The sequence below is a fragment of the Leucoraja erinacea genome, unplaced genomic scaffold (assembly GCF_028641065.1).
Source record: "Leucoraja erinacea ecotype New England unplaced genomic scaffold, Leri_hhj_1 Leri_540S, whole genome shotgun sequence".
Lineage (NCBI taxonomy): Eukaryota > Metazoa > Chordata > Chondrichthyes > Rajiformes > Rajidae > Leucoraja > Leucoraja erinaceus.
This window is the reverse complement of record NW_026576444.1, coordinates 23,143-95,231: the sequence shown is the minus strand read 5'-3', so window position 1 is coordinate 95,231 and position 72,089 is coordinate 23,143. Positions and strand designations below refer to the sequence as shown.

Genomic DNA, 72,089 nt, shown 5'->3' with positions numbered 1-72,089 from the left:
GAGAGAGAGAGAGAGAGAGAGAGAGAGAGAGAGAGAGAGAGAGAGAGGGGGGGGGGGAGAGAGAGGGGGGAGAGAGAGAGAGAGAGAGGGAGAGCGAGATCAGGCTGCTCGTCCAATATCAGTAATTAGAGAGAAGAAAGTTTGTTTTAGAAATTCGAGAAATTATTCATTTTAGAAATTGGAAAAGGTTATTGTTTAATTTTTAGGAATTAGAGAGAGGGGTAGAAGGTTATTTTTGAAATAAATATCAAAAAAGAGTTTGGTTTAGTAATTAGAAAAAGTTTATTCCAGTAAATAAGTAAATATTAAAAGGTTATTTTTCAAATAAAAATCAAAATGTTCACTTTTTGAATTGTTTTTTTAAAGTTTCAACTGAAAATAATAATAGTTTCCTGATGCTGCATATCTAAAATATGGACAGCATGTGTTAGAAATATTTAACAGCTCATCCCACGGATGTGGCATGACCTTATGAGCATTTTTCTGTTTGTACTTGATCTATTGTTTGAAACAAATGTATTCTACCTGAAATATTCATCTGATTTTGTTTTCAAATTTGACAAGATATCTATTCCCTGTTTTGCTGCTTTCTTGAATTGTTAAAAAAAACATGCTACAGCATATCATAATGTTTCCCATGTGAACGGCGTACAATGAAGAAGTTTGCTCATAACAAGCAATGACGGCCACTGTACTGAAGGATTATAACTGCTCCCGGCGATCTGTCAACTGGGCACAGCCTAATATTTTCTTCACAAATCTGGTGAATGGATTAGCTCCTTTGAACGTAGTTTTTTTTGTTGGCTTTTTTGCTTCCTGAAGAATGAATTTGAAATAAACTGTTTTTAGTAGACCTCATTGGAATTCTGTGCACTGAAATCCTTTTGGAATTAACCCTCGGATTCCACTGATTATGGAGCGCAGAGTCTGTTTCACATTTCTCTGGCTAATGACTAAGTGACTTTTGCAAGAGACTGAGGGAAGACAAAAGTTTGCCAACACTAAGATTATCAGTCAACTTAATGGATGGAAATGGTTTAGCCATGAATGAAATATGTGGGAATTATCAACGAGCCTTTTCTTAGCAAACTGAGGCAGGTGTTAATATTTGGAATCATGATCTGTATGAGTTGCAGCATGTATATAAAATACAGCTTGAGTATGATACGGTTGTAATTGCAAGCATGGTAATTCCAACTTGTCGCCTACCATCCTTCCTCAGCTTGCACCCTTGCATCGTACGGAAAAGAAGCAGGGCAGGATTGAATGCTAAAGCAGAAAGGAGCAATTGTTAGATCATAAGGCACAGGAGCAGAATAAGGCCATTTGGCCCATTGAGCCTGCTCTGCCATTTGATCATGGCTGATCTACTTTTCCCTCTCAACCCCATTCTCCTGGCTTCTCCCCATAACATTTGACACCCTTATTAACCAAGAACCTATCAATCTCCACTTTAAACATTCCCAATTACGGCCTCAACAGGCAAATAGAATGGAGATAAGGACATTTTCTATAGCCAGAGGTTGGTAATTCCCCATTTACTAGTATCCTCCCCTAATTTTCAATCTACCAACATCTTCATAAAAGGGAAACTTAACATTTTATCTTGAGGACTCCCTCGTAACCCCATTCTCCAGCCTTCTCCCCTTAATCCCTGACTAATCAATGGATAGATTCTGTTGTAGATACAGATATATTTTTATGTAAACTGTAAATGGGTCAATTGTAATCATGTATTGTCTCTGCTGAATGGCTAGCATGCAACAAAAGTGTGTTCCTCGGTACACACGACAACAAACTAAACTGAACTGAACTGTTCAGTAATTCCCCATTTCCTGGTGCCCTCCTCTAATTCCCAATATACCAGCATCTTCATAAAAGGGAAACATTTTACCTTGAGGACCCCTTCCGAGGCAGCGAGATATCCAAGAAAGATGTCCGCACTCTAGTAGATAGACACAACAAAGCTGGAGTAACTCCGTGGGACAGGCAGCATCTCTGGAGAGGAGTGGGTGACGTTTCAAATGTTGAAGGAATGTTGTCAGCGTCTGAAGAAAGGTCTCGACCCGAAACATCTCCTTCCCTCCAGAGATGCTGCCCGTTCCACTGAGTTACTCCAGCATTTTGTGTCTATCCATCTTCATCCAAGAAAAATTAGTGGTGCAGGAAGGCACTGCAGATACTGGTTTACACCGAAGATAGACTGGAGTAACAGTGCACCATCCAAGAAAAGTAGATGTTGTGTCGGGAAAGAAAACAGCAGATTTCTACCATTTCGCTTGTACTCTGAACGATAAGAATTAATCCTAATATATGCCTTGGGGGAAATCTGCAAAAATTATCTCTCCTGTTGACACCATCCACAATCACCTACAATCAGTCTGAAAAAAGGTCCCAACCCAAAATGATACCATTTCTCCAGAGATGCAGCCTGAGCTGCTGAGTCACTCCAGCCCTTATAGAATACGATCTCAATGCAGTATTTGATACAAACCTTTTTTTTCAAATCCTCTCCTTCCCACCCAAAATATTTCTCAGTATATTTCCAACATGGCACGGTGGCGCAGCAGTAGAGTTGCTGCCTCACAGCGCCGGAGACCCGGGTCAATCCTGACTATCGGTGATGTCTGTACAGAGTTTGTTCATTCTTCCCGTGACTTGCGTGGGTTTTCTCCGGGTGCTCTGGTTTCCTCCCACACTCAAAAGATGTACAGGTTTGTAGGTTAATTGGCCTGGTACAAATGTAAAATTGTCCCCAGCGTGTGCAGAATAGCAGCGTCAGTCCCAGCCTGCTCAACCTCTCCCTATAGCTCAGGCCCTCAAGTCCTGGCAACATCCTCATAAATCTTCTCTGTACCCTATCCAGCTCCACAGGGGCGAAAAACCTGGGGAGGACAGAGGGAACACATCCCCTCCATGTTTTGAGAGGTGGCGGACATCCCCCCCCCCCAAGTTTTTGTAATCCGGATTTAAAAATCCGGTGAAATCTCCGCTTTTCGCGGGACAGTGGGGGTGGGACTGATGATCGAGGGCGCCGATTGGACGAGAGAGACGTCGGTCAGCAGGCAATGGGGGCGGGACATGATGATTCAGCTCGATGATTGGAGGAGGGAGTTGGGGGGGGGTGGGACTGAGGATAGAGTGCGGTGATTGGAGGAGGGGACATGGCACAGACCTGCGCCTCATCCGCAGCCAGGATGATCCCGGCCGGATCTCCAGCGCTGTCCTGTCCTTACCCGAGTACCCCCCCCCCCCGCGGGTGGCCAGAGAGGTCGACAGCAAAGATCCTCCGCTATAGGATCTTTGGTCGGCAGTCAGACGGGCCAGCGCAGAGAAACAGCGCTAAATCCAACTAACTTTGCCTGTCCCGCCAGGTGAGCTTACAACCCTTCCTGGACTTGCGGGAAATATGGCCAGCATGGAGAAGTAGCGCTGGTGTCCCGTCAGTCCAGACAGGGCTGTAGTTAACCCGGCGAGACCGGCAGAGTTGAGCTGCATTCAGCGCTTGACAGCGGTTTCCGTCTCTGCAGCTTCACATCTTTCCTATAATATGGTGCCCAGAACTGAACACATTACTCTAAATGCGGCCTCACATCTTGTACAACTGCAACATAATTTCCCAACTTTTATACTGAATGTTCAGTACTGCAATACAGGTGCACAACCTTTTATCCGGTGTTCCGGAAACCGAAAAACTCCGAAAACCGGCCATTTTTTCCAGATGTCATCTGCGCACCAAAGCTCGCGTTTTGCGCCAAAACTGACCCCGAAACGACCCACGGTCAACCCAGGTCTGTACTACTGTAGCGGCTGCCTCCTCCCCGGAGACCGGGGGGACACTAAAACATCTGTAAATTATTGCTTAAATGTTAGTCAGTTAGTTTGGAGGGCTTTTATGTGAAGGGGGGGTGAAGGGGTAAACTTTAATTCTTAGTCCCCTACCTGGTCGGAGAGGCGGGGAGCGGTCAATGCCTTACCGGGTCGCCGTGCAGTAAACTCCGCAGCGCTGTGGCCGGTGGGGCTGCGGGCGGCGCCGGTTGGAGCTCTGACCCCGGCAACTCTACCCCTGGCTGCGAGGCGCTCCAAATCCAGCACGGCCCGCGGCCGGACGCCCCAGCTCCACGAATGTTGGGAGTCGGCGGCGTCGCAGCGCTGGGACACCAGCAGGGAGCGGGCAATGCCTTACCGGGTCGCCGTGCGGCAAGCTCCGGAGCGCTGTGGCCGCCGACCCAACATTCGCGGAGCGTCGCTGGATTTGGAGCCGCGCAGCCAGGGGTAGAGTTGCCGGGGTCGGAGCTCCCGCGGCCGGACGGAGCCCCCAGCTCCGTGAGGTTGGGAGTCGCCGACCAGGTAGGGGACTAAGAATTAAAGTTTCCCCCTTCACCCCTACTCCACCACCACCACATAAAATCCCTCCAAACTAACTGACTAACATTTATGCAATGATTCTTCTGGTCTCCGGGGAGGAGGCAGTCGCTCCAGACTTTTCAAGCCGCCCGCGCTACCTACCTAATCTACGCTAAAAATCTTCCATTCGGAAATCCGAAAATGTCCGAAATCCGACAAGTGTCTGGTCCCAAGGCTTTCGGATAAAAGGTTGTGCACCTGTATACTGAAGAAAGACAATTTACCAAAATGCCTATTCTACATGTTTATCTTCTGTAAATGTGGAGCTGCCTTATGTCTTAGTTACAAATATGCTCTGCGATCTAACCGATTGAGTTGTTAGATATGCTCTAGAGGACCCACACGTACGGGAGGGGGGGGGGGGGGGGGGGGTGAGTGGCAAATGTGGCCATTAGCCCTTAATCGTAGTGAATTTCAGTCTGCTTTCTACTTTGATAATGTAACTACAGTCAACGTGGGAACAGAAAACTGCACTCCCCGTAGGCCTGAGCCTGGTCTTTGCAATTGCTTTGTGGCATGTTGTCTGCTCTCTTATAATGGATCGAGTATCGCTCTGGTAGTGGGAATGCCCCATGAAAGTCAGGGAGGGGTTTGCTATTATAATACCCAGTGCTTGGGGCTAGACTTGGGCAACAGTATTCGCAACACCTTCACCGCTGCCGACGTTCACTAGCCCTATTCATGGTACCTAGCGGCTCTGTGGCCTGCATGGTGTATCCCTGGCTGCTGAGGATGCCCCTTTCCAAATGGAGCAGCTGTTTGGGAGGGTTGCTGTTACGTAGCCTATGTGATACCATATATGTACCACCTGCAATCACTCTGTCCACATCTCGGTGTATAAAGTCACCACTGAAGGACTATCACACAGGTTGAACACTTCTGGATAATAGCAGTCCCATTCTAGGGGCCTGGGAGGCTTGTCCCAGGTGACATCAGCATGGTCTTAGCAATGGAAACGTTGGTTAATGAGATGGTGTTACAGGATGCAAGCCGGGCCATTCATTGCATTACAGCTGAGATGGTTCATAGGCTCAACGTGTCCTTTATTATCACTTGTACCAAGGTGGAGTGGAATTCTTTTCTTGCACACCGATCAGAAGATTATTGCCATGCACAAGTATAATAAGTGCATAGGGAGGTTTCACGGCAGTCGGGTCATGACCCATGACCCGTACTGTTGCTACGCTACTCCAAATGGAGTACACGCGATGAACTGCAGGTAAACACTTACCATTGTTTCCAGCGTAGTGGGCCCGTTAAAACCCGCTGAAATTGTCAATTTTTGCGCTGTAAATAATTATGGAAATCGGGATAAGCGTGTGAGACATTTAGCCTACTTCAGAATTCCAAAAGTGAGGAGAAATGACGGTAGATAGAAGCGAGAGCTGAAGGGACAACAACAGCCAGAGTGCTTGGCGAACATTGGCCGTTTGCTCACTGCATTTCATCAACTAAGGCACTTTTTGTGTTTTTTCTTGATTCCTTTGGCATCTAAAAAGTTTCAGAAGTGATAAATCTGGCTGTAATTTTTTTAAATCGCCCATGGTTCTCGTGGGCTTTTACATACAAAATGAAAATACGTCTGAAGAAAACTTTACGGCCAGATTTATCATTTCTGAGAATTTTTAGATACCGAAGGAATCAAGAAAAAACACAAATAATGCCTTTTTTGATGAAATGCAGTGAGCAAATGCGATAATTCCCAATATTTTCAATGTTTACCAAGCACTTTAGCTGCTGTTGTCCCTTCACCTCTTGCTTCTCTTTACCTTCATTTCACTTCACTTTTGGAATTCTGAAGATGGGTACAGGTCTCTCACACTTACCCCGACTCCCACAATTTTTTTCAGCGCAAAAATTCAACATTTTGGCGGTTTTTAACAGGTAGGAAAGTACGCGTTTCTAGCATTAATAACATATACCGGAAGTGACGGATGTCTTCCAGTTGGATTTAGCGGCTACGTGCGTCGAGCCCTACGACCCAGTGACCTTCCGTGCAACCCGCCTATAACACATAGAGACAGCCGCTGAGTCCATATGCAATAGTCGTCAGGTTTTGCCACCATTTCAGAGTCCCGGTTGCAGCTGACCATAAGAGCCCGTTGCAGTTGCCGGCCTCAATCCGGTCGGCCTGTGAACCGTCGACTTCTCAGAGCTGGCCCATCTTCAACCTTCTTTTCGCAGGGTCGCCTCCTGCCGTCAACCTCGAGGGCAGAAGGAAAACTCCTGGTCTCCTTACCGTCCCTTTGTTCAGCGTCTGGCACTGTAGCCGATTCCTTCCACCTCCTCTCCGATTCCTGGTCTTCAGCGGCGAGCAGGGGCCGGGCTCAGCAGCTTCCCTTCCCGCGGTGGGCGGGCAGAGCTTCTTCTGCCACCCGTGACTCACTGAGAACTCCTGCCATCCCCACTGTGGCACTTCACAGCTGGTTGCCATTGGACCTCCTGTTGGCCAAGGAAGGCAGTACTTGTGCCACTATTGGTCGGCAGTGTTGTACATACATTCAAGATTCATCTGAAGACGTCAGTGATGTCATACCCAAACACAGACTGACAAGGTCAGAAAGATTGGGCAGGAACTGCACAGAAAGCCTCCTTCATTCATCCAGGGGACTCTTCATCACTCCGTGCTAGACTTCTGGGGCAGCTCCATTGGGCAATGGGAGTAGAGGGCTTTATTTCTGCTGGTTGTAATATTTGTTTTCATCACGATGAAGTGATAGCTCAAAGCACAGCTGCCTCCATCATGATGCTACAACAAACCACCCCTGAGATAGTTACTGACTGCAGAGTTCCAGAAACCACGGGCTATTGAACTCTAGCAAAACATGATGTTGTCCTTTACACAGCAAACGCGGGGAAGTGTGGAAGCTGCAGCGTGACAAGGGATAAGATAATGTGCAGCTGCACAGACAATCACCATGGGAACGAACCTCTCTGCACCAAGCATCACAGAACAACAACCTTGGTAAACTCTGCTCTAAGATCATAAGGTCAGAAGTGATAGGAGCAGAATTAGGCCATTCGGCCCATCAAGTCTATTCCGCTATTCAATCATGGCTGGTCTATACCTCCCTCCTAACCCCATTCTCCTGCCTTTTCCCCATAACCTCGAGCCCACAGCCAACAATGGCCCGTTTCCTAGATCTTTGCTACTTTTTTGCATTTCTTTCATTCATTTGTTCTAGAATGCTGGAGTAACTAAGCGGAACAGGCAGCTCCTCAGGAGAAAAGGAATAGATGATGTTTCGGTTCGAGATCCTTCTTCATTTATTCTATATCTCTCTATATCACCCTTTATATCTCTTGTTTTGCTTTCCCCTGACTCTCAGTCTGAAGAAGGGTCTCAACCCGAAACGTCACCTATTCCTTTTTTCTAGAGATGGTCTTATTCCCCCCAAGTATGTTATTTCTATTGGTTACTAATACTTATAAGAATGTATGGGATTAGTTATTATAATTTGTTTCTATTGGTTATTAATACATCAGAATATTTTGAGATTAGTAATTGCACTTGCTAATAAGAAATTAGAGAGTGCACAAAGTTCCAAATGTTTAATGTCTGTGTAAAAGTTGACAGTTTTTAGTAGACGTTTCGAGCAGTGGGTCTGCACTGCTCTCCTTGTGTACAATTAAGTAAAGTGCGTCAGGAAAACAAATGAAAGTTGTCAGAGTCCAGTTGATCGGCGACAACATTATAACAGCCTCCAGAGCCCAGCCATTGACTGTGGAGCTCCTATAATCTAACAGAGCAGCCTACCATGTGGAAACTTATGTCCCACTTGGCCGTCATTTGTGCACCATTTATGCAACCTGGTAGCATGTGGGTAGCGTGGGATGGGAGCATGGAGTGGTGTGGAGGAGTCTGGAGTTGTGTGCGGTATCGCGGAGCGCGCCAGGATTTCGTGCTGCATGAAATCTTCGCTGCCACCGGCTTGTCACATAAATGACGGCTATATGGGACAGGGTGACATTTCGGGTCGAATGGGTGACGTTTCGGGTCGAGACCCTTCTTCAAGACTGAAACATCATCCATTCCTTCACTCCAGAGATGTTGCTGGTCCTGCTGAGTCACTCCTGCATTTTGTGTCTATCTTCAATGTAAACCAGCATCTGCAGTTCCTTCCCACAGCTCTGTTTTTTGAATAGGGGGCATTACATCTACAGTTTTTCCATTTGTTAACACCACTCAAGGATCTGGAACATTTTAGAAAATCACCATAAATATCATAATCTGGGTAAATATCATAAACTGGGTATTCAAATGACGTCACGCGCTCCAGACGGCTGTGCGGACGCATGATGACGCATGCGACAGTCACTACCAGCGTGTCACGTAAATGATGGCCAAGTGGGTCAGGCCCTTTACAAATGTCTTGATGGTCCATGTGGACAATGTCTATGGCTTTGCCCTCATCAACCTTTTTTAGTTAGTTCAACACCAGCAAAACCAAGGAACTGATTGTAGACTTCGGCAGGGGTAGGATGGGGACCCACAGTCCCGTTTATATCAACAGGTCGATGGTGAAAAGGGTCAAGACCTTCAAATTCCTGGGCGTGCATATTTCCGAAGATCTCTCGTGGTCCCAGAACACTGATGTAATTATAAAGAAAGCACATTAGCGCCTCTACTTCCTGAGAAGATTACGGAGAATCAGTATCTTAAGGAGGACTCTCTCGAACTTCTACAGGTGCACAGGAGAGAGCATGCTGACCGGTTGCATCGTGGCTTGGTTCGGCAACCTGAGCGCCCAGGAGTGGAAAAGGCTGCAAAAAGTTGTAAACACTGCCCAGTCAATCATCAGCTCTGACCTCCCTACCATTGAGGGAATCTATCGCAGTCGCTGCCTCAAAAAGGCTGGCAGTATCATCAAGGACCCACACCATCCTGGCCACACACTCATCTCTCCACTGCCATCAGGTAGAAAGTACAGGAGCCTGAAATCTGCAACATCCAGGTTCAGGAACAGCCTCTTCCCCACAGCCATCAGACCATTAAACACAACTTCAAACAAATTCTGAACTAAAACAGCCTATTGCGCTTTATCTGTTTATATATGTGTGTGTATATATATATTCTATTGTTTATGGACACACTAATCTGATCTGTATTCATGCCTACAATACTATGTTGTGCTGCAGCAAGCAAGAATTTCATTGTCCTTTCTGGGACACATGACAATAAACTCTCTTGATTTTCTTCAAAAAACTCAATCCGATTTGTGAGACACAATCTCCCACGTACAAGACCATGCTGAACCCTCAACTGTAATATTTACTGTCCTCAAGAAACTTCCATTAAATGTTGCAAGTTCCCCAGTCTTCACATCTTTCCCCACAGTAAACACACAGGAGAACTACTCATTAAGGACCACAGCCATCTCCTTTGCCTCCACACAGAGATAACTGCTTTGATTTCTAAGAGGCTCTATTCTCTATCTATTCACCCTCTTTCTCTTGATGTACATAACATTTATGTGGATTTCCCTTAATATTATCTGCCAGCACTAACTCCTGTCCCCTTGTAGCCCTTCTGATGTCCTCCTTAAGTCTGTTCCTCAGTTCCCCAAACTCCTCCAGGGATGCACTTGAATCCAGTGACCTATTCCTGTCACATGTTGCCTTCTTTTTCCAGAACAGAGCCTCATTTTTGTTTGTCAAACAAGCCTCCTTACATCCACCTGGTTAGCCCCACTCTAACAGGAACATGCATGTCCTGAAGATAGACACAAAATGCTGGAGTAACTCAGCAGGACAGGCAGCATGTTCTCAGCTCCATCCATCTGGCCTCATTGGATGAACCATCAGTAATGTCATCTTGGACTACTCCGGTGACATTCTCCTTAATCAGTACCTCCTCCCCACCTCTATATCTCCTGTAGCACCTGTACCCTGGAACTTTAAGTTGACAATTATATACAATTTCTGTAATGGCTGCAACATCCAAGTCGCCTGTACCTATCCATGCCCTGAGTTCATCCACCTTATCTAAGCAAGTGTAATTCAATCCAAAATAAGTGCAATTCCAAGTATGAAGTATTGCATGTTGGGAGGTTGAATGTAAGACTAAAGTATGTAGTTAATGGCAAGACCCTTAACAACATTGATGTACAAAGGGATGCTGTGGTCCAAGTCCACGGCTTGTAGAAATTGACAACACACGTAGATAGAGTGGTAAAGAGTGGTGTCTTCATCGGTCATGGGATTCAGCTAATAATCTTGCAGCTTTATAGGACTTATCCACGTAGTTATGTTGGGTATATGGAACAAGCTGCCAGAGGAGGGAGTTGTGGCAGGTACTACACCAACATTTAAATGACATTTGGACAGAATAGAAAAGGTTTTGTGAGATATATGCCAAATGTGGACAGGTGGGACTAGTTTAGATAGGGTAGGTTGGTCAGCATGAGCATGTTGGGCTGAAGGATCTGTTTCCGTGCTGAGTGACTTTCTGACTTTGGTTAGGACACATTCCGAGTATTGTGTGCAGTTCATAGATACATAGACAGGTGTAGTAGTAGGCCATTCGGCCCTTCGGGCCAGCACCACCATTCAATGTGATCATGGCTGAACATCCACGATCAGTACCCTGTTCCTGTCTTCTCCCCATATCCCCTTGATTCCGCTTGCCCAAAGAGCTCTATCCAACTCTTTTAAATTCATTCAGTGAATCGGCCTCCACTGCCTTCTGAGGCGGAGAATTCCACAAATTCCCAACCCTCTGGGTGAAAAAGATTTTCCTCATCTCAGTTCTAAATGGTCTACCCCTTATTCAAAAACTGTGGCCCATGGTTCTGGACTCCCCCAACATCGGGAACATGTTCCCTGCATATGTGTCCAATCCCTTAATAATTTTATATGTTTCTATAAGATATCCTCTCATCCAAAATTCCAGTGAAAACAAGCCCAGTTCCATTCTTTCATCATATGACAGTCCCGCTATCCTGGGAATTAACCTTGTGAACCTATGCTGCACTCCCTCAATACCAAGAAAGACCTTCCTCAAATGAGCAGACCAAAACTGCACACAATACTCCAGGTGTGGTCTCACTAGGTCCTTGTACAACTGCAGAAGGACCTCTTTAATACTCCTCTTGTTATGAAGGCTATCATGCCATTAGCTTTCTCCACTGCCGGCTGTACCTGCATGCTTACTTTCAGTGACTGATGTACAAGGCCACCCAGGTCTTGTTGTACTTCCCCTTTTCCCCTGACATCATTCATATAATAATCTACCTTCCTGTTCTTACCTCCAAAATAACCTCACATTTATCCACGTTATACTGCATCTGCCCACTCTAACCCACTAATGTCCTATGTGGGACCTTATCAAAGGCTTTCTGAAAGTCCAGGTACACTACATCCACTGTCTCTCCCTTGTCCATTTTCCTCATTATATCCTCAAATATTTCCAGAAGATTAATCGAGCATGATTAGTCAAGCATGAATGTTGATTTCTCTAACATCAAGTAACCCTTGCTTTCTCTGTCCCTCCCCACCCGGGTTCTCAGTCTAGTTTCACTGTCCTCCTGATAAAACTTACTCTCTGTATGCCTTGTATCACCTTCCCCTCAGCCAACAATGAACCATTCTACATTTTCTTGATCATCATCTGCTTTGATCTGTTATTTTCACATCTTATCCTTCCACAAATCTCTAGTCTCCCTCTCCCCTGACTCTCAGCCTGAAGGAGGGTCCAAACCCGAAACATCACCCGTTCCTTCTGTAATTATGCTCCTAGAGCTAATCCCCCTTAGTCTAGTTCAGTAAAACACTGAGTCAAGCACTGGATCACTAAACTTTATTTTTTGAAACAATAACAAACTCCCTATACAATATCTAACCACCGCGGGTCCGATCCTTGTCACTGCTTGTTCAAGCCCTTCAGCCTCGTACAAGCAGGCACCTCCTAAAGGTCATGCAGTCCCAAGCGCCCCTCCAAAAGATCAACAATGATCCTCATGGGGATCACCTCTTATAGGTCATCGGACCCTGTGGGACAGAACTACATGGGGGTGGCAGACCCTACAAACCAATCACACATATCGAGCACCAATCACACATATCGAGCAGTAAATGACACTTCCCCAACCCAATTACAAAGTACCCCATTACAATGCTTCTACAGAAGCTTCTGGAAGGAAGTCAGTTGACCAAGTAATGCAACATTTTCCCAGGTATTATAAACAACTCAAACAAGGTTTCACACTTCAACCAATCATCAAACAGCAGCACAAACACCTTGCAACATAATTAACAGTATTTACAACCTATCTGCAGCTGGCCAATCCTGATCATGCATTTGCAATACCTCAGAGCTTCTCTGCAGAGTCCTCATGAATTTTCACCTTATCTGACATATCAATCTAGGACCTAAACTGTCTGGCACTGGCTCGCAGCTTGTAGCTTTTCACAGATAAAATCAAGCAGGCCTCTAAGCAGTTATTTTTATAATAACTCTAATTTGGCCAATATTAACATTCCTCCATTTTATCATAATGATAACTCATCATTAATGATAACCATAATACAATTGTGACTGCTTTATTCTAACAGATATCTTAACAAAAAGATGTTGATGTATTTCCCCAGAATTTCATCAAGCCCGAATTTGCGTGGGTGTAGCAGCATGATTTCCGTCTGATGGATCTTCACCTCCCGAGTTTTCATGGGCGCAAATCCCCTCCATCCATCTTGATAATTCATCTGTGCTTAATCCACTGTAGAGTATGAAGTTTCTGAAAGAATCTGGAATAAAGTAAGTTAGCAGTCCATACTCCCACTGGTACTCTTACAGCGGCGGAGATGTACCCATGCATTCCTCCCTTCCTCCTTCAACAAAAGGCCTCTCACTATATGCTGCTCTTCCTCTACAACATAACTCTCTCAACACTAGAGTCAAAGCTAGAATGTAGTCGGTCATCTCCACAGTTACATGATGTAAGTTGATTACGTTCATTGCATTTTGATTCTAGGGCATTCTTTAGGGTCTATCATAATGATTTCAGCTGGGCCAAGTCTAGATTTCCCCACAGGCATGACTCCTATTTGAAACAAATCTATGGGAAGTAATTTTAATCAAACCAATTTCAGTCTTGCCTCTAATTTAGTCAATTTTAGTTTCAACAGTTTGATCTACAAATCCAGCAGCCTGTGATCGATACTCACAATACAATTGCTGCTGGATCTCCAGCTGTTTGCATAATATATATTAGTTTGTTCTAATATGATGTGGATCATTATCTAAACTAAGACGAATAAGAATGCCAAATCTTGGGATAATTTCTCTTTAACTCCTTGAAAACAATTGCCACTTTATTATCAAGGGTTGGACAAGTTTTGATCCACCAGCGGAATGCATTGACTTTGACAAACATGTACCTATAACCATGAAACCGCCTCTAATTTGATGTAATCCTTCTATAATATCTTGAACAGCCCCATAGGCAATAATGGTTCTTTTTCTCTAGGTGGTTAGCATCTTGGAGGGAGACTTGATATTTAAATTTTAATCTACCTTATTATTTTTGTACTATCATCTTATGTTCCCAGGGTATTCTTTCACTGTCAGATTGACACCACAATTCCTGATATCTCTCAGGGTCTAACCTCTCCTTGATGACCATTAAATAGTCCTGTCCCATTTATGACTTTTTCTGGGGGTGAGACATGAAACGGTATCAAGTTAATTTATGTAGTGCCTAAATCAACATTGTCAATTATTTCTGAAATAGATCCCATGCTATTCTGGTAAGCCATTGTTAAGTGCTAGGTTTTAAAGTCATTCCAATAACACTGCCAATAACATCGTCTGAAGAAGGGTTTCGGCCCGAAACGTTGCCTATTTCCTTCGCTCCATAGATGCTGCTGCACCCGCTGAGTTTCTCCAGCTTTTTTGTGTAACACAATAACCATGTCCTACGATTTCCTGGTAGAGCGTCAAATTTGCAATTGGTTATAAATTGTTATACGTAGTATTTAGAATTTGGGCGTGGAGGTGGGGGGGGGGGGGGGGGGGGGGGGGAGAAGGGGAGAGAAGGGGGGGGGGGGGGGGGGGGGAGAAGTAGTGGAGACACTTTTAAGAAGGCAGCCAGCTTTTAATAAAGTTTAACGGGCATTTAACTTACCAGTCAGTTTTCCTTGGTGCTGAAAACTCCAATGAGCCAATTAAAATGCCTGGTCAGCATAGGACATTGCCTACGGCTTCCCTCGACTGCCTGCAGCTAAATAGAGACCCCACTCCACTGCACTACGAGTTCAAAAGAACCATGCAAACCAATGTTTACTCGCGGAAACATTTTCAACATGCTGTAAAATTTTCCTTGAACAAACTGAGGCTGTGAGTTTGCGGGAACTTCTCTCGAGCATGAAGGAGAGTTCCAGTGCCTCCTAGGACCACATGTCGACCATGCTGTGCGTTTGAGTCGACGGCAAACTCTTCTAAACTCGCAGATTAGGTCGCCGCAGTGGTACAGCCCCTTAAGGCTGCTAGAAATCTGATGTGTTGTGTTGGAGTAATTGTCCGTTGTATCACATCCCATGGGTCTTGGGAGTCTACATAGTATCCATGCATTGTAGTTCTCAAGTAATCTACAAAGGAAGCAGGTGACTTCTTTCTGTTAGGGATCTTGCCTAACACTGTCATCATCTCATTGGGCTTCCATGGGATGTGGGCATCTGTCGTGCGGGGATTATTTGCATCCGCTGCACTAACCGGATCAAAAGTTGGGGTAGGCACTTTCCTAACTGGGAACTGCCAACAGGTTATTTGCTCTGCTCTCATAATATTTGCTATATCGGGATCTGTTTTAGTATCTCCAGCTATTGTCTCACCCTCAGAGGCACTTTCCTCCTCACTAAGGGAATCACGGTACCTTTCAAACAACTCCTGATTATCCCCCGCTGCCCATCTAATTAATCTCAGCACAGGCTCGCAGGCACTTCGGATGTTGTATTATCCCTTCAAAGCTCTTATCCGTGAATACTGGCTCTATTCATATGCCCCTGTCCCACTTAGGAAACCTGAATGGAAACCTCTGGAGACTTTGCGCCCCATCCAAGGTTTCCGTGCGGTTCCCGGAGGTTCCAGGAGGTTTTTGTCAGTCTCCCTACCTGCTTCCACTACCTGCAACCACCTGCAACCGCCGGGAACCGCACGGAAACCTTGGGTGGGGCGCAAAGTCTCCAGAGGTTTCCGTTCAGGTTTCCTAAGTGGGACAGGGGCATAACTTTCCTTCTGGTTCCGTGAGCTACCGAACTATCTATCATTAATGATGTAATCAGGGTTAAAGAATCCCGTCCAGCGACACTACTGTTGATGAAGCGAGCTTTGGTGTCAATTCAGTAGGTGGAGTTAAAGGTGTTGCCGAATCCAAATGTGTGTTGTGTTCACAAGCTAAACAAGGTATAGCTGAAGTACTAGGAATGCGAGAAGAATAAAGGGAAGGCTGTGAACCTCTAATTAGAATACTTTCTCACCTCTTCAAATAGAAACATAGAAACATAGAAACATAGAAAATAGGTGCAGGAGTAGGCCATTCGGCCCTTTGAGCCTGCACCACCATTCAATATGATCATGGCTGATCATCCAACTCAGTATCCTGTTCCTGCCTTCTCTCCATACCTTTAGCCACAAGGGCCACATCTAACTCCCTCTTAAATATAGCCAATGAACTGGCCTCAACTACCTTCTGCCTACCTTCCAGAGATTCAGCACTCTCTGTGTGAAAAAGGTTTTCCTCATCTCGGTCCTAAAAGATTTCCCCCTTATCCTTAAACTGTGACCCCTTGTTCTGGACTTAGTCATAGTCATCTTCTTCCCGTTTAAGGTCAATGCCACACACCAGGTCCTTAAATTCAAGATCTGCTGGTGCCAGTATCCCTTCGGAAGATTTCCCACTTCCCAGGTCCTGCTCCCTAGCATATTACTGCTCCTTTCTCAAGGTACCCAGAGGTTGTTAGACCTCAGTATCTTTCAGCTCGGATAGATCCAAGCCTTGAAGTTGCTCTCTTCCAATTTGCCATTCTTATAACCTCTTTATTTGCCTTCCGCGTCACATAGTATATTCTCCACAATCCTATTAACTTCTTTGCTACCTCACTGTCACTATATTGCCAAATAATTTGTTCTATATATTTATTCTATATATTTATATATAAATTGTTCTATATATTTATTCCCTTCAATGTTCTAATGTCTCCCTTGGGCCATAATTCATCCCCTAAACACTTATTCAATGCTCCCTAAAAGTTTCTCAATCTCTCAGCTTTTTGTGGAAATTCAATGCATATTAATTGCAAAGGACTTTTGGAATCTTCAGTCATATTTCACACAACTTGATTTCCCATATTTGCAGACAATGGAAACAAACTCCTAAGCAATTCACACACCTCCTTAACAATTCACAATTCTCTCGCAATCACTACATTTATCAAACTCGCTAACGAACAGATGCCAAAAGCTCTGTAGCGTGTCAACAGTCTTGCACTTTTCACAGCACAATCAATCCTTTCAAGCGGGTAACCGAACAATTTTGCACAATTCACAACACGGAGCTTTCAACCTGTAAACAATTCCAAAACAGTCTTTGGTCGACCAAATTAAGGTGCTTCAGTGAGCAATCAAACACACTCTTCAGCAACAATCTCCCACACTCAAAACACTTTAGTCTAAACGCTGCCAAATAAGCTCAAAACATGCAAGCAAAATCGTACTTAGACAAGAAACTATACAACTGATTACTATCATGCAAAAACATATTCCAATATAAATTACAAGCATTCGTCTAATATCACATTTGTTTACTGCACAGTTTCAAGAACAAATCACAGTATAGTTTAATCCCTTGTCATGCTGTTTTCAACCAACAGAACAACCCGCTTGATACAGCGATCGGAAGGGTACGAACTCCTAGTTGAACAGCCACGAGTCGGACTCTAATTATAATAACAGTCCCAATCAAACTATGTTCCTATACAGTCGATTCAAACCACTGTTACAACAGTGTATCTTATTAAATAATTTAACATAGTTTAAAGGAAATGAACTAAAATTGATGATATATACTAATATACAGTAATTAACGAAAATGTTCATAATAATACTAACATAATATAACCGTGTGTGAAGGAGGGAGGAGCATCATACACTTGGAAAAGAGCCAGATGCTTGGCTCTTTTTAACCCCTTGGAACCTGCGTGTACTTAAGATAAAGACTGGGATATAATGTAATAACTTCGGGTGTATAAGGTATAACTTACATATGGTAACGTTTAGAACAGATTAATGCTAGATAAATTGGAAATACATATAGAATTGAACATATGTTTTTGTTTTGTTTTTTGTTTTTTTTCCCTCTCTTTCTGAAGTCTTTTCTGTTTTTATCTGCTCTGGTTGGATAAATTTTAAAAGAATATGAAAATGGCCCGCAGCCTTTTACGATACTCTGTTAAAGGGACGGAGCTCAATGTACAACATCAACAACGGAAGTCTACACATTTTTCCCCACCTTAGGTGGCTTTTTGTTTTTAAGGTATCTTCTCTTAGATACCTTAATATCACCTTTTTTTTTAAATCACTACCATAACTCTTATGTTATTTAAAAAAATTAATATCACAACACATGCTTTCTTTTTTTTAAATTACGGTATAATAGAGGAAGGAGATGCAAAATACTTCTAAAAGTTCGGGACGACCACCAACACCCAGAGTTCTGAGGTATTTGGTTGGACCATATGAATCAAAAATACCAAACTAATGTATAATGCAAGACGATAGACAAATAAAGAACGGAGGAATTACATTCTGCAACTGAAATATTAGGGGTGCCAAGATGAACCAATTAAAATCATTAAATTCGGACATAACCTTTTTGCAGGAAACACATATGAAACAACAAACACAGATGAGATTGAAGGCAAACTGGATAGGTCAAACTTATTATTCTTCATTTACTTCTAAAGCTAGAGGTATGGCTATTATCATTCGAAAAGGTATACCATTTAAATTAAAGAATACTATATCAGATAAAGAGGGAAGATATTATAGTTTCGGGAGAAATTTACTCCACCCCATTGACATAAATATTTACGCTCCGAATTTTGATAACCCCCAATTTTTTAATAAACTTCTGGATATAATATCAGAGTATAATTACCAAAATGAATTAATAGGGGGGGATTTCAATTGCGTTTTAGACCCATATTTAAATAAATCACTAAAACAAAGGAGGGGTAACTTAAAATCTAAGACTAGTGAACTTCTAAATACATATATAAAAAATACTAATATAACAGATGTATGGAGAACTGCTAATCCAACTGGAAGGGAATATTCATTTTACTCCTCGGTACATAAAACTTATTCACGAATTGCTTATTTCTTAGTGGATACAAAATTAATTCCATACACGATCAATCCTAAATACCACAATAGTATTATTTCTGATCATTCCCTGTTGACTTTTCTTTTAAAATTTGAGGGAATGCCGGGTAAAAAATCTTTCTGGAGGTTTAATGCACTAAATCAGAGAAAGGTGAATTACTAACATTACCTAAGGATATTAATAAAAGATTTGCTCAATTTTATCAAAATCTATATACATCTAAAACTAAAATAGAAGATAGTAAAATTATAAATTTTTTAGATAACTGTAATCTTCCAAAACTTGACCTCTCAGAACAAGCTCAGATTGCACTTGAAGAAATAGGAGAAACAATAAAATCATTGAGAAATGGTAAGACGCCTGGACCAGATTAATTTAGTAATGAATTTTACAAAAGATTTCACGAGATAACGGCTCTACGTTTACTTAAATTATATACTCACGCTTTTAAAGAAAATAAACTACCAGAAACTTTAGCTGAATCAACTATTACGCTTATACCAAAAAAAGATAAAGATTTAGAAGAACCGGGCTCATACAAAGCTATATCACTTTTAAATACAGATCAGAAAATGTTAGCAAAGACCTTAGCAAGAAGATTGAGTAAATACATTAGTAAATTGATAAATCCAGATCAAACGGGGTTTATACCTAAAAGATAATAATTTAATAATTTGAGGCGCTTGTTTAATATAATGTACTCACATAAAACGGAAGAAGATATATACAAAGTGCTGCAAAAATTTAATTTGGGAGAGAATTTTAATGTATGGGTAAAATTATTATATCACAAACCAACGGCAAGAATATTAACTAATAATATGTTATCTCCAAAATTTCAATTATCGAGGGGCAATAGGCAGAGATGTGCATTATCACCCCTGCTATTTGCCCTTATCATGGAGCCTTTGGCTGAAAATATAAGAATTCATCCGAATATTCACGGATATAATACTAAGGACTCAAATAATAAAATCTCATTATACGCAGACGATATACTTCTATATATTACAAATTCACAAATGAGCATTCCAAATTTATTAAATATTATAGAGGAATTTGGTCTTTTTCAGGATACACAATAAATCTGAATAAAAAGTGAAATCATGACGTTAAAGCCTCAAGAATCGGCACATTAAAATTCACCTTTAAAATTGGAACAGAAAACTTTAAGTATTTGGGTATCCAAATTACTAGAAAATACAAATCATTATGTAATGCTAATTTTATGTCATTATTAAATAAACTGAACATGTTGATTAAATTCTGGAAAACGCTCCCGTTGTCATTAATAGGCTGAATAAACACTATAAAAATGATTTTTTTTTAACCACAAATATTATACCTATTTCAATCTATACCATTATAAATACCAAAATATTTGCTATATCAAAAAATTAGACTCTAATATTACCAACTTTATTTGGGACTATAGATCCCATAGAATTCAAAGAAAACCCCTGTGTAAACTCAAAGACGCTGGGGGACTTTCACTTCCAAACTTTTTGTATTATTATTGGGCAGTGCATATTAAGAATATAATTTATTGGTTGGACAGCTCTTCCCAACAGACAGAATGAATAAGAATGGAGAAAGAGGATTGTTCTCCTTGTAATATAGGAGCGATCCTCTTCTCCCCGATAAAACTGAACAACACAATATATAAGAATAACCCAATTAATCATAATACAATAAGAATTTGGAAACAAATAAAATTAACTTTAAAATTAAGAAACCTATCAGTGTTAACGCCAATAGTGAATATCATATTTATATAATAGTATTTTATATATAGAACTACCATCGACAGAGGCACTTAGAGAAGATTGGGAATGAGAATTAATGATAAAAATCACGAAAGAAACATGGGAAAAGTATTTGATATATATACACAAATGTTCGATGAATGTAAGACATAACTTAATTCAATTTAAAATTTTACATAGATTCTATAATTCAAAAACTAGACTGAATCAATTTTATCCAAATATTTCTCCCATTTGTGATAAATGTTTATCTCAAAATACCACTATAACACACTCTTTTGTTTCCTGCATAAAACTTCATAAATTCTGGAGCGATATCTTTGAAATATTTACAAAATTATTCAAGATAAAAATTAAGCCTAACACTGAAATGATTATACTTGAAGTAACGGGAGACGGGAACAAATTGAACACATTTCAAAATTCATTTTTTAATCATGGGTTAATAATGGCAAAAAAACTTAAATTTTGGAAAAATACACCCATACCAATGCTTAAAATGTGGATTTTTAACATGTTGGATACAGCACATCTTGAAGAAATGCGATTCCTCCTAATGGATAAACCAGACCAATTCTTAACAAGGTGGTCTCCATTTATCGACTTCTTGGAAGCATATGGTGCAACAAAATCGTAAAAAACAATTGTTTCAGGACTGGGTGAAGGATGGTCAAGAATATAAATACCTATCTCCTATAATCTCCTACTTTCTACTCTTTCTCTTTCTCTCTCCTTTTTTTTCTCTTTTTTTTTCTCATTTTCTCTCTTTCCTCCCTTTTCCTTTTCACACACCATACATCACACGTTTTTCTATTTTTTATTATCTATTCTCTCTTTCTCTCTTTTATTATTTTAAAAAATGAAGCTTTACATAAAATGTAACATGCCAATATATATTAGGCACCTCCGTGCCACATTACTGTACTTACTTCTAATAAATATAAATTTAAAAAAACATCAGTGTATCTAATGCCCCTGTCCCGCTTAGGAAACCTGAACGGAAACCTCTGGAGACTTTGCGCCCCACCCAAGGTTTCCGTTTGGTCTCTTCTTGTCCGAGCCCTTCAGCCCAGCAAGCGGACACGTCCAAAAGTTCACGCAGTCCCAAGCGCCCCTCCAGAAGATCCTAGTGGTAGCAATGTTACAAAATTTTGAGATTTTAAAAATCAAGTCTGTAATTTATCCCATCAGATAAAGCATAAAAAGAAGTTTAATTTTACACCTAATTCACTTTCATATCTCAATTATTTAAAAAGTTATGGCCATTTTCATACTCGCAAATTAGCATCTTGTTCCCTATTGATTTTCTATGGTCATAACAAAAAAAGCTGTGATCGTGGACAGTCAAAAGCCCATAACTTTCTTAAAAATTTAGAGAACTGAATGGAATTTTCAGTTATCATAGATTGGACATTCTGAAACAAATATAAAATAATCTTACTTGGATAACCTGAAATTAAAGCATATAATTAGTTAGTTACCCAATTGTAGCTAATTTCAAACTTCAATTACTAGATCTAAACATCTATCCATTTCTTAATAAATGATTAACATTTTTAAATAGCCTAAGTGTCCAAATAATATTCACAAATAATTCACAATAAAACATGATTTTTAAATCTCATTTACATTAATTTATAGGCCAAATGGAAGGAATTTAGTGTTCAATTGCTGTAAATTAAAGTCAATTTAAATCAGCTTTCTAGTGAGATCCTGTGAACGCGCTGGTTTAGAACGTTCACATTGCGGTAGATTTGTGCCCCAAATGCCCAGAAAAATACTGCGGGATATAATGGGCCCAAAATTAGCTACTCGCAACATTAAACTTTGTATAAAGGGATCTTAAGAAGCCCTTTTTAATGTAAAAATAAACAGCCTACCTTCTATTGTCCCCTTGTATGAGATCCGGCCGGTTGCCGGCGGTTGCGGGTTTAGAGGTTAATTTTTAAACTACTATAACAATTAGATAAAGCCCTTAAAAGTAATAATAGCTAAAGCGACGGAATCTTCCAGCGATTTTTCGTTAATAATTAACTAGGCTGAACATTCTCGATTTGAACAGCCTAGGGAAAATCGCGTTTTAAACCAGCCCCCTCTAAACGGCGCCAAAATCGCGCACACGGGCTGGGACAGATTTTCAGCGATGCTTCAGGCACGCTTTGCAACATACCTACTAGTGGGGATCACTTTTCATAAGTCATCGGACCTTATGGGGCCTATCAGCAGAGAGCAGAGGCCACCCCGATTGAAGTCCCGTCACCCCTTTGCTCCACAAGGAAAACAACTCCTAGCATCCATCCAGCCAACTGGACAAAATCACACTGGATAGCCACCAAGTGGTAACAGGAGTGGAAGGCATTACACAGCTACATCTCTTCACCAGATAAAAGCTGTCCAGGGTCAGACCTCCCCGGAGGAGCATGGATGAAGCTCAACAGCCTTGATACTGGAATTGGGCGTTTCAATGCCAGCGTGTGGAGATGGGGGCTCCGCCAGAGCCCAGCCTGTGAATGCGGAGCAGAACAACAGACAGCCATCCGTGTCATCTCTGGGTGCCCGCTCTACCACTCACCAAATGGAGCTCAGGGCCTGGCAGACATTGATGCAGAGACACCAAACTGGCTGCTCAACACCCGGCTTGAGATCTAACTATTCCTTTGGTTTACGTTTCATTTGCAAGAAGAAGAAGAAGGACCCTGTGGGGCAGAACTACATGGGGGTAGCAGCCCCAACAAACCAAGTCAGTCGGAAGTCAGTCGACCAAGTAATGCAACATTTTCCCAGGTATTATAAACAACTCAAACAAGGTTTCACACTTCAGCCAATCATCAAACAGCAGCACAAACACCTTGCAACATTATTAACAGTATTTACAATCCCTCTGCAGCTGGCCAATCCTGATCATGCATTTGCTACACCTCTGAGCTTCTCTGCAGAGTCCTCATGAATTTTAACAATGAAGAGGACATCTGGACCTCACCTTATCTGACATATCAATCTAGGACCTAAACTTTCTGGCACCCGCTCGCAGCTTGTAGTTTTTCTCAGAGAAAGACCAAGCAGGCCTTGCAAATGCAAAGATCCTCTATTTTCTAATAACTAATTTGGCCAATATTAACACTTCTCTCCAGAGATGCTGCCTGACCTACTGAGTTACTGCAGCACTTTGGTGTAAATCAGCACCTACAGTTCCTTCCTACACATGGGTTTCCTCTGGGTGCTGGTTTCCGCTTCCATCCCACACCCTAAATGTGTGCGTGTTAGATTAATTGGCATTCTCCAGTGTGTAGGTGAATGGGAGAATCTGGGGAGAGTGGATAACGAAGTGGGGAAAATAAAAGAGAATTAATGTATAGGAGAGAACTGCAGATGCTGGTTTAAACTGAAGATAGACACAAAAAGGGACAGGCAGCATCATGGAGAGGAGGAATGGGTCACATTTCGAGTCGAGACTCTTCTTCAGATTGATGTCAGGGGAGCGGGAGATACATAGACAAGGAAGTTTAACGTGTGACAACAGGATAAAAAGAATGGAGATCAAGGGACATGTGGAACAGATCAATGTTAGCTGGGGGAAATTCACAGCAACAAAGCAAACAGAGATAGAATGTAGTTGGAGTCAGTAAGACTGGTGGGTGAACTTGGTAGGGGAGGGGATGGAGAGAGAGGGAAAGCAAAGGTTAATTGAAGTTAGAGAAGTCAATGTTCATACCGCTGGGGTGTAAGCTGCCCAAGCGAAATATGAGGTTCAGTTCCTCCAGTTTGCGCTGGGCCTCACTCTGACAATGGGGGAGGCCCAGGACAGAAAGGCCAGATTGGAAATGGGAGGGGGAGTTAATGTGTTTAGCAACGGGTGATCAGGTAGGTCTAGGCGGACTGAGCGGAGGTGTTCAGCGAAATGATCGCCAAGCCTGCGTTTGGTCTCGCCGATATATAGGTGTCCACACCTGGAACAGTAGATACAGTAGATGACGTTGGAAGAGGTGTTAGTGAATCTCTGGATCACCTGAAAAGACTGTTGGGGTCCTTGGACGGAGTCGAGGGGGGAGACAAAGGGACAGGTGTTGCATCTCCTGCGCTTGCAGTGGAAGGTACCTGGGGAGGGGGTGGTTTGTGGGAAGGGATGAGTTAACCAAGGAGTTACGGAGGGAACGGTATCTGCGGATAGTGGAAAGGGATGGAGATGGGAAGATGTGGCTGGTGGTGGGATCCTATTGGAGGTGGTGAAAATGTTGGATGATTATGTGTTGTATGTTACGGCTGATAGGGTGGAAGGTGAGGACCACGGGGACTCTGTCCCTGTTACGACTGGGAGGAGGGGGAGCAAGTGTGGAACATTGGGATATTGAGGAGACCCTGGTGAGGGGCTCATCTATGATGAAGGAGAAGAACACCCCATTCCCTAAAATTTTCGAGGATTGAGATAGGATTATGTAAGTGGAAGTTGGTGGTTGTCCCAGACTTGGTGAGCTGAAGGGCCTGTTTCCTTACCGCATGCCTATATCTCTTTGACAATCTAAGCATTAATAAAACAAGATTATTTGTCTATAATCACATTTTTGGTGGGAGCCTGCGCTGTGCAATTTGGTTCCATTCCTGACATAGCAGGGAATGACGTTCTCGAAGGTAGCAGGTCATAGAGAAATACGACAATACAATATTGGGGTGGCATAGTAGCGCAGCAGTAGAGCTACTGCCTTACCCGGGTTCAATGCTGACCATGGGTGCTGTTTGTACGGAGTTTGCACGCTCCCCCTGTGACTTGCATGGGTTTTCTCAGGGATCTCTGGTTTCCGCCCATACTCCAAATAAGCACAGGTTTGTAGGTTAATTGGCTTGGTACAATTGTAAATTGTCTCTAGTGTGTGACGGATAGTGTTAGTATGCGGGGGATCGCTCGTTGGCACGGACACGGTGGGCCGAAGGGCCTGTATCTCTAAACTAAACTAAATTAAAACACTTCAGCTAGGAGATTTATGAGCACCATCGAGCATCCATTTACAAAAATCCTACACCAATCTCATTTTATGGTCCCCACATCATCAACTCCCCCCAGCTTCTTCCATTTATTTACATATCAAAGGCAACTTACTGTGGCTAATTAAGCCGCTAATCTGCACAAAGGAGCAAAATGGAGGAAACCGCACACTGACAGTGGAGCATCAGTAGACTTGATGCCTTACCAGAGACCCGGGTTCAATCCTGACTATGTGTTGTCTGTATAGAGTATGCATGTAGTTTGTACATTCTCCCAATGACCACGTGGGTTTTCTCCAGGTGCTTTTGAGGTTAATTGGCTTCTGTAAACTGTAAATCGTCCTAAGATTAAAAGGTCATGTGATAGGAACAAAATTAGGCCATTCGGCCCATGAATGCTACTCTGCCATTCAATCATAGCTGATCTTTCTAACCACATTCTCCTGCCTTCTCCCCATAACCTCTGACAACTGTACTAATCAAGAATCTATCTGTCTCTACTTTAAAAATATCCATTGACTTGGCCTTCCCTGTGGCAAAGAATTCCACTGATTCACCATCGTCTAACTAAAGAAATTCCTCCTCATCTCCTTCGCAAAGGAACGTCCTTTAAATCTGAGGCTGTGACCTCTATTCCTAAAATCTCCTACTGGTGGAAACATCCTCTCCACATCCACTCTATCCATGCCTTTAACTATTAGGTAAGTGTAGTAACACATCCCTAGTGTCCAGGATAGTGCCAGTGTACAGGGTGATCGCTGGTTGGCATTTTTCAGCTTGAAATTGTGCAATCTGGTGCATACAGTAGCGAGTCTTTTAACTTACACTTGAATGCAACATTTAAGCTTCAAATTGAATTAGGTATGAATAAGGTTAGGCTAAATTACATTCCTAATAACATTCCACAGTAGAGCCAGGCTCTGATCAACAGGTGCAGCACATGAATGACCTTAGTATATTCATGTATGGAAATCAGATGATTATTCATGCTTTTATGCATATATATATATGGAGAAACAAAAACATAGAAACAAAGCAAGAGGTGTCAGACTTCCATCACTGTTCTGCACAAATAAATCAATCAACCTTCCCCTTTGACAATAGAAACAAGATGAAAATAATGCCACATATTCAACTGTTCAATGAAATTAAGATATATATGTAAAACATATATATGGAAACAGGCCCTTCGGCCCACCAAGTCCTCACCGACCAGCAATCTACCGTACACCAGTTGTATTCTACACGCCAGGGACAATTTACAGAGGCCAATTAACCTACAAACCTGCACTTCTTTCCGATGTGGGAGAAACCAGAATATCCAGACAAAACCATGTGGTCATAAGGAGAATGCACAAACACTGTACAGACGGCACCCCTAGTCAGGATCAAATCTGGGTCGGTGGTGCTGTAAGGCAGCAACTCTACTGCTGCACCACCGTGCCACCTCATTAAATTATTTTTTTCTGTGATATATTGATTATGGTGCATGTCAATAAAGATGAACACATGATTCTGATTTCTGCCCTTAATTGGACAACACACATCTCCAGTCATTGTGTTTCATGGCTGGTTTTCAGCCTCTTCAGTCTGAAGGTCTCAACCCGAACCATCACCTATTCTTTCTCTCCAGAGATGCTGCCTGCCTGCTGAGTTATTCCAGCTTTTAGTGTCTGTCTTCAGTTTAAACCACCATCTGCAGTTCCTTCTTACACTCTTTGTTAAGCAAAACAGGTCCTATTTTCATAATATTATTCACCTCAACTAAGTAGTTTCTTCACCTCTGTTGCTGCAGAGAATACAATCCCAGTTATCAAATCTTTCTTCAAAGTGAAAAAAAATTCCAGCCCGGCCAATATATTCATAAATCGCCCCTGGATCGTCTCCAGAGCAATTGCACCCTTACACAAACACACACACGCACCCTTACACACACACACACCCTTATACACACATACACACACACACACACACTTAGACACACACACACCCTTACACACACACACACCCCCTTACACACACCCTTACACACACACACCCTTACACACACACACACCCTTACACACACACACACACCCCCTTACACACACACACACCCTTACACACACACACACACTCACTCACACACACACACACACACACACACCCTTATACACACACACCCTTACACACAGACACCCACACACGCACGCACAAACACACACACACCCACACACACACACACACACACACACAATCTCACACACACCCACACTGGCACACACACACACACACACACAATCACACACACAATCTCACCCATACGCACACACCCTTACAAACACACCCTTACAGACACACACTTACTCACCCACACTGGCACACACAAGGTTTAAAGGGATATGGGTCAAATGCAGATAAATGAGAATAGTATAGATGGGGCATCGTGATTTGTATGGACATGTTGGGATGAAGGGCCTGTTTCCATGCTGTAAGACTATGGCACATTGTGGACAGAGAGAGACGATGTGCTGGGTGACATTTAGGGTTGAGTCAAGTCAAGTCACATTTAAAAAAACAACTCTCGTTGGCCAAAGTACTTTACATTTGTTATAAGAATAGTATAAACAAACAAACTACATACACATATACATATACATATATGTCAGGATAAGATTCAGTATTTCAGACAGAGAGAGAGACAGAGAGAATTTGCTGGAGGGACATTTTGGGTCGAGACCCTTCTTTGGTTTAGTTTAGTTTAAAGATGCAGCGTGGAAACAGGTCTTTCAGCCCGCGCCGGCCAGCGATCACCCCGTACGTACACTAGCACTATCCTAAGAACATTAGGGACAATTTATCAATTTTGCGGAGGCCGATTAGTCTACAACCCTGAACGTCTTTGAAATGTTGGAGCAAACCGGAGAACCCGAAGTAAAAACCCACGCAGGTCAAGGGGAGAACGTGCAAACTCCGCACAGACAGCACCCGTAATCAGGATCGACCCCGGGTCTCTGGCGGTGAGGCAGCAACTGTACCGCTGCGCCACTGTGCCACGCAGAATTATATAACGGTTTCCTCCGCCATGAACGCACCCGATATGTGCTAGTAATGTCGTGTTTGCCAGCTTGTTGACCCTCTGTGTTCCTCTCCTGCAGGGTTTAGGAGCCGCTGCTGTGGACGGAGAGACGGGAACGTGAGCGGCCATTGAGGGCGGCCAGGGTGCCGGTGAGCCCCCACACCCCCATCTGCTCGGTGTGCGGGCTGAGCTTCGAGGGGCTGCGCTTCGGTGGAGGACCACATGATGGGGCACAACAAGGAGAAGCGTTATGAGTGTGACATGTGTTGTAAGGCCTGGGAGAGCCCGAGCGATCTGGAGATCCACCGGCAGGGTCACACGGGCGTGATGCCCTATGGCTGCTCTACCTGCAGCAAGACCTTTGCCCAGTTGTCGGGGCTGAGGAACCACCAGAGGGTGCACAGCAGTTAGCAGCCCTTCACCTGCTCCGACTGCGACAAAGGCTTCAAGTCGTCGCCAGAGCTGAAGCAGCACCGGTACACCCACACAGGGGAGCGCCCCTACACCTGTGCCCAGTGAGGCAAGGACTTCACCCATTCCAGCAGCCTGCTGCAACACCTGCGCCTCACATCGGGGAGCGCCCCTATACCTGCACCCAGAGCGGCAAGGGCTTCACCTCCTTCAGCAACCTGCCCTCCCACCAGCGCATCCACACCGGCAGGCGCCCCTACACCTGCGCCCTGTGCAGCAAGGGCTTCACCCAGTCTAGTCATGTGCTGGAGCACCAGCGAACCCACACTGTCAAGCGCCCCTACACCTGTGCCCAGAGCGGCAAGGGCTTCACCCGCTCCGGCACCCTGCTGGAGCACCAGCACACCCACACCGGTGAGCGCCTCTACATCTGTGCCCAGTGCGGCAAGGGCTTCAACCAGTCCCATAGCCTGCTGTTGCACCAGCGCACCCACACCAGCGAGCGCACCTTCACCTGTGCCCAGTGCGGCAAGGGCTTCACCTGCTCCACCAAGCTGCTGTCCCACCTGCGGGTGCACACTGGCGACCATCCCATCCCCAACCTGTTGTGTGAAGAGCGCTTTGCCATGGTCTTCCATGCCCTGTCTCACCAGCGGGTGCACACCAGTGGCCAGCCCTACGACTGCCCGTACTGCGGTGAGCGGTTTGACAGTTCGCGGGGGTTGCGGCAGCACCGGCGGGCCCACGCCGGCGAGCAGCTGCTCCCACTGTGACAAGAGAGCACGGGGGCTGCGGGACACAGCTAGAAGGAGACCCTTTGTGTGCGCTGAGTGTGGCAAGGGTTACACCCGCATGTCCATCCTGTGGCAGCACCAGCGTACCCACAGCAGTGAGCGTCCCTTCCCCTGCCCGTCCTGTGGTAAGGGCTTCACCCGCCTTGACCACCTGCTGGAGCACCGGCGAGTCCACACTGGCCAGCGCCCCTTCACCTGCCCGCTCTGTGGCAAGGCCTTTGCCCGCTCCTCCAGCCTGTTGGCACACCGCCACGTGGATAGATAGGAGCTGTTTAGGTAGACATAAAATGCTGAAAGGAATGGGTAACGTTTCGGGTTATTTCTTCAATCACCCATTCCTTCTCTCCAGAGATGCTGCCTGTCCCGCTGAGTTACTCCAACATTTAGTGTCCTTTTTTGCAAACCAGCATCTGCAGTTCTTTGTTTTTAATCCATTCTGGTTAACCATCTCTGCACCTTCCCCAAAGCCTCCACATCAGTCCTGTAATGGAGTGACCAGAACTGTATGCAATACTCCAAATGCTACCTGACCAATGTCCCTTAAAGCTGCACATATACATTCCTCTCTCCCCTCTCCATCCACTCTCCCCCACTCGTACACAAATTCTCTCCACTCCACCCTCTCGTGCCCCCCTCCTCTCTCACACTCCCTCTCTCACACACTCCTGCATTCTCTCCCTCTCTCACACACTCCCTGTCTCACACGCACGCACACACACCCTCTCTCTCTTGCTCTCTCTCTCACACACACACTTTCGCTCGCACACACACACACTCACCCACACACACCGAACACCTCCGCTCGGTCCGCATTAACCAACCCGATCTCCCGGTGGCTCAGCACTTCAACTCCCCCTCCCATTCTGAATGCTACCTTTCTGTCCTGGGCCTCTTCCATGGCCAGAGTGAGGCCCACCATAAATTGGAGGAGCAGCACCTCATATTTCGCTTGGGCAGTTTGCAACCAGCGGTATGAACATTGACTTCTCTAATTTCAGGTAATCCTACCAAAGATAGGCCACTCCTGTGAAATGCAATGGGCTGGCGTGTAGTACCAATGGAGCGGAACCTGGGCATTTTGTTGTCCATTTCAGTAACCGGACCCGACCTGACTCGCAGTGTAATCAACGTTGCGGGTGAACAGTTTGTGTGTGTGACATAGGGTTAGTTCATAATTCTGTTCATTCATAATGCTGTTAATTCAGATTCAGATTCAGATTCATTCAACTTTATTGTCATTGTCATTGTGCAGTGTACAGTACAGAGACAACGAAATGCAGTTAGCATCTCCCTAGAAGAGCGACATAGAATATGAGCAATAAATAAATATATTTACGAGCACAGTCATAGTAGTGCAATTATTTATTTCCTGGTGGAAGGAGTGTCTGGGGGGGGTGGTGATGGGAAATCACCGAGGTACAGTGTTGAGTAATGTAACAGCAGCAGGTAAGAAGCTGTTCCTGGACCTGCTAGTCCGGCAATGGAGAGCCCTGTAGCGCCTCCCGGATGGTAGGAGGGTAAACAGATTGTGGTTGGGGTGAGAGCAGTCCTTGACGATGCTGAGCGCCCTTCGCAGACAACGCTTGCTTTGGACAGACTCAATGGAGGGGAGTGAGGAACCGGTGATGCGTTGGGGAATTTTCACCACCCTCTGCAATGCCTTCCGGTCGGAGACAGAGCTGTTGCCATACCATACTGTGATGCAGTTGGTAAGGATGCTCTCGATGGTGCAGCGGTAGAAGTTCACCAGGATCTGAGGAGACAGATGGGCCTTCTTCAGTCTCCTCAGGAAGAAGAGACGCTGATGATTCTTCTTGACCAGAGTTGAGGTATTGTGGGTCCAAGAGAGGTCATCGGAGATGTTGACCCCCAGGAACCTGAAGCTGGAAACACGTTCCACCACCATAAATAGAATACAAACATATATCCATAATAAACTATTATATACAATTATGATACAATCCTTATTGAGGATAATCCTTGGTCTTCTTGGAGTTAAGGGCCAGGTTGTTGTACAATACAATACAATACAATACAATATACAATACAATTTATTTGTCATTTGGACCCTGTTGAGGTCCAAACGAAAAGTCGTTTCTGCAGCTATACATTACAAAACGAAAAAGACCCGTGACACAACACAATTTACACAAACATCCATCACAGCACTGTGATGGAAGGCAAAAAAACTTATCTCTCCACTGCACTCCCCCCCCCCCCCCCCCCCCCCCCCCCCCGGCGATGGTAAGTACCAGCTCCAGGTGCTCTTCATCCCCGCAACTCGGGCGGGAGCAGTTGCCGCTGCGGAAGCCGCGAAAAGCGGTCTCCCACCAGGGACCCGCGGGCTCCCGGTGCCGCCGTCCGCCAGACCCGCGGCTGTAGCCCCCGAATCTCCGGGGGTCAGGTCGCAGCAGCGCTCCACCACAGCTCCACCCGCTCCGGACTCGGCCAGCCCCGCGACGTTGAGTAGTCCGCAGCTCCACAACTGGAGCCCCAGGTCGTTCCTGTTGGAGGCCGCTGCTGACGAGAGTCGCGCCGCCCACAACATTGTCAGCGCACCATTCTGCTAGGAGCTGGACCTCCTCCCTATAGGCAAACATATCATTGTTTTGCTGATGAGGCCGTTGTATCATCTGCATACTTGATGATGGTGTTAGTACCATGTACAGGTGTGCAGTCGTAGGTGAAGAGGGAGTAGAGGAGGGGGATCAGCACACAGCCCTGTGGAACGCCAGTGTTGAGGGTGAGGGTTGAAGAGGTGTGCTTGTCTAACCTAACAGACTGGGGTCTGTTGGTTAGAAAGTCCAATATCCAGTTGCAGAGGGTGGGGTCGATGCCCAGGTCACCGAGTTCGGTGATCAGTTTAGAGGGTATAATGGTGTTGAATGCTGAGCTGTAATCAATGAACAGCATTCTTATGTAGGTGTCTCTGTTGTGGAGGTGGGAGAGGGCAGAGTGAAGTGCCCTTGAGATGGCATCCTCCGTACTCCTGTTCTTGCGGTAGGCAAACTGATAGGGATCCAATGTGGGGGGGTAGGCAGCCTTTGAGGTGTGCCAGGACCAGCCTCTCGAAGCACTTGGTGATGATGGGAGTAAGTGCAACTGGGCGGAACCTACCCAACTCGCAGTGTAATCAACGTTGCGGGGGAACAGTTTGTGTGTGTGATATAGGGTTAGATTCATAATTCTGTTAGTTCATAATTCTGTTAATTCTTGTTAAAGAATAAAATGTTTATAAATTTTGACTGGTAATTTTCTTTTTTAATGTTTTTTAAATCATTTCTTTTAAATGGCTCATATGCTGTGTTTGAGTTGATGTTTGTATTACACTTGCACTCTGCAATTCATTCATCTAATCACACTGTTCACAACAGCAATATTTGGGAAAATAATAGCAATATGAAGATTCCAGTTGCTCTGAATACCTGCACCGCCATTCAATATGATCATGGCTGATCATCCAACTCAGTATCCTGTACCTGCCATCTCTCCATACCCCCTGATCCCTTTAGCCACAAGGGCCACATCTAACTCCCTCCAAAATATAGTCAATGAACTGGCCTCAACTACCTTCTGTGGCGGAGAATTCCACAGATTCACCACTCTCTGTGTAAAAAATGATTTTCTCATCTCGGTCCTAATAGACTTCCCTCTTATCCTTAAACTGTGACCCCTAGTTCTGGACTTCCCCTACATCGGGAATAATCTTCCTGCATCTAGCCTGTCCAACCCCTTAAGAATTTAGTAAGTTTCTATAAGATCCCCCCTCAATCTTCTGAATTCTAGCGTGTACAAGCCGAGTCTATCCAGTCTTTCTTCATATGAAAGTCCTGACATCCCAGGAATCAGTCTGGTGAACCTTCTCTGTACTTCCTCTATGGCAAGAATGTCTTTTCTCAGATTAGGAGACAAAAACTGTACATAATACTCCAGGTGTGGTCTCACTAAGACCCTGTACAACTGCAGTAGAACCTCCCTGCTCTTATACTCAAATCCTTTTGCTATGAATGCTAACATAGTGTTATATGGACCTGTGTCTGAAATAAAGCTTTATATATATATATTGAATGGCGGTGCTGGCTCGAAGGGCCGAATAGCCTACTCCTGCACCTATTGTCTATGTTTCTATGTTGAATCTGTCCACATATGTCAGCCCCTCCATCCCAGGGATCAACCTGGTGCCTCAATCACAAGGATGTCCAAAACTGTAACGCTCCAGATGTCCCTCTAACCCTCCGCCCATTGGCCAGGCCGTCTGTCCGTCTCCCTCCTCCTCCAATGAGCAACGATGAACTCCGCCCATTGCCCAAGGCCAATGTCCGTTGCCGTTTCCTCCTCCAATCACTGCCTGTGGGAGGCGGGAGAACCACCAACTCATTCCCTCATTGGATGATCTAGCTGCCCATCACCCATCTAATCAGCCACATCTAGAGGCGGGGCAGTCACCAACTACCCCGCCCATTGGCCCATCCAACCCTCAGACCCTCCCCCCTCCTCATTGGATGGTCTGTCCGCCCCTCTCCCCTCTCCATCCAACCAGCAACGACAGGGGACGGGCCAATCTGCAACCTTCGCCCATTGGCTGGTCCTTCCGTCCGTCAAATCGTCTCCCATCAGCCCACCCATAGGATGATCCGTCCGCCCATCACTCAGTCCCCATCCAATCAGAGCCTATAGGTGGGGGATGTCTCTCTAACCCTCCGCCAATTGGCCGGGACCGCCGTCAGTCTCCTCGTCCAATCAGCGCGGAAGGGGGCGGGATTTTGGGACGGTTGGTGCCAGATCTTTGGTTGGTGCATAGAACCGCCGCCATCTTGATCGCCGCCGCCATCACCGTCTCCTCTCAGTGAGTCTCTCTCTCCCTCTCTCTCCCCCAGCGTCCCCGCTCCGCTACATTGTTGCCGGGGATGAAGCGCTGCCGCCCGCCGGGGTCGGGGCCGCCGTGGGTGATGCGTTTGACCACCCCGTCCATTTCCGCCAGCGCCGCCATCTTGGCGCGTCGGCGCTCACTCGGGTTTTTTTCCGGCCGCGCTCACTCGGGCGTTTCCGGCGGTGATGACGCGGCTCAACTCGGACTCGAGCGTTTCCGGACTCGGCTCGTGGATGTCAGGCCCAGATTGAGTGTTTCAGTCACAGAGAGAGAGACAGAGAGTATGTGCTGGGTGACATTTTGGGGCAAGTCAAGTCACATTTAAAAAACAACTCTCGTTGGCCAAAGTACTTTACATTTGTTATAAGAATAGTATAAACAAACAAACCACATAATATATACATATAGAGATATGTCAGGGCAAGATTCAGTATTTCAGACCCTTCTTTGGTTTAGTTTAGTTTAGAGATGCAGCGCAGAAACAGGTCTTTCAGCCCGCGGAGTCCACGCCGGCCAGCGATCACCCCGTACGTACACTAGCACTATTTTACGTACATTAGGGACAATTTAACAATTTTGCAGAACTAGCTTGTTAATTCTCTGTGTTCCCCTCCTGCAGGGTTTAGGAGCCGCTGCTATGGACGGAGAGACGGGGATGTGAGCGGTCATTGAGGGCGGCCAGGGTGCACTTGAACACCCCCCCCCCCCCCCCATCTACTTAGCGTGAGGGCTGAGCATCGAGGGGCTGCGCTTCGATGGTTGACCACATGACGGGGCACAACAAGGAGAAGCGTTATGAGTGTGAAATTTGTGGCAAGGCCTGGCTGACCCGGAGCAAACTAGAGATCCACCGGCGAGTTCACACGGGAGAACGCCCCTTCGACTGCTCAGAGTGCGGCAAGACCTTCAAAACGGCGAATGAACTGAAGATACACCGGCGGGTTCACACGGGAGAACGCCCCTTCGACTGCTTGGAGTGCTGCAAGAGCTTCAAGACGGCGAGGACCCTGAAGATTCACTGGCAGGTGCACAAGGGCGAGACGCCCTATGCCTGCTCCACATGCGGCAAGGGCTTTGCCCAGTCGTCGGGGCTGTGGGTGCACCAGCGGGTGCACAGCAGTGAGCGGCCGTTCACCTGCTCCGACTGTGGCAGAGGCTTCAAGTCGTTGCCAGAGCTGAAGAAACACATGCTCATGCACACCGGGGAGCGGCCCTACACCTGCTCCCAGTGCGGCAAGGGCTTCACCTCCTCCAGCAGCCTGATGCAGCACCAGCGCACCCACACCGGTGAGCGCCCCTACACCTGTGCCCAGTGCGGCAAGAGCTTCACACATTCCAGCAGGCTGCTGATTCACCAGCGCACCCACACTGGCGAGGGCCCCCACACCTGTGCCCAGTGCGGCAAGGGCTTCACCTCCTCCAGCCATTTGTTGATCCACCAGCGCATCCACACTGGCGAGCGTCCCTACACCTGCATCCAGTGCGGCAAGGGCTTCATCTCCTCCGGCACCCTGATGAATCACCAGCGCATCCACACTGGCGAGCGCCCCTACACCTGTGCCCAGTGCGGCAAGGGCTTCACCTCATCCAGCAACCTGCTGTCCCACCAGCGCACCCACACAGGCGAGCGCCTCTACACCTGCGCCCAGTGCGGCAAGGGCTTCACCAGCTCCACCCTACTGCTGACCCACCAGCGGGTGCACACCAGCGAGCTCCCCTACATCTGCGCCCAGTGCGGCAAGGGCTTCACCCATTCCAACATCCTGCTGATGCACCAGCGCACCCACACCGTTGAGCGCCCCCACATCTGCGCCCAGTGCGGCAAGGGCTTCACCCGCTCCAGCAACCTGCTGCAACACCAGCGCACCCACACCGGCGAGCGCCCCTACATCTGCACCCAGTGCGGCAAGGGCTTCACCCGCTCCACCACGCTGCTGTCCCACCAGCGGGTGCACACCGGTGAGCGTCCCGTCCACAGCCCGGTGTGTGAAGAGCGCTTTGTCAGGGCCTCCCATGCCCTGTCTCACCAGCGCGTGCACACCAGTGGCCAGCCCTACGACTGCCCGTACTGCGGTGAGGAGTTTGACAGCTCGCGGGGTTTGCAGCAGCACCGGCGGACCCACGTCGGCGAGCAGCTGCTCCCACTGTGACAAGAACGCATGGGGGCTGCGTGAGCACCAGCAGATGCACACCGGAGAGAGACCCTTTGTGTGTGCTGAGTGTGGCAAAGGTTTCACCAACATGTCCAGCCTGTGGCATAACCGGCGTACCCACAGCGGTGAGCGTCCTTTCCCCTGCCCGTCCTGTGGTAAGGGCTTCACCCGCCTTGACCACCTGCTGGAGTCCACACCGGCCAGAGCCCCTTCACCTGCCCGCTCTATGGCAAGGCCTTTGACCGTTCCTCCGGCCTGCTGGCACAATGCCACATGGATAGATAGGCCGTGTTTAGGTTGACACAAAATGCTGGAAGGAATGGGTAACGTTTCGGGTCATTTCTTCAATCACCCATTCCTTCTCTCCAGAGATGCTGCCTGTCCCACAGTTACTCCAGCATTTTGTGTCCTTTTTTGTAAACCAGCATCTGTAGTTCCATGTTTTTAATCCATTCTGGTTAACCATCTCTGCACGTTCCCCAAAGCCACCACATCAGTCCTGTAATGGAGTGACCAGAACTGTATGCAATCCTCCAAATGCTACCTGACCAATGTCCCATAAAGCTGCACATATACATTCGTCACTCTCCCCAATTTCACCCCACTCGTACACAAATTCTCTCCACTTCACCCTCTCATGCCCCCCCCCCCCCCCTCTCTCACACACACTCCCTCTCTCGCAGAACATTGACTTCTCTAATTTCAGGTAATCCCTACCAAAGATTGATGGCATATAAGGTAGCCAGAGATAGTGGGAGGGTAGAGGATTGGGAAGCATTTAAAGGTCAGCAAAAAATAACTAAGAGATTAATTAAGACGGGGAAAATAGACTATGAAAGGAATTTAGCGAACAACATAAAAACTAATAGTAAGAGTTTTTATAGCTATATAAAAAGAAAAAGGGTGGCTAAGGTGAACGTTGGTCCATTGGAGGGTGAGACTGGAGAGTTGTTGGTGGGGAACATGGAAATGGCAAAGGCATTAAACGAGTATTTTGTATCAGTCTTCACCATAGAAGACACAAAATATATTCCAACGCTGGATAAACAGGGGGCGGTAGGAATGGAGGAGCTAAATACTATTAAGATCACCAAGGAGGTGGTATTAGGGAAATTAATGAGACTGAAGGAGGATAAATCCCCTGGGCCTGATGGATTACATCCAAGGGTCTTGAGGGAGATAGCGGTGGGGATTGTGGATGCATTGGTGATAATTTTCCAAAACTCCCTGGAGGCAGGAACGGTCCCAGTGGATTGGAAAATGGCCAATGTAACACCTATATTTAAAAAAGGAAGTAAACAGAAGGCGGGTAACTATAGACCGGTTAGTCTAACATCGGTGGTGGGTAAAATGTTAGAGACAATTATTAAAGAAACACTAACGGGGCTCTTGGATAAACATGACTTCATCGGACAGAACCAGCATGGTTTTGTGAAATGGGAAGTCCTGTTTAACGAATCTGCTCGAATTCTTTGAGGAAGTAACAACCCGGGTGGATAAAGGGGAACCGGTGGATGTGGTATACTTGGGACTTCCAAAAGGCTTTTGACAAGGTGCCACATAAGAGACTATTGCTAAAAATAAAAAATTATGGGATTGGGGGTAATATATTAGCATGGGTAGAGGATTGGCTAACAAATAGGAAGCAGAGAGTGGGGATAAATGGTTCATACTCGGGATGGCAACCGGTAACTAGCGGGGTTCCGCAAGGGTCGGTGCTGGGACCCCAGTTGTTCACAATTTATATAAATGATTTGGAGGAGGGAACCAAGTGTAATATATCAAAATTTGCGGACGATACAAAAATGGGAGGAAAAGTAGGGGATGAGGAGGATAGGAAGAGTCTGCAAAAGGATATAGATAAGCTAGGTGAGTGGGCAACAACTTGGCAGATGAAATTTAATACTAATAAATGTGAAGTCATTCACTTTGGGAAAAAAAATGATAGGGCAAGTTATTTTCTAAATGAGGAGGAGCTGCGTTGTAATGCAACGCAAAGGGATCTAGGGGTATTAGTACATGAATCACTGAAAGTTAGTATGCAGGTGCAGCAAGCAATCAGGAAGGCCAATGGAGTTTTGGCCTTTATTGCTAGGGGGATTGAGTATAAAAACACGGAGGTCTTGCTGCAGCTGTACACAGTATTAGTGAGACCACATTTGGAATACTGTGTACAGTTCTGGGGTCCATACTTAAGAAAGGATGTACTAGCCCTGGAGGCAGTGCAGCGAAGGTTTACAAGATTCATTCCTGCAATGAGGGGATTGACATATGAGGAAAGGTTAAGTAGGCTGGAACTCTACTCTTTGGAGTTCAGAAGAATGAGAGGCGATCTCATTGAAACATATAAGATCGTGAGGGGCCTTGATCGGGTGGATGCACCGAGGATGTTCCCAATGATCGGGGAAACTAGAATTAGGGGACATAGTTGCAGAATAAGGGGGGGCTCTTTTAAAACTGAGATGAGGAAGAACTTCTTCACCCAGAGGGTGGTTAATTTATGGAATTCACTGCCCCAGGGAGCAGTGGAAGCAGAAACTTTAAATATATTTAAAACTAAAATATATGGTTTTTTAGCTGCCAAGGGGATAAGGGGCTACGGGGAGAGGGCAGGGATACGGACCTAGGTATGGATAGTATAGTAAGACCTGAGTGATCTCCTGGACAAGTGTCGATCGCCTGGATTGGGGTCGGAGAGGAATTTCCCGGATTTTTTTCTCGAATTGGACCTGGGTTTTTATCCGGTTTTTTGCCTCCCCCAGGAGATCACGAGGTTCTTGGGGTGGAGAGGGGTGATAGCGGTATAAAGGGGAGGGTAGTGTCTTGTGTTCTGTGTCTTGTGTCTACTGTTTGTGGGTAAGTGTGTCTGTTTAGTGTTCAGCCATGAGCGAATGGCGGTGCGGGCTCGATGGACCTGGTGGTCTGCTCTCGCACCTACTTTCTATGTTTCTATGAGAAGGCCTACCGGGAGGAGGTGGCTGATCTAGCACTCTGGTGCCAGGAGAACAGCCTCCTCTTGAACATCAAAAAAACGAAGGAGCTGATCATGGACTTTAGGAGGGCACATCATCCGAGGACGTACACTCCATTGAGTATAAATGGGGATCCTGTGGATAGGGTGAACTGTTTTAAATATCTAGGAGTCCACATCTCTGAGGATATGACATGGGCATCACACGCTTCAGCACTCGTGAGTAAGGCAAGGCAACGCCTTTACCACCTCAGGCAATTGAGGAAATTCAGAGTGTCTCCGAGGATCCTCCAGCGTTTCTACGCAGCGGCGGTGGAAAGCATCTTGTCCGGGAACATTACCATCTGGTTTGGGAATTGCTCTGCCAAGGACAAGAAGGCACTGCAGAGAGTAGTGCGTTCATCCGAACGCACTATGGGCACTTCACTCACCCCCCTGCAGGAACTATACAACAGGAGGTGCAACTCCAGAGCAAACAAAATCATGAGAGACCCCTTCCACCCCTGCAACGGACTGTTCCAGCTGCTAAGGTCAGGCAAACGCCTCCGTTGCCATGCGGTGAGAACGGAGAGGTTGAGAAGGAGTTTCTTCCCAGAGGCAATTTGGACTGTAAATGCCTATCTCACCAGGGACTAACTCTACAGAACGTTTTTCCTTCCATTATTTATTATGTAAAAAAATATGTGTGTTATGATTGTGTTTATAATTTGTTTGGTTGTTTTGTTGTTTGTCTTTTGCACAAAAGTCCGCGAGCATTGCCACTTTCATTTCACTGCACATCTCGTATGTGTATGTGACAAATAAACTTGACTTGACTTATAGTGGAGCAAGATAGGCCACTGCTGCGAAATGCAATGGGCTGACGTGTAGTAGCAATGGAGCAGAACCTAGGCATTTTGTTGTCCATTTCAGTAACCTACCCGACTCACAGTAATCAACGTTGCTGGGTAACAGTTTGTGTGTGTGATATAGGGTTAGTTCATAATTCTGTTAATTCTTGTTAAATAATTAAATATTTATAAATTTTGACTGGTAATTTTATTTTTTAATGTTTTTTAAATCATTTATTTTTAAATGGCTCATATGCTGTGTTTGAGTTGATTTTGTATTACATTTGCACTCTGTAATTCATTCATCTAATCACACTGTTCACAACTGCAGTATTTGGGAAAATAATAGCAATTTGAAGATTCCAGTTTCTCGAGCCCTGGAATGTTGCTTAATGTTTTTGTGTCTATGGAGTTGTTTATCAACAATAAAATGGGTCTGGTCTTCCCAATAGCCAGAGAGTGGAATGAGATCTGTCTATAATGGTGGGGTTATCTAAATTAAATATTTCACAAAATTGAATTTGTTTAAGCAAGATTTACAAATGATGTATAACTGAAGGATGGTTTTATTCAGCGAGCATACAACTGATTAGATTGTGCTGGAAAGAACACACATATATGAATGTGATATAGATGTATATAATCATATAACACGCACATTTACATTTCTTCCGATTTTTATATACAATGATGAACTTTATTTCAGATTAGACAAGGAACATTAAATAAAAAAACATTGTAAACCTCCCCGCAACTTCACTTTGGTGCCTCGGCCGTGCTGTGGAAGGAATATCTTTTATTGTGATTTATTTTTCTTTTTAACACTGAATAACTGATAACGACACATTATCGGCATATGGCACCAATATTGCACCAACCAACTCAATTTTAAATAATTCAAATAGAAATCCATTAAAATGGTTACCACTTTTATTTCTGACATGCATAGTAAGATTTACATAATTCACATTATTCTGTGCGCGAGATATACAGGGTTGCAGTGTTCAGCATATCAGCTAACCAGTGAAAGTGATGTACAATTCAACGTATGTAACACAATGATAGCCCCACCCCTGCTTCACCAAAGAACAAAACGTCCAACGTAGATACAATAATAAATAAATCGCCATTTGCATTGTTTTGCGCAGCTAACAAATCACAATTTCACACAATGTACATAAGACGGCAGTTATTTGACAAATACTCCACAGTTTGGTTTAGGAGATCATGTCGGCGAGTATTCTGGACCCACTGCCGACATCTGGAATTACAGAAAATATCATGCAGTCAATATGTTCTTATTCTGCTTTAAATAACAGGTAGAAAGTAAATGCTCTTGAGAAAATGTTTACAAGGATATTGCCATGAGGCAACTAGCACCTATTTCAGCATTATCAAAATGACGTGAAGTTGGGAAAAGGGGAAGTACAACGGGAGGTACACAAAAATGCTGGAGAAACTCAGCGGGTGCAGCAGCATCTATGGAGCGAAGTACAACGTAATCTGGGCTTCCTTGTACATCAGTCTATGAAAGTAAGCATGTAGGTACAGCAGGCAGTGAAGAAAGCGACTGGCATGTTGGCCTTTATAACGAGGAATCGAATATAGGAGCAAAGAGGTCGTACAGAGCCCTGGTGAGACCACACCTGGAGTATTGTGTACAGTTTTGGTCCCCTAATATGAGGAAGGACATTCTGGCTATTGAGGGACTGTCATATGCTGAGAGAATGGAGCGGCTGGGCTTGTACACTCTGGAGTTTAGAAGGATGAGAGGGCATCTTATTGAAACATATAAGATTGTTAAGGGCTTGGACACGCTAGAGGCAGGAAACATGTTCCTGATGTTGGCGGAGTCCAGAACCAGGGTCCACAGTTTAAGAGGAAGGATTATGCCATTTAGAACGGAGACGAGGAAACACTTTTTCTGACAGAGTGGTGAGTGTGGAATTCTCTGCCTCAGAGGGCAGTGGAGGCTGGTTCTCTGGATGCTTTCAAGAGAGAGCTAGATAGGGCTCTTAAAGATAGCGGAGTCAGGCAACATTGGGAGAAGGCAGGAACGGGGTACTGATTGGGTATGATCAGCCATGATCACATTGAATGACGGTGCTACCCTCCAGTCCACAGGAACTGATCCTGAGTCTATAGAACATAGGAAAATTATCACCAATGCATCCACGATTTCTAGAGCCACTTCCTTAAGTACCCTGGGATGCAGACCATCAGGCCCTGGGGATTTATCAACCTTCAGTCCCATCAGTCTATCCAACACCATTTCCTGCCTAATGTGGATTTCCTTCAGTTCCTCTGTCACCTCAGATCCTCTGGCCTCTAGTACATCAGGGAGATTGTTTGTGTCCTCCTTAGTGAAGACAGATCCAAAGTATCTGTTCAACTCAACTGCCATTTCCTTGTTCCCCATAATAAATTCACCTTTTTCAGTCTTCAAGGGTCCAACTTTGGTCTTAACTAATGTTTTCCTCTTCACATACCTAAAGAAGCTTTTACTATCCTGCTTTATATTCTTGGCTAGCTTACCTTCGTACCTCATCTTTTCTCCCCGTATTGTCTTTTTAGTTATCTTCTGTTGCTCTTTAAACATTACCCAATCCTCTTGCTTCCCGCTCATCTTTGCTACGATGTACTTCTTCGCTTTAATTTTTATACTGTCCCTGACATCCCTTGTCAGCCATGGTTGTCCCTTTCTCCCCTTAGAATCTTTCTTCCTCCTACTTTGGTGGCAAAAACAGGAAAGTAGACTGTTACCTGACTGGTGGCCGATTAGGAAAAGGGGAGATACAACGAGACCTGGGTGTCATGGTACATCAGTCATTGAAAGTAGGCATGTAGGTGCAGCAGGCAGTGAAGAAAGCGAATGGTATGTTAGCATTCACAGCAAAAGGATTTGAGTATAGGAGCAGGGAGGTTCTACTGCAGTTGTACAGGGTCTTGGTGAGACCACGCCTGGAGTATTGTGTACAGTTTTGGCCTCCAAATCTGAGGAAAGACATTCTTGCCATAGAGGGAGTGCAGAGAAGGTTCACCAGACTGATTCCTGGGATGTCAGGACATATGAAGAAAGACTGGTACTGTACACTGACAATGACAATTAAAATTGAATATGAATCTGAATCTGATTTATACTCTCTAGAATTTAGGAGATTGAGGGGGGGATCTTATAGAAACTTAGAAAATTCTTAAGGGGTTGGACAGGTTAGATGCAGGAAGATTGTTCCCGATGTTGGGGAAGTCCAGGACAAGGGGTCACAGTTTAAGGATAAGGGGGAAATCCTTTAGTACCGAGATGAGAAAAACATTTTTCACAGAGAGTGGTGAATCTCTGGAACTCTCTGCCACAGAAGGTAGTTGAGGCTAGTTGATTGGCTATATTTAAGAGGAATTTGGATGTGGCCCTTGTGGCTAAATGGATCAGGCGGTATGAAGGCAGGTATAGGATACTAAGTTGGATGAGCAGCCATGATCATATTGAATGGCAGTGCAGGCTCGAAGGGCCGAATGGCCTACTATGTTTCTTTGGTTTTATCTCCAAAATTCGAGCTAGATCATTTGGTTTCTGAAAGGTATTCGCAAGGGCTGTTAAAACTGCCTCTTCCCTTGCACTACTGTCTGCTATTACATCTGCCCATGCTGCATGTGTTGGATTTCCTTCAGGGTCTGTACCGCTGACGTGACTTTACAGCGAGTGTCTTCAACCTTCAAGCTCTAGGGCAATCACCTGGAAAACCTCGAGCTGTATCGACCGTCAGCAATGAAACCGCGAGCTGGATCGACCGACCGCACACATACACAAACGCATGGCAAAGACGGGGGCCAGGGAAAGTGGGGGAGCACTGTCTGAAATTCACACCCGCGATGAATAGGAAGGTAAAAGACGGCTGCACAGCGTACGGTAAGTCCTTTAGAGAGTGCGGGGGGGGGGGGGGGGGGGGGGGGGGGGGGAGAAGGAGAGTAGACATTTTTAAGAAGCCAGACAAAGTTTAGCGGGCATTTAACATTAACGGTCGGTTTTCCTTAGTCCTGGAAACTCCAATGAGCCAATTAAAATGCCCGGTCAGCGAAGGATATTGCCTACGGCTGCCCTTGACTGCCTGTAACTACATATCGAAAGACATGTAATTTCTGTTTGTGCCTGACAGACGTCTTTATTATGATTAAATTCTCAAGATTGGTTAAAAGCATTTTCTGCCAATTATACATTAACCACTGAGTTCCCAGTACCTTCACGAGACTCTTCCCCCTTCTTTTCAGTTCCAGATACCACTCACACAGGTGAGGACTCAAACCCTCATAGGCTCACCCACGGGCTTCATCCTTTCTACCTGCTTGATACCGGGCGTCAGCGCGTGTACGCTTCACGCTGGAAGTCGATGCCAATCTTTAAAGTGCCTTTCCAATTTGCACCCTAAGCAACGATGCAGTACTTCACCTCTTGGTACAGTTCCGACCCAGTCCTGTATATTCAAATATCCAGCCAATCAGATATCCAGCCAATCAGACGTCCAAAACCCCTCAGTTACTTTTTGGATATCAGCAGAACTTAATGATACCTGACTTTTGGATTTTGTAACAGCTGTTGACTAATTCTGAAGGGCCTTATACCCCAAAAGGCAAGGATGCCCGCAGTGCTTACTAGACTACAGTTCTCAGATCTTGTTGGGAACCCCAACACAAGCGCACGAATGATCGATCCGCTCTGACAAGCAAAGATGGAAAACTATTGCGAAAAACCGGAACCGATTTCTCCCCTCGCAATCTGGAGCGGCTCAACGCCCCGATCACAAACTTATGTCTGGGGGTCCATTCAGATCCCGGACGAGCCCCCAATGTAATTATGCTCCTAGGGCTAACCCCCCTTAGTCTAGTTTAGTGAAACACTGAGTCAAGCACTGGACCACTAAACTCCGCGGGTTCGATCCTTGTCTCTACTTGTCCGAGCCCTTCAGCCTCGGGCAAGCAGACATCTCAAAAAGGTTACGCAGTCCCAAGTGCCTCTCCAGAAGATCGACAACGATCCTAGTAGGGATCACTTTTTATAGGTCATCGGACCCTGTGGGGCCTATCAGCAGAGGCTACATGGAAAAACAACTCCTAGCATCCATCCAGCCAACTGAGACAAAAGCACACTGGATAGCCATCCAGCCACACAGGATAGCACACTGGAGTGGAAGGCAACCTCATCACCATTACATAGCTATATCATTTCCTCAGATAAACGCTGTCCAGGCTCTGAGCTCCCCAATGGAGCACGGATGAAGCTCAACAGCCTTGGTACTGGAGTTGGGCGTTTCAATGCCAGCGTGTGGAGATGGGGGCTCCGCCAGAGCCCAGCCTGTGAATGCGGAGCAGAACAACAGACAGCCAGCCATGTCATCTCTGAGTTCCCGCTCTACCACCCACCAAATGGAGCTCAGGGCCTGGCAGACATTGACGCAGAGACACCAACCTGGCTGCTCAACACCCGGCTTGAGATCTAACTATTCCTTTGGTTTGCGTTTCATTTGCAAGAAGAAGAAGAAGGACCCTGTGGGGCAGAACTACATGGGGGTGGCAGCCCCAACAAACCAATCACACATATCGATCACCTTATGCAGTAGTTGACAGTTCCCCAACCCAATTACAAAGTACCCCATTACAATGTTTCTACAGAAGCTTCTGGAAGGAAGTCAGTTGAATGCAACTCAACTCATCTGGACCTCATCTTATCTGACATATCAATCTAGGCACCTACTGTTCCAGGACACACCTATATATCGGCGAGACCAAGTGCAGGCTTGGCGATCGTTTCGCTGAACACCTCCACTCAATCTGCCTAGATGTGCCTGATCTCCCGGCACTTTCTGGCACCGGCTCACAGCTTGTAGCGTTTCACAGAGAAAGGCCAAGCAGGCCTTGCAAATGCAAAGCTCCTCCATTTTTTTAATAACTCTAATTTAGCCAATATTACCACTTCTCTCCAGAGATGCTGCCTGACCTATCTGAGTTACTCCAGCATTTTGGTGTCTATCTTTGGTGTAAATCAGCACCTGCAGTTGATTCCTACACATGGGTTTCCTCTGGGGTGCTGGTTTCCGCTTTCATCCCACACCCTAAATGTGGGTGCGTGTTAGATTAATTGACATTCTCCAGTGTGTGGGTGTGAATGGGAGAATCTGGGGAGAGTTGATAACCAAGTGGGGAAAACAAAAGAGGATTAATGCGTAGGAGAGAAGTGCAGATGCTGGTTTAAAAACTGACGATAGACACAAAATGCTGGAGTAACTCAGCGGGACAGGCAGACATCATGGAGAGGAGGATGGGAGACATTTCGAGTCGAGACTCTTCTTCAGATTGATGTCAGGGGAGGGGGAGATATATAGACAAGGAAATGTAAAAACGTGTGATAACAGGACAAGAGGAATGGAGATAAAGGAACATGTGGAATAGATCAATGTTAGCTGGGGGAAATTCACAACAACAAAGCAAACAGAGATAAAATGTAGTCGGAGACAGTAAGACTGGTGGGTGAAACTGGGTAGGGGGAGGGGATGGAGAGAGGGAATGCAAGGGTTAATTGAAGTTAGAGAAGTCAATGGTCATACCGCTGGGGTGTGTAGCTGTCCAAGCGAAATATGAATGCTGTTCCTCCCATTTGCGCTGGACCTCACTCCGACAATGGGGGAGGCACAGGACAGGGGGAGCAGAGAGTGAGAAACATTGGGATATTGAGGGGACCCTGGTGAGGGGCTCATCTATGACGAAGGAGAAGAAACACCCCATTCCCTAAAATTCTCGAGGATTGAGATAGAATTATGTAAAGTGGAAGTTGGTGGTTTGTCCCAGACTTGGTGAGCTGAAGGGCCTGTTTCCTTACACATGCCTAATCTTTGGTGTATATAATATAGTTGGGATCACGGAGACATGGCTCCAGGGTGACCAAGGCTGGGAGCTGAACATCCAGGGATATTCAATATTCAGGAGGGATAGACAGAAAGGAAAAGGAGGTGGGGGGTAGCGTTACTGATTAGAGAGGGGATTAATGCAATGGAAAGGAAGGACATTAGTTTGGAGGATGTGGAATCGGTATGGGTAGAGCTGCGAAACACTAAGGGGCAGAAAACGCTGGTGGGTGTTGTGTACAGGCCACCTAACAGTAGTAGTGAAGTTGGAGATGGTATCAAACAGGAAATTAGAAATGCGTGCGACAAAGGCAAAACGGTTATAATGGGTGACTTCAATCTACATATAGATTGGGTGAATCAAATTGGCAGGGGTGCTGAGGAAGAGGATTTATTGGAATGTATGCGGGATAGTTATCTAAATCAACATGTAGAGGAACCAAAGAGAGAGCAGGCTATTTTAGACTGGGTATTGAGTAATGAGGAAGGGTTAGTTAGCAATCTTGTTGTACGTGCCCCCTTGGGCAAGAGTGACCATAATATGGTTGAGTGCTTCATTAGGATGGAGAGTGACACTGTTAATTCAGAAACAATGGTTCTGAAATTAAAGAAAGGTAACTTTGAGGGTATGAGACGTGAATTGGCCAAGATTGAACTGGCAATTAATTCTAAAAGGGTTGACGGTGGATATGCAATGGAAGACATTTAAAGACTGCATGGATGAACTACAAAAATTGTTCATCCCAGTTTGGCAAAAGAATAAATCAGGGAAGGTAGTACATCCATGGATAACAAGGGAAAGCAGGGATAGTATCAAAGCGAAGGATGATGCGTACAAATTAGCCAGAAAAGGCAGCATACCGGAGGACTGGGAGAAATTCAAAGACCAGCAGAGGAGGACAAAGGGCTTAATTAGGAAAGGAAAAATAGAATATGAAAGAAAACTGGCAGGGAACATAAAAACTGACTGCAAAAGATTTTATAGATATGTGAAAAGAAAGAGATTAGTTAAAAGAAATGTAGGTCCCTTGCAGTCACAAACAGGTGTAGTTGATCATGGGGAACAAGGATATGGCGGACCAATTGAATAACTACTTTGGTTCCGTCTTCACTAAGGAAGACATAAATAAATTGCCGGAAATAGCAGGGGACCGCGGGGTCAAAGGAGTTGGAGGAATTGAGTGAAATCCAGGTTAGCCGGGAAGTGGTGTTGGGTAAATTGAATGGATTAAAGGCCGATAAATCCCCAGGGCCAGATAGGCTGCATCCCAGAGTACTTAAGGAAGTAGCTCCAGAAATAGTGGATGCATTAGTAATAATCTTTCAATACTCTTTAGATTCTGGAGTAGTTCCTGAAGATTGGGCGGGTAGCAAACATAACCCCACTTTTTAAGAAGGGAGGGAGAGAGAAAATGGGGAATTACAGTTAGTCTAACATCGGTAGTGGAGAAACTGCTAGAGTCAGTTATTAAAGATGGGATAGCAGCACATTTGGAAAGTGGTGAAATCATTGGACAAAGTCAGCATGGATTTACGAAAGGTAAATCATGTCTGACGAATCTTATAGAATTTTTCGAGGATGTAACTAGTAGCGTGGATAGGGGAAGAACCAGTGGATGTGGTGTATCTGGACTTCCAGAAGGCTTTCGACAAGGTCCCACATAAGAAATTAGTATACAAACTTAAAGCACAAGGCATTGGGGGTTCAGTATTGATGTGGATAGAGAACTGGCTGGCAAACAGGAAGCAAAGAGTAGGAGTAAATGGGTCCTTTTCACAATGGCAGGCAGTGACTAGTGGGGTACCCCGAGGCTCAGTACTGGGACCCCAGCTATTTACAATATATATTAATGATCTGGATGAGGGAATTGAAGGCAATATCTCCAAGTTTGCGGATGACACTAAGCTGGGGGGCAGTGTTAGCTGTGAGGAGGATGCTAGGAGACTGCAGGGTGACTTGGATAGGCTGGGTGAGTGGGCAAATGTTTGGCAGATGCAGTATAATGTGGATAAATGTGAGGTTATCCATTTTGGTGGCAAAAATAGGAAAGCAGACTATTATCTAAATGGTGGCCGATTGGGAAAGGGGGAGATGCAGCGAGACCTGGGTGTCATGGTACACCAGTCATTGAAGGTAGGGCATGCAGGTGCAGCAGGCAGTAAAGAAAGCGAATGGTATGTTAGCTTTCATTGCAAAAGGATTTGAGTATAGGAGCAGAGAGGTTCTACTGCAGTTGTACAGGGTCTTGGTGAGACCACACCTGGAGTATTGCGTACAGTTTTGGTCTCCAAATCTGAGGAAGGACATTATTGCCATAGAGGGAGTGCAGAGACGGTTCACCAGACTGATTCCTGGGATGTCAGGACTGTCTTATGAAGAAATACTGGATAGACTTGGTTTATACTCTCTAGAATTTAGAAGATTGAGAGGGGATCTTATAGAAACTTACAAAATTCTTAAGGGGTTGGACAGGCTAGAGGCAGGAAGATTGTTCCCGATGTTAGGGAAGTCCAGGACAAGGGGTCACAGCTTAAGGATAAAGGGGAAATCCTTTAAAACCGAGATGAGAAGAACTTTTTTCACGCAGAGAGTGGTGAATCTCTGGAACTCTCTGCCACAGAGGGTAGTTGAGGCCAGTTCATTGGCTATATTTAAGAGGGAGTTAGATGTGGCCCTTGTGGCTAAGGGGATCAGGGGGTATGGAGAGAAGGCAGGTACGGGATACTGAGTTGGATGATCAGCCATGATCATATTGAATGGCGGTGCAGGCTCGAAGGGCCGAATGGCCTACTCCTGCACCTAATTCCTATGTTTCTATGTTTCTATCTCTTTGACAATCTAAGCATTAATAAAACAAGATTATTTGTCTATAATCACATTTTTGGTGGGGAGCCTGCGCTGTGCAATTTGGTTCTCGAAGGTAGCAGGTCATAGACAAATACGACAATACAATATTGGGGCGGCTAGTAGCGCAGCAGTAGAGCTACTGCCTTACCCGGGTTCAATGCTGACCATGGGTGCTGTTTGTACGGAGTTTGCACGCTCCCCCAGTGACTTGCATGGGTTTTCTCAGGGATCTCTGGTTTCCGCCCATACTGCAAATAAGCACAGGTTTGTAGGTTAATTGGCTTGGTACAATTGTAAATTGTCTCTAGTGGCTGCCGGATAGTGTTAGTATGCGGGGGATCGCTCGTTGGCACGGACTCGGTGGGCCGAAGGGCCTGTATCTCTAAACTAAACTAAATTAAAACACTTCAGCCAGGAGATTTATGAGCACCATTGAGCATCCATTTACAAAAACCCTACACCAATCTCATTTTATGGTCCCCACATCATCAACTCCCCCCAGCTTCTTCCATTTATTTACATATCAAAGGCAATTTACTGTGGCTAATTAAGCTGCTAATCTGCACAAAGGAGCAAAATGGAGGAAACCGCACACTGACAGTGGAGCATCAGTAGACTTGATGCCTTACCAGAGACCCGGGTTCAATCCCGACTATGTGTTGTCTGTATGGAGTATGCATGTAGTTTGTACATTCTCCCAATGACCACGTGGGTTTTCTCCTGGTGCTTTTGAGGTTAATTGGCTTCTGTAAACTGTAAATCGTCATAAGATTAAAAGGTCATGTGATAGGAACAAAATTAGGCCATTCGGCCCATGAAGGCTACTCCGCCATTCAATCATGGCTGATCTTTCTAACCACATACTCCTGCCTTCTCCCCCTAACCTCTGACAACTGTACTAATCAAAAATCTATCTGTGGTACACAAAAAATCTGGAGAAGGAAATCAGCGGAGTGTGCAGCAGCAGCATCTATGGAGCGAAGGAAATAGGCAACGTTTCGGGCCAAAAACCCTTCTTCAGACATTACCCAGACATTACAAACAGTACCCAGACAAGAATCTATCTGTCTCTGCTTTAAAAATATCCATTGACTTGGCCTTCCCTGTGGCAAAGAATTCCACTGATTCACCATCGTCTGACTAAAGAAATTCCACCTCATCTCTTTCGTAAAGGAACGTCCTTTAAATCTGAGGCTATGGCCTCTGGTCGTAGACTCTCCCACTAGTGAAAACATCCTCTCCACATCCACTCTATCATGCCTTTAACTATTCGGTAAGTGTAGTAACACATCCCTAGTGTCCAGGATAGTGCCAGTGTACAGGGTGATCGCGTGGTTGCCATTTTTCAGTTTGAAATGTGCAATCTGGTGCATACTGTAGCGAGTCTTTTTAATTTACACTTGAATGCAACATTTATGCCTTCAAATTGAATTAGGTATGAATAAGGTTAGGCTAAATTACATTCCTAATAACATTCCACAGTAGAGCCAGGCTCTGATCAACAGGTGCAGCACATGAATGACCTTAGTATATTCATGTATGGAAATCAGATGATTATTCATGCTTTTATGCAAATATATATATAGAGAAACAAAAACATAGAAACAAGGCAAGAGGAGTCAGACTTCCATCACTGTTCTGCACAAATAAATTAATCAACCTTACCCTTTGACTATAGAAACAAGACGAAAATAATGCCACATATTCAACCATATCTTAATTTCATTGAACCATATATATGTAAAACATATATATGGAAACAGGCCCTTCGGCCCACCAAGTCCACACCGACCAGCAATCTACCATACACCAGTTGTATCCTACATGCCAGGGACAATTTACAGAAGCCAATTAACCTACAAACCTGCACTTCTTTCGGATGTGGGAGAAACCGGAATATCCAGACAAAAACCATGTGGTCATAAGGAGAATGCACAAAAACTGTACAGACAGCACCCCTAGTCAGGATCAAATCTGGGTCTGTGGTGCTGTAAGGCAGCAACTCTACTGCTGCACCACACTGTGCCACCCCATTAAAATCTTATTTTCTGTTGTATATTTATTATGGTGTCACGTCAATAAAGATGAACACACGATTCTGATTTCTGCCCTTAATTGGACAACACAACATCTCCAGTCATTGTGTTTTATGGCTAGTTGTCAGCCTCTTCAGTCTGAAGGTCTCAACCCATCACCTATTCTTTCTCTCCTGAGATGCTGCCTGCCTGCTGAGTTATTCCAGCTTTTAGTGTCTATCTTCAGTTTAAACCAGCATCTGCAGTTCCTTCTTACACTCTTTGTTAAGCAAAAACAGGTCCAATTCTCATAATACTATTCACCAGATCACCCCAACCAGCAATCCAGGACTTATACCCATCTCGCTGTCGCAAGAGAGCAATCAATATCATCAAAGACACCACCCACCCAGCACACAAAAACTGTTCACCCTCCTACCATCCGGCAAGCGCTACTGCAGCATGCGGAGCAAAACCACCAGATTCAAAAATAGCTTTTTTCCCTCAGGCCATCAGACTACTCAACACACTCAAGAAAATTCCATGAACATTACACAAACTAAGACCAATTGACTGTCAAAATAACTTTAATTCAATGTCTGCAGTATTCCATTTGCACTTTTCTATATTGCACCTTTTATTATTGCACCTTAATAACATACCTCAAAATTTTACTACACTCTGACACACTGTGAATATTTTACATAATGTATATGTCCTGTCTATTTTTATTGGTATATAGTCTGTGTTATAAATATTACTTGCACATTTGGAGTATGGGGAAACACAATTTCAATCCTCTGTGTAACTACTTGTTGCATTATTTGAATTGACAATAAAGTTTACTTTACTTTACCTCACCTCAACTAAATAGTTTCTTCACCTCTGTTGCTGTAGAGAATACAATCCCAGTTATCAAATCTTTCTTCAAAGTGAAAAAAAATTCCAGCCTGGCCAATATGTTCATAAATCGCCCCAGGATCCTCTCCAGAGCAATTGCACCCTTACATAAAAACACACCCTTATACACACACACCCTTACACACACACACACACCCTTACACACACACACCCTTACACACCCACACTGGCACACACAAGGTTTAAAGGGATATGAGTCAAATGCAGATAAATGAGACTAGATGGGGCATCTTGATCTGTACGGACAAGTAGGGATAAGGGCCTATTTCCATGCTGTAAGACTATGGCACACTGTGGACAGAGAGAGACAGAGAGAATGTGCTGGGTGAAATTTTGGGTCAAGTCACATTTAAAAAACAACTCCTGTTGGCCAAAATGCTTTACATTTGTTATAAGAATAGTATAAACATACAAACTACATACATATATACATTTACAGATATGCCAGGGCAAGATTCAGTATTTCAGACAGAGAGACAGAGAGTATGTGCCGGAGGGACATTTTGGGTCGAGACCCTTCTTTGGTTTAGTTTAGTTTAGAGATGCAGCGTGGAAACAGGTCTTTCAGCCCACAGAGTCCGCGCCGACCAGCGATCACCCCGTACGTACACTAGCACTATCCTACGCACATTAGGGACAATTTAACAATTTTGTGGAGGCCGATTAATCTACAACCCTGAACGTCTTTGAAATGTTGGAGGAAACCGGAGCACCCGGAGTAAAAACCCACGCAGGTCAAGGGGAGAACGTACAAACTCCACACAGACAGCACCCGTAGTCAGGATCGAACCCGGGTCTCTGGCGGTGAGGCAGCAACTGTACCGCTGCGCCACTGTGCCGCACAGAATTATATAATGGTTTCCTCCGCCATAAACGCCCCCAATATGTGCTAGTAATGTCCTGTGTGCCAGCTTGTTGACCCTCTGTGTTCCCCTCCTGCAGGGTTTAGGAGCCGCTGCTGTGGACGGAGAGAGGGGACATGAGTGGCCATTGAGCGGCGGCCAGGGTGCAGGTGAGCCCCCACACCCCCCCATCTACTCAGTGTGCGGGCTGAGCTTCGAGGCTGCTGCGCTTTGATGGAGGACCACATGATGGGGCACAACGAGGAGAGGCATTATGAGTGTGACGTGTGTTGTAAGGCCTGGGAGAGCCCGAGCGATCTGGAGATCCACCGGCAGGGTCACACGGGCGTGAAGAGGCACCGGTGGGTGCACACGGGTGAGAAGCCCTATGGCTGCTCTACCTGCAGCAAGACCTTTGCCCAGTTGTCGGGGCTGAGGAACCACCAGAGGGTGCACAGCAGTTAGCAGCCCTTCACCTGCTCCGACTGCGGCAAAGGCTTCAAGTCGTCCCAGGACCTGAAGGTGCACCGGTACACCCACACAGGGGAGCGCCCCTACACCTGCAGCGACTGCGGCAAGGGCTTCACCCAGTCCAGCGGCCTGCTGTATCACCAGCGCACCCACACCGGGGAGCGCCCCTATACCTGCACCCAGTGCGGCAAGGGCTTCACCTCCTCCAGCAACCTGCCCTCCCACCAGCGCATCCCCACCGGCGAGCGCCCCTACACCTGCGCCCTGTGTGGCAAGGGCTTCACCCCGTCTAGTCACGTGCTGGAGCACCAGTGAACCCACACTGTCAAGCGTCCCTACACCTGTGCCCAGAGCGGCAAGGGCTTCACCCGCTCTGGCACTCTGCTGGAGCACCAGCACACCCACACCGGCGAGCGCCCCTACACCTGCGCCCAGTGCGGCAAGGGCTTCATCCCATTCCAGCAGCCTGATGAAGCACCAGCGCACCCACACCGGTGACCCCTCTACATCTGTGCCCAGTGCGACAAGGGCTTCACCTGCTCTGGCACTCTGCTGGAGCACCAGCGCACCCACACCAGCGAGCACCCCTTCACCTGTGCCCAGTGTGGCAAGGGCTTCACCTGCTCCACCAAGCTGCTGTCCCACCAGCGGGTGCACACCGACGACCGTCCCGTCCCCAACCCGGTGTGTGAAGAGCGCTTTGCCATGGTCTTCCATGCCCTGTCTCACCAGCGCGTGCACACCAGTGGCCAGCCCTATGACTGCCCATACTGTGGTGAGGGGTTTGACAGCTCGCGGGGGTTGTGGCAGCACAGGCAGACCCACACCGGCGAGCAGCTGCTCCCACTGTGACGAGAGAACATGGGGGCTGCGGGAGCACCAGCGGATACACACCAGAGAGAGACCCCTTGTGTGCGCTGAGTGTGGCAAGGACTACATCCGCATGTCCAGCCTGTGGCAGCACCAGCATACCCACAGCGGTGAGGGTCCTTTCCCTGCCCGTCCTGTGGTAAGGGCATCACCCACCTTGACCACCTGCTGGAGCACCGGCGAGTCCACACTGGCCAGCGCCCCTTCACCTGCCCGCTCTGTGGCAAGGCCTTTGCCTGCTCCTCCAGCCTGTTGGCACACCGCCACATAGAGAGATAGGCACAATTTAGGTAGACATAAAATGCTGGAAGGAATGGGTAACGTTTCGGGTTATTTCTTCAATCACCCATTCCTTCTCTCCAGCGATGCTGCTTGTCCCGCTGAGTTACTCCAACATTTAGTGTCCTTTTTTGCAAACCAGCATCTGCAGTTCCATGTTTTTAATCCATTCTGGTTATCCATCTCTGCACCGGTAGGCGGCGCGACTCTGGTCAGCAGCGGCCACTGCAGCCTGTCCGCGTTTTTATTATTTTTTGTCTGTGTTTTTATGTAGTTTTTGTTATTTTTTGTTGGGGTGTGTGTGTGGGGGGGGCGGGGGTGGGGTGGGAGGGAGGGGGAAACTTTTGAATCTCTCCCTGCACTGGAGACCCAACCTTTTCTCGTCGGGTCTCAGTTGTCCTAGGGGCTGCAACGAGGAGCGGCCTCCAACAGAAGAAGCCGGGGACTCTGGTGCCGACTCACCTCACCGTCGCGGAGCTGGCCGAGACCGGAGCGGGTGGAGCGGTGGAGGAGCGCTGCCGCTGCCGCTGCTGCTGCCGCTGCTGCTGCTGCTGCGCTGCTGCTGCTGCTGCTGCTGCGCTGCCGCTGCCGCTGCCGCTGCCGCTGCCGCTGCCGCTGGCTTTGACTTTGACTCTGACATCGGGGGGGGGGGGGGGGGAGAGTGCAGTGGAGAGATAAGTTTTTTTGGCCTTCCATCACAGCTATGTGATGGATGTTTATGTAAAATGTTATTATTTTGTGTCGGGGGTCTATTTGTGTGTAATGTATGGCTGCAGAAACAGCATTTCATTTGGGACCTCCAGGGGTCCAAATGACAAAAAAAATAGACTATTGACTATTGACCTTCCCCAAAGCCTCCACATCAGTCCTGTAATGGAGTGACCAGAACTGTATGCAATACTCCAAATGCTACCTGACCAATGTCCCTTAAAGCTGCACATATACATTTCCACTCTCTCCCCCCTCCCCACTATCCCTCCACTTGTACACAAATTCTCTCCACTCCACCCTCTCGTGCCCCCCTCCTCTCTTGCTCCCTATCTCACACACTCCCTCTTTCTCTCCCTCTCTCTCACACACACACACCTTCTCTCTCTTGCTCTCTCTCACACACACACTTTCGCTCTCACACACACACACTCACCCACACACACCGAACACCTCCGCTCGGTCCGCATTAACCAACCCGATCTCCCGGTGGCTCAGCACTTCAACTCCCCCTCCCATTCTGAATGCTACCTTTCTGTCCTGGGCCTCTTCCATGGCCAGAGTGAGGCCCACCGTTAATTGGAGGAGCAGCACCTCATATTTCGCTTGGGCAGTTTGCAACCCAGCGGTATGAACATTGACTTCTCTAATTTTAGGTAATCCCTACCAAAGATCCTATAGCGGAGCAAGATAGGCCACTGCTGCAAAATGCAATGGGCTGACGTGTAGTAACAATGGAGCGGAACCTGGGCCTTTTGTTGTCCATTTCAGTAACGGGAATCTACCTGACTCGCAGTGTAATCAACGTTGCGGGTGAACAGTTTGTGTGTGTGATATAGGGTTAGTTCATAATTCTGTTCATTCATAATGCTGTTAATTCAGATTCAGATCCATTCAACTTTATTGTCATTGTGCAGTGTACAGTACAGAGACAACGAAATGCAGTTAGCATCTCCCTAGAAGAGCGACATAGAATATGAGCAATAAATAAATATATTTACGAGCACAGTCATAGTAGTGCAATTATTTTTTTCCTGGTGGAAGGAGTGTCGGGGGGGGTGATTGGAAATCACTGAGGTACAGTGTTGAGTAATGTAACAGCAGCAGGTAAGAAGCTGTTCCTGGACCTGCTAGTCCGGCAACGGAGAGACCTGTAGTGCCTCCCGGATGGTAGGAGGGTAAACAGACTGTGGTTGGGGTGAGAGCAGTCCTTGACGATGCTGAGCGCCCTCCGCAGACAACGCTTGCTTTGGACAGACTCAATGGAGGGGAGCGAGGAACCGGTGATGCGTTGGGCAATTTTCATCACCCTCTGCAGTGCTTTCCGGTCGGAGACAGAGCAGTTGCCATACGATACTGTGATACAGTTGGTAAGGATGCTCTCGATGGTGCAGCGGTAGAAGTTCACCAGGATCTGAGGAGACAGATGGACCTTCTTCAGTCTCCTCAGGAAGAAGAGACGCTGGTGAGCCTTCTTGACCAGAGTTGAGGTATTGTGGGTCCAAGAGAGGTCCTCAGAGATGTTGACCCCCAGGAACCTGAAGCTGGAAACACGTTCCACCTCCGTCCCGTTAATGTGGATGGGGGTTGCGTGCCGCCCCTAAACTTCCTGAAGTCTACAATGAGCTCCTTGGTCTTCTTGGAGTTAAGGGCCAGGTTGTTGTACAATACAATACAATACAATACAATACAGTATACAATACAATTTATTTGTCATTTGGACCCTGTTGAGGTCCAAACGAAAAGTCGTTTCTGCAGCTACACATTACAAAACGAAAAAGACCCGAGACACAACACAATTTACACAAACATCCATCACAGCGCTGTGATGGAAGGAAAAAAAACTTATCTCTCCACTGCACTCCCCCCCCCCCCCCCCCCCCCGATGTCAGAGTCAAAGTCAAAGCCCCCGGCGGGCGATGGTGATAGTCCCGCGGCCATTAAAGCCACGCCAGGTGATGCAAGGTCTTTGTGTTAGAGCCCCGGCGTGCGCTCGCAAAGTCCCGCGGCCATTCCAAGCCGTGCAGGGCAATGGTAAGTACCCGCTCCAGGTGCTCTTCATCCCCGCAACTCGGGCGGGAACAGTCGCCGCTGCGGAAGCCGCGAAAAGCGGTCTCCCACCAGGGACCCGCAGTCTTCCCGTGTTGCCGTCCGCCAGACCCGCGGCTGTAGCCCCCGAATCTCCGGGGGTCAGGTCGCAGCAGCGCTCCACCACAGCTCCACCCACTCCGGACTCGGCCAGCCCCGCGACAGTGAGTACTACGCTGCTCCGCAACTGGAGCCCCAGATCGTTCCTGTTGGAGGCCGCTGCTGACGAAAGTCGCGCCGCCCACAACATTGTCAGCGCACCATTCTGCTAGGAGCTGGACCTCCTCCCTATAGGCCAACTTATCATTGTTGCTGATGAGGCCGTTGTATCATCTGCATACTTGATGATGGTGTTAGTACCATGTACAGGTGTGCAGTCGTAGGTGAAGAGGGAGTAGAGGAGGGGGCTCAGCACACAGCCCTGTGGAACGCCGGTGTTCAGGGTGAGGGTTGAAGAGGTGTGTTTGTCTAACCTAACAGACTGGGGTCTGTTGGTTAGAAAGTCCAGTATCCAGTTGTAGAGGGTGGGGTCGATGCCCAGGTCATCGAGTTTGGTGATCAGTTTTGATGGAATAATGGCGTTGAATGCTGAGCTGTAATCGATGAACAGCATTCTTACGTAGGTGTCTCTGTTGTCAAGGTGGGAGAGGGCGGAGTGAAGTGCCGTTGAGATGGCATCCTCCGTACTCCTGTTCTTGCGGTAGGCGAACTGATAGGGATCCAATGTGGGGGGTAGGCAGCCTTTGAGGTGTGCCAGGACCAGCCTCTCGAAGCACTTGGTGATGATGGGAGTAAGTGCAACTGGGCGGAACCTACCCAACTCGCAGTGTAATCAATGTTGCAGGGGAACAGTTTGTGTGTGTGATATAGGGTTAGTTCATAATTCTGTTTGTTCATAATTCGGTTAATTCTTGTTAAAGAATAAAATGTTTATACATTTTGACTGGTAATTTTCTTTTTTTAATGTTTTTTTAAATCATTTCTTTTAAATGGCTCATATGCTGTGTTTGAGTTGATGTTTGTATTACACTTGCACTCTGCAATTCATTCATCTAATCACACTGTTCACAACTGCAGTATTTGGGAAAATAATAGCAATATGAAGATTCCAGTTGCTCTGAATATCTGATAACGACACATTAGCAGCATATGGCACCAATATTGCACCAATATTGCACCACACAATCAATTTTAAATAATTCATAATAGAAATCCATTAACGTAGAAACATAGAAAATAGGTGCAGGAGTAGGCCATTCGGCCCTTCGAGCCTGCACCGCCATTCGATATGATCATGGCTGATCATCCAACTCAGTATCCTGTACCTGCCATCTCTCCATACCCCCTGATCCCTTTAGCCACAAGGCCCACATCTAACTCCCTCCAAAATATAGTCAATGAACTGGCCTCAACTACCTTCTGTGGCAGAGAATTCCACAGATTCACCACTCTCTGTGTAAAAAATGATTTTCTCATCTTGGTCCTAATAGACTTCCCTCTTATCCTTAAACTGTGACCCCTAGTTCTGGACTTCCCCTACATCGGGAATAATCTTCCTGCATCTAGCCTGTCCACCCCCTTAAGAATTTAGTAAGTTTCTATAAGATCCCCCCTCAATCTTCTGAATTCTAGCGTGTACAAGCCGAGTCTATCCAGTCTTTCTTCATATGGAAGTCCTGACATCCCAGGAATCAGTCTGGTGAACCTTCTCTGTACTTCCTCTATGGCAAGAATGTCTTTTCTCAGATTAGGAGACAAAAACTGTACATAATACTCCAGGTGTGGTCTCACCAAGACCCTGTACAACTGCAGTAGAACCTCCCTGCTCTTATACTCAAATCCTTTTGCTATGAATGCTAACATAGTGTTATATGGACCTGTGTCTGAAATAAAGCTTTATATATATATTGAATGGCGGTGCTGGCTCGAAGGGCCGAATGGCCTACTCCTGCACCTATTGTCTATGTTTCTATGTTGAATCTGTCCACATATGACAGCCCCTCCATCCCAGGGATCAACCTAGTGCCTCAATCACAAGGATGTCCAAAACTGTAACGCTCCAGATCAAAGATCCTAGAGGAGCAAGATAGACCACTCCTCGAAAAATGCGTAGTATGACGTGTGTGATCGTCTACGCCATTTTTCGAGGCATTTATTGAGCTTCCCCCACACTGTCATGGCGTCCTTATCTAAATTTCATCTCACTGCTCTGCTATCAAGTATTCTAATCGTAAATCTAAACGACCCGACCTGTCATTCGTTAGGTTCCCCCAATAAAAAAGAAAGGTGAGAAAAGTTTATTATTATTTTCAGTCGATATTCTGTCGTGAAAATGTTATTTTCTGTTCTCCCATCAACGGCCATTGGGAAACTGGGTTTGTCGGTACATTAGAAAGTTATTAGTCTTATTTTTAATAGTTCTTTACTTACCATAATAATAAAGACAATTTTAACAGTTCTGTGCGTTTTTGGTTTTGTTCTTGTAAGGGATTGGTCTCCACTATAAGGCTCGCGGACACATTAGGTCCAGTGACCAGGAGATTTCTCGAGCTCAGATTCAAGTCCGAGAATGGGCGGCTGTTACCCATTATATTCCTCGAATTGTCAAGACATCACAAGCAAAGATCACAAGCCCGCCGTGAAGAAGGGTGCAATCAAATATTATATAACTCTGCTCTATCATCTTTTGGGTGCAATGGTGGGTCGGGGGGTTCGGCGGCGGCGGCCGCAATCAAAGATACTAGTGGAGCTCTGCTCTATAATCTTTGGTCGGGATGGGACGGCTGCGCGTTATAATGTGCTATCGTTCCACTCTCTTCCTCTCCCCCCCCCCTTCTCCCTGTCCCCCTTCTCCCTCCCCCCCCTTCTCCCTGTCCCCCCTTTCCCCTTCTCCCTCCCCCTTCTCCCTCTCCCCCCTTCTCCCTCTCCCCCTTCTCCCTCTCTTCTCTCGATCTCTCTCTCCCCTCCTCTCGATCTCTCGCTCCCCTCTCTTCTCTCGATCTCTCTCTCTCTCTCCCCTCTCTTCGCGATCTCCCTCCCTTCCCTCTCTCCCTCCCTTCCATCTCTCCCTCCCTTACCTCTTCATGAGAGTTGGTAGCTCTGCTATGCCTTGGGTCCAAAAGAGGATAGAAAGAAAATACTTAATGGTCTTTGTAAGAAGATTTTAATAAGCTCTTCTACATTTAAGGTAAATTGACATATTAAAGGCAAAACGCATTTTCAATATACAGGTCTCTCCACACAACTGAAAACAATTGCATTTAAGTGATATATCATCCATTGCTCAGGCAAGTAGCAATAGGTTACAATAAACTTCCTACATATTCCAGGAATTCATCTCATAACAATGGGAGAGGCTTAAATGCATTGTAAAATCATAAATCCATGTTGACTTGGACTAATCCTTTTACTGCTATCCAAATGCCCCATCTTTAATAATTGACTCCAGCATCTTTCACACCACCAAAGTCAGGCTAACTGGTCTGTAATTCCCTGTTTTCTCTCTCGCTCCTTTCTTGAAAAGTGGGATAGCATTAGCTACCCTCCAATCCACAGGAACTGATCGTAAATCTATTGATCGTTGGAAAATAATAGAAACATAGAAATTAGGTGCAGGAGTAGGCCATTCGGCCCTTCGAGCCTGCACCGCCATTCAATATAATCATGGCTGATCATCCAACTCAGTATCCCGTACCTGCCTTCTCTCCATACCCTCTGATCTCCTTAGCCACAAGGGCCACATCTAACTCCCTCTTAAATATAGCCAATGAACTGGCCTCGACTACCCTCTGCGGCAGAGAGTTCCAGAGATTCACCACTCTCTGTGTGAAAAAAGTTCTCCTCATCTCGGTTTTAAAGGATTTCCCCCTTATCCTTAAGCTGTGACCCCTTGTCCTGGACTTCCCCAACATCGGAAACAATCTTCCTGCATCTAGCCTGTCCAACCCCTCTCAATCTCCTAAATTCTAGAGAGTATAAACCAAGTCTATCCATTCTTTTTTCATAAGACAGTCCTGACATCCCAGGAATCAGTCTGGTTAACCTTCTCTGCACTCCCTCTATGGCAATAATGTCCTTCCTCAGATTTGGAGACCAAAACTGTACGCAATGCTCCATGTGTGGTCTCACCAAGACCCTGTACAACTGCAGTAGAACCTCCCTGCTCCTATACTCAAATCCTTTCGCTATGAAAGCTAACATACCATTCGCTTTCTTCACTGCCTGCTGCACCTGCATGCCTACTTTCAATGACTGGTGTACCATGACACCCAGGTCTCGCTGCATCTCCCCTTTTCCTAGTCGGCCGCCATTTAGATAATAGTCTGCTTTCCTGTTTTTGCCACCAAAATGGATAACCTCACATTTATCCACATTATACTGCATCTGCCAAACATTTGCCCACTCACCCAGCCTATCCAAGTCACCTTGCAGTCTCCTAGCATCCTCCTCACAGCTAACACTGCCCCCCAGCTTAGTGTCATCCGCAAACTTGGAGACATTGCCTTCAATTCCCTCATCCAGATCATTAATATATATTGTAAATAGCTGGGGTCCCAGCACTGAGCCTTGCGGTACCCCACTAGTCACTGCCTGCCTAATGAAGAACTCAACCATATTATGGTCACTCTTGCCCAAGGGGGCACGTACAACAAGATTGCTAACTAACCCTTCCTCATTACTCAATACCCAGTCTAAAATAGCCTGCTCTCTCGTTGGTTCCTCTACATGTTAATCATATGTATAAATATATATGTATGTGTATATATATGCATGTATGTGTATATATGCATGTATATGTATGTGTGTATTTATGTATGTATATATATGTTTATATGTGTATGTATGCATATAAATGTATCCATATGTATGCGTGTATTTGTATGTGTGCATATGTATGTGTATACGTATGTATGTATGTGTATATATGTCTGTGTGTATATATGTATGTGTATATATATGTGTGTATAAAAATATATATGCATATATATATTATTACTATATAATTATATATATAATTGCCTTTATGGTTTATGTATATCATCTTACAAGACAAATAAATTAATAGTGATTATTTAAATCAAAGTTGCTTCTGATCCATGAAAATAAACTTAATTATCTCTAACTTGCCTCTCACACACAGCCACACATTCATATAAATATATAAAATATTTATATAAAATATAAAAATGGTGGCCGATTGGGAAAGGGGGAGATGCAGCGAGGACCTGGGTGTCATTTGAAGGTAGGCATGCAGGTGCAGCAGGCAGTAAAGAAAGCGAATGGTATGTTAGCTTTCATTGCAAAAGGATTTGAGTATAGGAGCAGAGAGGTTCTACTGCAGTTGTACAGGGTCTTGGTGAGACCACACAGGAAGATTGTTCCCCTTTATCGCATGGATAAAACTATTATATAACAAACCTACGGCTAGAATATTAACTAATAATATCTTATCCTCGAAATTTGAACTATCAAGGGGCAATAGACAAGGATGCTCATTATCACCGCTGCTATTTGCTTTGATAATTGAACCCCTTGCTGAAAAAATAAGAACTCATCCGGATATTTATGGTTATAATACAAAATACTCAAAGAATAAAATATCCCTATATGCTGATGATGTACTACTGTACATCACAAAACCACAAATTAGTATACCAAACATATTAAACTTAATAGAGGACTTTGGATCCTTTTCAGGATATAGAATAAATTGGAACAAAAGTGAAATTATGTCGATAAAACCAAAAGACTCAACACAGCTTCGGAAATTTCCCTTTAAAATAGCCACAGAAAAATTCAAATATTTGGGAATTGAAATTACTAGAAATTACCAGGATATGTTTAAAGCCAATTATAATCCTTTACTCAAGAAATTGAATAATCTGATTAAATTCTGGAAAACACTTCCGATGTCCTTAATAGGCAGAATAAATGCTATTAAAATGGTTTTTCTTACCACAAAATTCTATACCTATTTCAATCAATACCTATATACCTCCCAAAAAAAAGTTTTTTCAAAAAATTGGACTCAGACATTACAAATTTTATATGGGATTATAAATCCCATAGAATACAAATAGCACACCTTAATAAACGAAAAGAGCTGGGGGGTCTAGCGCTCCCTAATTTTATGTATTATAACTGGGCAGTAAATATTAAAAATATGATTCACCTGCTGGACAATTCTGCACAGCAGGCGGACTGGATGGTAATGGAAAAAGGGGGACTGCTCCCAGAGTAATATAGGAGCGATCATCCTCTCACCAACACAAAAATTTGAATAATAAAATTATAATAAAATCCAATTATACATAACACAATAAGAACATGGAAACAAATAAAACAGACTCTAAAATTAAGAAACCTATCTCTTTTAATACCAATAGTCAATAATCCATCGTTTAAACCATCAATCATAGACAAATCATTTATACAATGGGAAAGAATGGGAATTAAAACGCTCGAAGATCTGTATGAATTAGGGAATTTACTGTCATTTCAACAACTACAACTGAAATATAATTTGAAAAATAACCAATATTTTAAATATCTTCAAATCTGTGATTATTTGAAAAAATACACAAAAGACTATCATAATATGGCTTCCGACTTATTGGATGAAGCAATGAAGACCAAGGCGGAATCAGCTAATTTAATATCGTACTTATATAACATCATTTTAAACATAGAAATACCCACAACAGATGGAATTAGAAAAGATTGGGAACAAGAATTAGCTATAAAAATCTCAAAAGGGACCTGGGATAATCATTTACTACAGGTGCATAAATGTTCGATCAACGTACGGCATACGCTCATCCAATTTAAAACATTACATAGATTATATTATTCAAAAACTAAATTAAATAAAATCTTCCCTAATGTTTCACCAATCTGTGATAAATGCCTATGTCAAGAAGCTACCATAGCGCGCTCTTTTGTTTTTTGTACAAAAAATCCAAAAATTCTGGTATGAAATATTGATATTTTTTCAAAATTGATCAAAATAAAACTGGTACCAAAACCAGAATGGATTATCTTCGGAATATCGGAAGATAACCCTGAATTAAACGTGTTTCAGAAGAATTTATTTAATTACGGGCTAATAATGGGAAAAAAGCTTATACTTAAATTCTGGAAAAATGCGCCGACACCAACAATAAAAATGTGGATATCAAATATGTTTGAAACATTACATCTGGAAGAGATGAGATTCCTCCTAGCAGGTAAAGCAGACCAATTTCAAAAGACGTGGTCTATGTTTCTGGACCTATTACAAGTATGAGGTGCAATAGTAATCTAAAAAAAAAACAAATATATAAATAAGCGGAATCAGGACCTGGTAACGGGAGGTAAAATAACAAAAACAGACTTGGTTGGTAGTCCCCCTCTCTGCGGAGTTTTAATGTTATAATAGAGCGATTGTTTCTACTTTCTCTTCCTCTCTTTTCTAGGGTCTATTTTCTCACTTTACTTCCTTCTCTAACTTCTTTCCTAAGGGGCTTTCTTTTTCTTTACACTCTCGCACTGCACGATTCTCTTGCACTTTCTTTTATTTCCTAACTTCTACTTTTTTTCTTAAAGCTCTAAAAAAAAAAAAAAAAAAAAAAAGGGGTATAAAAAATGTATCAAGATATATGTGTTGTGTAAAAATTGAAATTAACCGAACTTCTAATAAAAAAAAAAAAAAAAAAAAAAAAAAAAAAAAAAAAAAAAAAAAAAAAAAAACATTCCCCCCCGGAAGATGTTCCGATGTTAGGGAAGTCCAGGACAAGGGGTCACAGCTTAAGGATAAGGGGGGAATCCTTTAAAACCGAGATGAGAAGAACTTTTTTCACGCAGAGAGTGGTAAAATCTCTGGAACTCTCTGCCACAGAGGGTAGTTGAGGCCAGTTCATTGGCTATATTTAAGAGGGAGTTAGATGTGGCCCTTGTGGCCAAGGGGATCAGAGGGTATGGAGAGAAGGCAGGTACGGGATACTGAGTTGGATGATCAGCCATGATCATATTGAATGGCGGTGCAGGCTCGAAGGGCCGAATGGCCTACTCCTGCACCTATTTTCTATGTTTCTATGTATACGTTAAATTTAATTTTGTGCAGTGTGTGTTAAAGCAATACAATGCAAGGGACACTACGCAAAGGAGGGGGCTGTTCCCGCTACAAGATACTCGAGGATCTTTGCTTTGGATCAAAGATTATAGCGGAGCTCTATAATCTTTGCTTTGGATCACAGCGAGTGGCATACCGGAAGTCGCGTGTCGCATTGAAAAATGGCGGCCGTGACGTTCCTTCACGTACTACACGTCAGCCATTGAATTTCGGAAGAGTGGTCTATCTTGCTCCTCTAGGATCTTTGCTCCAGATGTCCAGAAGCGACTTTGATTTAAATAATCTCTTATTTTCTTAAAGGAAAGTTAAAAAAAAAAAAAGTAAAGGTATTATTATGGATAATAATATGAAAATGCAGGCAAATGGGACTGGCCTAACAGCTGGTTTGGCATGAACAAGATGGGCCTGTTTCCATGCTGTTTAGCTCTCTGCCTCTACGTTTGCCTTGGTGATGCAGTGGTGATGAAAAGTGACTAAACTTTTGTTGAAAACTCTGATATGAGTGTGGCAGGACCCCATGTTTAAAGTATGAATCCATCCCTGATAAAGACCAGAGTTCACGAGTGGCTCATCGGTCAGGAATGCTCTCTCTGCGCCCACGGATGAAAATCATGCATCATATGATGTACAAGAATTTTTAAAAAAACGATGGCAGCCTTTATTCCTCAGTGAATATTTATGTGGACACTGTTATTAGCAAGTAAACCGAACATAGAGCTGCCGAGCAGCTGCACGTCAGTTGTAGGCAGCGAACATTTGGTTGGTTGTTCGGCTCAGAAATCAAGTAAAGGGCCTGTCCTGGCGACCTAATTTGCGAGTTTTTTAAGAGTTTGCACTCGCCACAAACTTACAACATGGTCGACACGTGGTCCTAGGCAGTCTCCTTCATGCTCGAGAGATCTTCCCGCATACTCGCGCGGCCTCAGTTTGGTCAAGTAAAAATTGGTTGGCATGGTTCTTTTGAACTCGTAGTGCAGTGGTAATTGGATCGCAATGTAGTTTGTAGGCAGTCGAGGTAGCCGTAGGCAACCTCCTTCACTGACCGGGCATTGTAATTGGCTCATTAGAGTTTTCGGAATCACGGAAAAACGGACCGGTAATGTTACATGCCCGCTAAACTTTATTAAAAGTTGTCTGGCTTTCTTTAAAAGTGTCTCCACTCCTTCTCTCCCCCCCCCCCCGCTCTCTAATCGACTTGCCGTCAAGTCATCGTGGGTGTGAATTGCAGACAGCGCTCCCCCGCTTTCCCTGGCCCTTTGCTGTGTGTGTGGGTGTGTGTGTGCTAACGGTCGATCCCGCTCATGGTTTCATCGCTGACGGTCGATCCAGCTCGGAAGTTTTTCAGGCGAGTGCCCTCGAGCTTGAAGGTCGAAGACAGTTGTTGAAAAGGCGCGTAATTGGGACAGGCCCTTAAGCCTCTCCCACTCATGGACATAGTAAATGGAAATGGAAGTTGGTTTCTTGGCCCCTTGTGGCTGTTCTTCACTTAATAAAAAATCTCGGCTGGTCTTCTCCAACAGCTTCCTATATTTATCCTGAGATTGCCCAAACATACTGTTAACCTGCCTTGCATATCTCTCGGGGACAGAATCCCAAGAGTTCATTTCTCGCTGAGTGAAGAAATCACGGCTGACTTCTCATACGCTAAAGATAGACACAAAATGTTGGAGTAACTCAGCATCTCTGGATGGAAGGAAAGGGTCGCGTTTCGGATCGAGACCCTTCTTCAGATTGAGTCAGGGGAGAGGGAGATGCAAGGTGTGAAAATGAGACAAAGGGGGTGGAGATCAAGGAAAATGTAGAATAGATCATTGTCAGCTAGGAGAAGGTACCAACAAAGCAAACAGATAAAATATAAACAAGGATAGTCAGAGTGGTCGAAGACTGGGAAGGAGGAGTGATAGAGAAAGAGGGAAGGCAAGGGTTACTGGGGTGTAAGCTGCCCAAGCAAAATATGATGTGTTGTTGTTCTCCAATTTGCACCGGCCTCACTCTGACAATGGAGAAGGCCCTGGACAGAAAAGCCAGTGTGGGAATGGGATGGGGAGTTAAAGTGTTTAGCAACCGGGAGATCAGGTGTGTTTAGGCGGACTGAGTGGAGGTACACTAGTTCTCCATATCCCATCCAGGGAGATTGGATTGGCTCCGCCTCAACAGTCTGAAGCCCCGTAAGAAGCATTCGGTCCCCTTGGGAAGCAGGCTCAATGATGCAGATGTTGGCTGAGGTCCCCCACAGCTGGCTGCCATACCCAATACACTGCTGGGATTAAACTAATGATCCCACACTTAGTCGGGCTTGCTTGCCGTTGCCATGGAAATTTGGAACACATTAAAATGTGTGGGAGGAGAAATATTCAATGGCTCTATTGCCTGGTTGGATGACTGTATTTTGCCTTGATGCATAAGAGGATCACTAGAACAACCACAGAGTCTGAGTGGAAGCAGGGATTGTGCACTTGACGCATCAAAAGCAAGTCTCCATGGTTTGGTGGTGAAAGAAGAGACGGTCAGATTAAAACCTAATGATCTCTGCGATGTGTTACACCTGGGAACTGAAACTGAAACTTTATTCACCCTCCATTGAACAACAGACCCGACAAATCAGTTGGAATCAATTATCTCCCGTGGGCCATTAAGTAGACATCACCTTGGACTACTTTAGACTCCAGAGATAGTGTGGAAATACAGGGCCCTCCATATGTTTGGCACAAAGACCCATCAATTATTTTATTTGCCTCTGTACTCCACAATTTGAGATTTGTAATAGAAAAAAATCATGTGGTTAAAGTGCACATTGTCAGATTTAATAAAGGCCATTTTTTATACATTTTGGTTTCACCACGTAGAAATTACAGCTGTGTTTTATACATAGTCCCCCCCCCCCCCCCCCCCCCCCCCCACCCCCCCCCACACCCCCCCAGGGCACCGTACTGTTTGGGGCACCGTACAATTTGGGGCACAGCAATGTCATGGAAATGAACGTTGTCATGTTTAGCATTTTGTTGCATATCCTTTGCATGCAATAATGGCTTGAAGTTGCAGTTCATGGACATCACCAGTTGCTGGGTGTCTTCTCTGGTGATGCTCTGCCAGGCCTGTATTGCAGCTACCTTTACTGTGGGTCCAGCTCACTCTTTAACCATCTTGCTTGGATGATGAAAGTGGGTCATTAGTCATAACTATCTTTACAACTTAATCCTCTTGATGCTCCTGTTCGCCTCTTTTGTCCTGGCTGGGTCTTTTCCTCCTCGTCATTACTGGTGGTTATTTTGGTTAAGTTTTGAATTGGTGATGGCTCCATCTTCAGTCAAAAAGATGCATAATTCCTGGAGATTCTGCCTTGCTAGCAGGGTCCTCCCAGAGCTGGTCAGGCTATTTGCCATTTTTCTTCTGACATTGCCCTGATGGTGAATCCAATGACACTGCAATGAAGAGTCCAACTTGGTTCCCCATCGATGTTAGCTCCAGCTACTTCTTGTCATTTGGATGTCTTGGTTTTCCCACAGACAATCTGTGGTAGGATTCTGATGCTGCTGTTCCTCCCATGTATGATTCCTGCTCGGTCGTTTTCTCCTCTTTTTGTCTAGTGTTGACTTGGATGAAGTGTTTGTCCATTGACATGGATAGGCTTCATTACCAGAGATCCCTTGGCTTTCAGGTGTCACTTTCAGCCTTTGTTGTACCTACCATTGGCGCATACTCCTCTTCTTTAACTTCTCTCTAACACCCACAGATGGGGTCGTCCTTAGCCGCCAATTCCTCTATTGGACGGCATTGTCAGCCTTTCTCACCCCTCCACGGCCCACCTTGCTCCCTTTAACAGCCATTAACAATTCAATCAAAGAAAAGCCTATTCCTCACTTTGCATTGCAGCTAGATATATTAATTATCACTCTTTCTACACAGCAAAGATCAAATACTGGTCTGAATTACACTTGCAGGGTTCGTAAGTAAGCAAATAGGGAAATAATGCAAAATCATCCTTATACTCCCTTTAACATCCTCGCTTGTGTTTCACACCAAGAAGCAGTCAGTTATGATGCTCATGCTCTCCTGTTTGGTCCTGACCTGGTCATTTCCTCCTCGTCATCACTGGTGCTTTCCTTTATTCAATGTTGAACTGCTGATGGCTCCAACTTCAATCAAAAAGATGCATCGTTCCTGGAGTCCATCCAGAGCTGGTCAGGCCATTTGACATCTTTCTTCTGGCATTGCCCTGATGGTGAATCCAATGACACTGCAAAGGAGTCCAGTTTGGTTCTTAATCGCTGTTAGCTCTAGCTACTTCTGGTCAGTTGTGATGTCTTGGTTTTTCAAGAGACAATCCATGGTAGGGTTCTGATGCTGCTGTTCCTCAATGTATGTTCCTTCTTTCTTTTGTCGAGTGTTGACTTGGGTGTGGGTTCTCTCCTCTGACAAGGATAGGCTTCATGTCCAGAGATCCCTTGACTTTCAGGTGTCGCGTTCTGGAATTGTCGTAACTACTATTGGCACTTGCTCCTCTTCAACTTCTCTCAGACCTCCGTCACCCACCGAGGGGCCGTCTTCATCCAACCTCAGGAACCCACCAAGGGCCAGTCTTCAGCTGCCGAGTCCTCTCTTGGACGGCACCATCCGTCCGTTGTGATGCTCATGAACTCCTGTTTGGTCCTGGGTCGGTCTTTTCCTCCTTGTCATCACTGGTGCTCTCTTTAGTTTGGGTGTTGAATTGGTGACGGCTCCATCTTCAGTCAAAAAGATGCATAATTTCTGGAGATTCTGCCGTGCTAGCAGAGTCTGCCCGAGCTGGTCAGGCTATTTGACATCTTTCTTCTGGCTTTGCCCTTCTGATGAATCCAATGACACCGCAAAAAGTAGTCCGGCTTGGTTCTCAATCGTCGTTAGTTCCAGCTACTTCTGGTGAGTTGCGATGCCTTGGTTTTCCCAGAGACAATCTGTAGAAGGGTTCTGATGCTACTGTTCCTCCCTTGTATGTTCCTCATTTTGTCCAGTGTTGCCTTGGGTGTGGATTCTGTCCTGTGACAAAGATAGACTTCATAACCAGAGATCCCTTGGTTTTCAGATGTTGCTTTCTGCATTTGTCATAACTGCCACTGGCACTTGCTGCTCTTGATAGTCTCCTTGAACTCCGGAACCCACCGTGGGCCTGTCTTCAGCTGTCGAGTCAACGCTGGGATGGATCCGTCCGTCTTCCTCGCTCTCTGAGGGCCCAGCTCACTCTCTTTATCCGTCTCGCTAGGGTGACAAAATTGGGTCATTTGTCACAACTATCTTTGCCACTTGCTCTTCTTCATCTTCTTTCCGGTATCCACCACGGGGCAAGTCCACCCTCTGGCACCCACCGCGGGCCTGTCTTCAGCTGGCAAATCCTCTCTTGGATGGCACACCTTGATCTCTTTAACATCTTCGCTAGTGTTTCCCACCAA

General features: G+C 45.3%; 3 protein-coding genes across 3 annotated transcripts; all 3 read left to right on the top strand.

Annotated features, from left to right (window-relative positions):
* The first annotated feature begins 8,706 nt into the window (after window positions 1-8,706).
* Window positions 8,707-29,797, top strand: LOC129694097 (zinc finger protein 239-like). The gene is made up of 2 exons (XM_055630824.1): window positions 8,707-8,740; window positions 28,863-29,797. Exons 1-2 carry the CDS (start codon window positions 8,707-8,709, stop codon window positions 29,771-29,773), a joined length of 945 nt encoding a protein of 314 aa, XP_055486799.1. The 3' UTR covers window positions 29,774-29,797.
* A 4,732-nt stretch (window positions 29,798-34,529) lies between these two features.
* Window positions 34,530-40,823, top strand: LOC129694098 (zinc finger protein 229-like). Its single transcript, XM_055630825.1, has 2 exons — window positions 34,530-34,640; window positions 35,284-40,823. The coding sequence occupies exon 2, from the start codon at window positions 35,420-35,422 to the stop codon at window positions 36,812-36,814; it is 1,395 nt and encodes a 464-aa protein (XP_055486800.1). The 5' UTR covers window positions 34,530-34,640; window positions 35,284-35,419; the 3' UTR covers window positions 36,815-40,823.
* A 13,548-nt stretch (window positions 40,824-54,371) lies between these two features.
* LOC129694096 (zinc finger protein 79-like) lies at window positions 54,372-55,460 on the top strand. The gene is made up of 3 exons (XM_055630823.1): window positions 54,372-54,587; window positions 55,128-55,215; window positions 55,303-55,460. The coding sequence occupies exons 1-3, from the start codon at window positions 54,372-54,374 to the stop codon at window positions 55,458-55,460; spliced, it is 462 nt and encodes a 153-aa protein (XP_055486798.1).
* The last annotated feature ends 16,629 nt before the right edge of the window (window positions 55,461-72,089 follow it).

Excerpts from the sequence above, each read along its gene's own strand:
- LOC129694097 (XM_055630824.1), top strand. The coding sequence starts at position 8,707 with ATGACGCATGCGACAGTCACTACCAGCGTGTCAC. Across the intron at positions 8,741-28,862 it reads AGTCACTACCAGCGTGTCAC|GCCTGGGAGAGCCCGAGCGA; the intron begins GTAAATGATGGC and ends ATGTGTTGTAAG.
- LOC129694098 (XM_055630825.1), top strand. The coding sequence starts at position 35,420 with ATGGTTGACCACATGACGGGGCACAACAAGGAGAAGCGTTATGAGTGT.
- LOC129694096 (XM_055630823.1), top strand. The coding sequence starts at position 54,372 with ATGGAGGACCACATGATGGGGCACAACGAGGAGAGGCATTATGAGTGT. Across the intron at positions 54,588-55,127 it reads GGCTGAGGAACCACCAGAGG|TGCGACAAGGGCTTCACCTG; the intron begins GTGCACAGCAGT and ends ATCTGTGCCCAG. Across the intron at positions 55,216-55,302 it reads CTTCACCTGTGCCCAGTGTG|AGCGCTTTGCCATGGTCTTC; the intron begins GCAAGGGCTTCA and ends CGGTGTGTGAAG.